The following is a 60,144-nucleotide window of genomic DNA, read 5'->3' as shown; positions in this document are numbered from 1 at the left end:
CTCCTAATTTGAGAATATGCGATTTGCTTCAAATGATGACAAATTTAAATTTTACAGATTAGATTAATAGAAATCGATGTATAAGTAGCTAAATGTTTATCGAATTTGATAGAAAAACACACAAATGACCATTTGAAACTCTGATTGCAAAGCTGGAGGCTGGAAACGTCAAAACAATTAGAATTTACAGTTACCAAAGTGTAATAATATAAATATTAAACTACAGGCTATCTATTTACTCATAAAACTAGTACTAATACTGCTAATTTCTTTGTTTGTTTTTTGAATTTCGCTCAAAGCTACACAAGGGTTATCAACGCTAGTTGTCCCTAATTTAGTAGTGTAAGACTAGAAGGAAGGCAGCTGATCATCACCACCGACCGCCAAGTCTTACGTTACTCTTTAACCAACGAATAATAGGATTTACTGTCACGTTATAATGCCCCACTGCTTAAAAGATGAGTATGTTTGGTGCGACGGGGATTCAAATCTGCGATCCTCAGATTACGAGTCTAGCGCCCTAAACACCTGGCCATGCAGAGCCAATACTAGTATAGATTGTTTAGTAGTGGTTGTCACAGACTAGTTTTGGTATATGTTAGGTTTCTATTACTCATTCTCAGTGTTTTGTTAATATAGCTTATTCAGAAGACCTTGTTAAGTTGCAAATATGCACAGTTTTAAGGGATCTTAAATGGAGATTCAGTGACAAACAGATTTTCTGTTTGTAAGCACGGATAATGTAAATCAAAACCTGTTTTTATTTCCTCTCTCTCCCTTTTTTTAAGTAGGTGTTGTTCGAAGGTTAATTTAATCTACTTCCATTATAACTATGTGTGAGTATACCCAGTACACTCAAGACCACACTTTCCACAGCATGTCTTTCGGTATTTAAAAACGCAAATAGATTTCGATCTGTTTTGAGTGAATATTCAATACGTTTGCTCTCTTTCTCTATTATTAATTTCATTTTACTTGAAGTTCATTCTATTACAATTTAGTTTCATAAAAATAGTGTGATCTTTTTGCAGGAAAATGTTCAGCATTTTTTTAAATTAAAATTCAAAATATTTAATTCTTATCTTTATTAGTTATTATAATTTGTTCGTTCCGAACTCAATAAAAAAAACTAGAAAAGATAGTAGTGGTATGAACTGAAATTAAAGTTTAATATCCTCTAGAAAACAAGTATATATCTTTTATTCTTCTGGTAACAGGTCGCCCTCCCAGCCGTGGGGGCGTTATAATGTGACGGTCAATCCCACTATTCGTTGGTAAAAGTATAGCCAAGAGTTGGCGGCGGGTGATGATAACTAGCTGCCTTCCCTCTAGTCTTACACTGCTTTTTGCGAAATTCAAACGAAGATAACAGAATAAAAATCATTTAATTCATAAAATATTTTGTTGTAGTGTATCCTATCTTTTGGATTATTTTATCAAACAACACAAAATTCAGTCCATCTAACTATTTTATTTCTCATATAACGTTTACTACCGGCTACGCATACTTTGACACAGGTTGTAGTTCTAAATTCAAATACGATATTTCAAAAGAAAATGTCTCACTAATAATATGCCTATTTCGTGTATAAACTTACATAATTCCACTGCTAATCGATCAAGTAATTTAATATGCCCGATTACTCTTACTACTAGCTATGGTGTACTCACTCATTGTTCTTGAAAGCTTCCCTAACTTACATATTTATGTCGTTTCTATATTTCACAAGTTTTTCTCCGTTATTAGTGTCGATCAACAAACTACAATGTTTTCTATGAATAAACCCCTGGACATTTAGACGGTTTTTGTAAAGAATTTTTTTTCATTTAGAGCAAGTAAAACATTCCCAGCTGAGCTTTGAACCATAAACCCAGCTAAGTTTTATTTATTTGATTTCTAATCAGCTCTTTGTTATTCCTTTAATCTGGTTGTGTTCTTATCTGTCAACTCCTTCTCAAAATTATTACAGCTCACTTTTATTGACCTTTTTTAAGGGAAAGTGTGTTATTCCCTAAAAGTTTCTGTCTACAATTCTAGGCTTGTTTTCCCCGCATTGTGTTCGTTTGTTTCTTTGTTTGAATTTCGCGCAAATCTACACGAGAGCTATCTGCGCTAACCGTCCCTAATTTAGCAGTGTAAGACTAAAAGGAAGACAGCTAGTCATCATCGCCCACCGTCAACTTTTGCGATACTCTTTTACCAACGAATAGTGGGATTGATCGTAACTTTATAACGCCCCCAGGGCTGAAAGGGCGATCATGTTTGGTGTGACAGGGATTCGAACCCGCGACCCTCAGATTACGAGTCGAACGCCTTAACCCACCTGGCCATGCCGGGCCTCCGCGTTGTTTAACTAGTTTTTTTTTTAATCATCCTTTAAATTCTTCCAGATTATTATCAAAGGAAGTTGTTATTTCAATTCCACTTAATGTGATGACTTTTTGACTTCTTGTTGGTGTTTTTAATTGTTTACGTGTAACATTATTAATGGATTCAAGTTCCATTCCCAATTGTACAGCTTCCCATAAAGATATTGACCTACTTTGCTTCAACCTCATTTCCATTTTCTCGTCCATTATGGCTCTTTAAATTGATCATGTGCGAAATAATCTACCATTTTACGTGAAATATTTGAGTAAAATAGTTGAGTAGACATCTCCAAACCATCTTCAAGTTTGATTAATAACTCTTGTTTCCTCTGAACCTTATTCTGAAACTTTGCTCAGAATACTTTCTCCTGATGTTGGATAAGGCAGTTAGCTACCAAAGACTGATATCTTTTACGACTCTCATCTAGAAGGTTACTTAATGTTACTAAAGCAAGTCCTTTTAAATAAGTGGCAAGATGAATAGCTTCTTGTTCCTTATCGTACTTTTACACTCTGGAAATTGTTTAAAACTAAGCCTTGATACTCTCCTATTATAGTATATTACTTTATCGAAAAGGAAACGCTGTTGAAATGGCCAATTAAATTGTGAAATGATTAGAGTAGCTTAGGAATTTCCTGCAGTCACAAGTGGCACGATATCAATTGTAATAGACGTAGAGCAAATACATGTTTCTATTCCATATTTTGTATTAAATGAGTTTTAGTTTGGAATTCTTGATCAGATTTAGAAAGGAGTATGGCTAATTTAATCTTTGCAAATGCTTTATTCTGCTACTGACGTCCTTTATTAACGTATTTCTATTCTTATTGATGTTCTTTGTATTTTGTTTTTAGCTTCGTGAATTTCCTTTCATACTTTTTCAAATATTGGTGTTGTAATTTAACTGCTCATTACCGATAGCCCTATCTATCTTGTTTTCAATCAATTTGGTTTGTTTTGAATTTTGCGCAAAGCTACACGAGGGCTATCTGCGCTAGCCGTCTCTAATTTAAAACTGTAAAACAAGAGGGAAGGCAGCTAGTCATCACTACCCACCGCCAATTCTTGGACTACTTTTTTACCAACGAATAGTGGGATTTACCGTCACATTATAACGCTCCCACGGCTGAAAGGGCAAACATGTTTGGTGCGACAGGAATTCGAACTCTCGACCCTCAGATGACAAGTCGAGTACCTTAACCACCTGGCCATGCCGGGCCTCAACAGTTCATAGATGAGGCAGTCGACTCGTAATCCAAAGGTCGGGAGCTCGAATCCCCGTCACACCAAACATGCTCGCCCTTTCAGCCGTGGAGGCGTTATAATGTGATGGTCAATCACAATATTCGTTAGTAAAAGAGTAGCCCAAGAGTTGGCGGTGGGTGATGAGTGATATTGGATTATCATGAAATTATCTGGCTACCTTTCACAGTTGCTTTGACTCAAATGAGTAAAATATTATATTAGATGCGTTTCAAGATAGAGATAGTAAACTAAACATTCATGATTTTAAGAATTTAAATCTCTTCGATTTTGTTGAAAATAGTGATTTACTTAAAACAATGGTAGTTTTAAACGACAGATATGCGAGTTATAGATAAAAACAGAAAGTAGTAATTTCATAATAGACCTTCAAATATTGAAAATTTCATGAATGTACATTGAGTTTTTTGTATTGTTATTATTTACAATATCCGAGAAAGCGTCTATTGTAATTAATTATAAAAACAAGGACAACACAATAAATGAAATAATATGAAAGAGATAAATATTAGTAATGCACCATCTGGTGTGATAACTTGTTCGTATGATGTCTCCTTGCAACGAATCCCTGTGGTGTTGCTAATGTAATTCTATTATATTATCTAGAAATATGCACTTAGCAACAAGCCATAATCCCAGTATTTTGCCTAACAACACGTCCTCTAGTGTTTTATTCTGTTTAATTATGAATAAATAAAGGTAAGTAATAATCAGTATGTGGGAATAAGAGAAATACCTGACAGATCTTGCTTGAAAATCTTATATGATTTTAGACATGAATGTTTAAATGACTTTTTTCCTTTTTTGTTTGTTCTGCTAAGACAATTGGCTCCAAAGTCCCCACAAGTGTATTTGTAGATGAAATATGAACATAGAGTAACAGAGAGAAGCTCTTTAGTTTTAAATAAAAAGTGTAGTTTTATTTCAGGGTAAAATCCTGTTATATAATTTTCTAAACAAATAACGCCAAGAAATAACTGAAATATTGAAGAGTTATGCGAGTTTTTCGGTTATGTTTCTTTATTTGTAAAAAAATCTGCTCTCTTTTAATGGCCCAGCGTTAAGTCCGAGAGCTTCTCATGCTAAAATTCTGATTTCAATACTCGCGATGAGCAAAACACGGATAACTCGTTATGTAGATTTGCGCTTAATAGCAAATTATGGGTTGTTCTTTTAACAATTGTAAGATAACCGCTATTTTCAAAAGGTGTTTCTTAACGTTTCAATTTCGTAGTGAATCAAGGTCTAGTTAAACAATTGTTGTAAGCTCTGTTAAAGAAATTAATTGCAAGAGTTCGTTTGAAAGAATCGGGCATAAAGCTGTTACAAACTGGTGCTTAGACCAGTTAATTTTTTCACCGAAGAAAATCGTTATAATTTGATTATTCATATTAATTCTTAGTATTTGAAAGAACTTGTATGCTAAATAGCTCTTACGATAAGAAGAAATCAGTTGCACTATTGCTGAATATTCTCCAAACCAAGTTTTACCTTTTGAATATATTATAATCCTTGAACGCCTCCTGGTAGATCAGTGGTAAATCTAAACGCTAATAATAGGGTTTTGATAGCTGCAGGGGGTAGAGCAAAAGTAAGACAATTGATCAACATGGTTGTGATTAGTACATGCCGAAAAATACTACGTGAATATATCTGAGTACAGCTATATTCCGTGTCAGTTATGGAAGTGTAAATTCATGATTATTTCGATCATTACATATGGTCCAAGGTTGACCAAATTCTCCTTTGGAGAAATTTGTTACAGAGGGATTTATGACATCTCGTAAGAATACGTAAATACAACCGTCAGGCTTAACAGGATCAATAATGGATAATGTAGTTCCATTGACAGAACGAAATTTAAAACATCTTTCAAAATAACAACTAAAGAAGCAACAAAAAACACATGAAAATTAACTAATGAGAGGATGAAATTATTTAAGATTCAGAAAAGAGAAAATAAAGATTTTTCTCTCTTTTTTTCTGAAAGCTTCTTAGCATTACATTCAAACTCTAATAATAGTCAGCACATATTTTTTATTGATGTTTACCTTCTTCCATTACACTTGGAAAAAAAAAAGGCCCTCTTTTCACAACGACCTCCAGAGCCTTAATATACAATAAGTATGTAGCTTCTCAGAAGTCCCGGCACGGCCAGAAGGTTAAGGCACTCGACTCGTAATCCTAGGGTCGAGGGTTCAAACCCCCGTTGTACCAAATATACTCGCTCTTTCAGCCGTGGGAACGTTATAATGTGACGGCAACTCCCACTATTCGTTGGTAAAAGAGTAGCCCAAGAGTTGGCGGTGGGTGGTGATGACTAGCTGCCTTCCTTCTAGTCTTACATTGCTAAATTAGGAACGGTTAGCGCAGATAGCCCTCGAGTAGCTTTGCGCGAAATTCAAAACAATTCGTCATCAAATTCGTCACAAAAATCACTAGAAGTTGTTTAAATCTAAATTTTGCCTTTTTTTTCTTAAAGTATATCTTGTCTAACATGTCTCATCACTAGTCCACCACCATATACTAGTCACACTATACAACTATCACTAAACTTCACAGCTTAAACCTTTAATCGTCAAAAATAAAAACGATATTCCATTCCCCAAACAGCGTCACTATGAACGGTTATTCCAAAACTTGCGTCAATAAAAGACCAAAAGGTCATCTGCGTGTGTAAATCCAATAATTCTCTAGCAAGGTCATTAGCCTAGTTATCCCAAGCCGATAGTTGAAAGAAAAAAAAACATCTTAAAGAAAGAGAACAAATGCTTCTATAACCTGAAGAATCTCACTGACATTAAAATTCTAGCAGATGATAAAGACAGTACAAATGTAATTCTAAAGGATATAGAATGCACTATAAAACTAAATGACATCCTCTCCAACAAAAAGAAACTTAAACCTGTCCCTAACAGCTGAACGAAGACACATGAATAACAACTTAAACATGACAAACCATTGTACATTCAAGCTGTGCCTAAACTAACAAGTATAGTCTACGTTTCAAATCAGTTTTATTGGAAATCCACAAAATAAAGTCAATTGTACAATGACTTCTGACAGATACAAGCAAATGGTTTTCCAAAAAACATGACTTATTCTAGAGGGACCCCTTTTCCTGCAAGAGAATGGCTCCAAACTCGCAGTGATGTGATAAAACTATATCTCTAAGGGGAGGGGGAGAGGCCAGTGGAACATTGGCAATCAGGCTTGGTTTGCAGAAAGTCTCGATATGAATATTACTAAAGTTATAGAGTCTCATACGGAAATAGAGAAAGTCAAACAATAACCACACAAGTTAGTTGACTTTTGTGAAGTAAAACAAGGCATTTTTAACAGTATTTGGCAATCATAGATTAATAAACATACGAGAACATGTTTAAAGAAAATTCAATACACCAGGACATTGTACAATATTTTATCTTTTCCTGTATGTTTTCTGCTATAACTTATTGCTTTCATGAAAGGTTGTCGATTGGTTACAATTACTCATTTTTAAAACTTCTGTTTGAACCACTTGTATGTTTTTCAGTAATTATATTGAGCATTGAATATGTAGGTAATATGGCACAAAAACCGGTTAATTTTGAGTGTGATCCAGCATGTGATTTTTATAAGATCTCAATATTACCGCTGAGCCACAGGGAGGGTGCTCTCTGTGCAGAATTGAACGTATTTAAATATTTAATTTGGTATGATATTCTAAGACTTTCATTTCATGGTTGCTATTATAAACTTGAAGATGTCACTCTTTATAGGATGTACAGAAGCGTCGGAGCCGGTGTTACTATAGCGCCCCCACGTTTACTTACTTAATTTGTGTAGGAACTTTAACTTATATTATTTTTGAAGCACGAGAATTTATCATTATAAATTTTGCATCTCCAGCCAATCACCCTTATTGACAACTCCTTCCTACACTACTGCTTCGTTGCATATTCATTTCGCTTTAAAATATCTTGAGTCGTGTATTTTGTTTTAATAGAAAAGTTTATATTATAATAGGTATCTCATATTGTTTGAAGGGTGAATCATCAAGGTTTTGCACAGCGTTCTTAATCTTTTAGGTTTATAAATATCGTTATATAAGGCCGATGTGCAGCTAGTCATCACCACCCAACCGCTAACTCTTGGGCTACTCTTTTACCAACGAATAATGGGATAACCGTCACGTTATAACGTCCCCACGGCTAAAAGAGGGAGCATATTTGGAGTAATAATGATTCGAAACCGCATTTCTAAGATTACTAGGCGAGCACCTTAACCACCTGGCCTACAAGCGAGTCTAGTCCGTAGAAGTTCTTAATCGTGTGTGTGTGTGTGTGTGTTTCGTATAGCAAAGCCACAAAGGGCTATCTGCTCAGCCCAACGAGGTGAATCGAACCCCTGATTTTAGCGTTGTAAATCCGGAGACATACCGCTGTACTAGCGGAGGGCAGTTCTTATTCAACAAATAAATCAGTTTTCTTAAGGTAAACTAGACTGGCTCGCCATGGCCAGGTGGGTGAAGGCGTGCGACTCTATCCAAGGGTCGCAGGTTTCGCATTCCCGTCGCGCCAAATATGCTCGCCCCTTTTAGCCGTGGGGGCGTTATAATGTTAAGATCAATCCCACTATTTGTTGATGAAAGAGTAGTCCAAAAGCTGGCGGTGGGTGGTGATGACGAACTTCCTTCACTCTAGTCTTACACTGCTAAATTTGGGACGGCTAGTGCAGATAGCCCTCGAGTAGCTTTGCGCGAAATTCAAAAACAACAATCAAGACAGGACTGGGCATAGCGTTTTACGAAATAATCGAAAATAATAAACAAATAATAGAATAAGTGGCAACAATATTGTCATATCTACGAAAACGAGAGATGTTTAAATATACATATTCTAATTGTCTTATGACTGTATTGTTATTATCATACGTATTACAGTGTTTGAGGCAACAATAACTTGATGACGTATTAGTTTTGCATATTTACGTCTTTATTAAGCTCGTATATGAAAGTATCGTACATTCGAAAGATAAAGCAGCGCCCGGTAAAGCAGCAATGAGTATAAATGCATTTTAAATTAATTTAATAATTTCAGAATATACTTGAGAAGACAAATTAATTTAATAATTTCAGAATATACTTGAGAAGACAATTTATTTTACAATAATAATATCAAACATACATGCAATATCCAAAGCATTTCAGAAATAACATCATCATGTTTTCGAAGAAGACAATCCTGAAAATAAAAACATATATAAATATATGCATACTCATATATTTTAGCATAATATAAATCGCGAATTATTTACAGTAAAATCGTTAAAGCTACACTGGATTTAAGAGGTAACATTTTATATTTACCGTATCAAACGGTTAAAGCTATTATTTCTCTTGTTATTTTACAAAATAATGACTAAAAAAATCATATTTCGAAGATGAAATTAACTTTTCTCTCCTACATTGAAACAAAATATTTTCAACCATCATAACCAGTCCTTTGATGTGTCAGTGGCATTGAAACAAAATATTTTAAACCATCATAACCAGTCCTCTGATGTGTCAGTGGTGAGTTTACTGATTTACAATTGCTGTGGACATAGCAGCCATACCAATAAGACTTTGCGCTTAAAAAACACATAAATAAACTAAACCATGAAGAATAAAATTTTGTGTGAGAACAAATTACAAATTAAATTAATTACAAATTGCAAATTAAAAACACACAAATGAACTTTAATTTAATGAGGCCTTTTCTTTCTTAGCAGGACCAAACGACGTACTATATTTTGCATAAAAAGGCTTATCTTTATTTATTATGAAAAAACAAGTAAATATTAAACGACTTACTTGATTCAAGGCAGGCATCCGTTGACAATTTCCTGTAGTAGATCTCCTTCCAGAATCTACAAAGAAAAAGTACTTTCATGAGAATAAAAGATTCACCACAACTTTTACAATAAGAAAGTACACTACCCGTAGTAATACATAGTGATATCAAAACACCATATATCCTTCTTGAAGGGTGAGTCACTTTAAGTAGTACAGAGGTCAAGCAGAAAACAGAATAACTTATTTATATTTATAGATATCCTCCTCCACTCAAGTCTAGGATCAACCTGAATAGTGTAGGGGTCACGTAGAAAGAGTGACTACAATATATCCCCTCCACTCGAAAAGGTGAACACGAATAATAAAGAGGTCAAACATGGGAAAGAAGGATTACAATAAATTCCATCTACTCGATTAAGTTGTCAAAGTGGCATTGAAATCAAGCACGATAAAGTAATACAGTAAAACCTGTACAAGCTGGAAATATAAAAATTTTGCAGTATTATCTTAAGATTTCTCTTATAAAAGGCCCTCTATATGGCGGAACCTGCGTAACGCGGACAGAAAGACTATCTTTCACCTACCTTAACTATTAACAAGTAAGGTTAGAACCTGAGTGAGGTGGAAAAATTGTTCTTAATTAAATATTAATTTCTTATTTAATTAATAATATGTTTAAATATTAATAAGTTCTTATTTAATTAATAATATGTTTAAATATTAATAAGTTCTTGTTTAATTTATAATTTGTTTAAATATTAATAAGTTCTTGTTTAATTAGTAATTTGTTTAAATATTAATAAGTTCTTGTTTAATTAATAATTTGTTTAAATATTAATATGTTCTAGAGCATTTTAGTTACAGTAAGTGTTGGTTAAATATATTATGTTCTTTTTTCTGCCGTCATTATTCCGGAAGTCACTATACGAAAGAACGATTGACTGTACTTTTGGTAACATTTGCTGATAGAAAACTTGAGAAACCATGAGTGATAGGTAAAAGTGAAAATCCGCGCTGTTTCAAAAACTTAGGGAAGAATCAACTTCCTGTGAAGTGGAAAGCGAATAATAAAGGGTGGATGACAAGTGCTATATTTGAGGAATTTTTGAACAAATTAAACAAAAGAATGGAACAATAAAATATGAATATTCTACTTTTACTAGATAATGCAACTTGTCACCCAAAAGTCAAACTTTCAAATGTTTGTTTAGCCTTTCTACCTCCATGTAGAACGTAAGTTCTACAGCCACTAGATAATGGAATTACACATTGTATAAAATTGAAATACAGAAAATTGATGCTTCAACATATTATTACAAACAACTTCTCCACAATCTCTGCCATCATGAAGAATAAATCCACAATTTCGAAAGCATTTAATACGCATTTGATTGAATGACTTAAAATGCAATTGCATCTAACACGTCAATTTTCATGGTAATTTCAGATGCTCTTTTACACTCGTCCATGTTTGTAATAATGTTTGTTCTGATTGAAAAGAATGATGCAGATGATTCTGTGAACGTTGACAAGAATGCTTTAACACAAACTGATGCCATTGATTTTGAAATCATGCAGGATAGAATGAGATACAAGATATATCTGTTACTCTTTAAAAAGAAACAGTAAAACGAAAAAGAAAGAAAAACGCTTACAGTTTATTAGCAGAATTTGCCAACAATGCTACAACTGAACCGATATATATTAGATGTTTGTACGAACAGATGATTTATATATTAGATGTTTGTACGAACAGATGATTTAACCAATCTTTTCTTCATGCTAATGGATTCGTGTACTTTCCCCAATAATTTCGACTTGAAATTAATAACTTCAATCATGATGAAACTATAAGTTATACATGTATTCATAGCGTGTAAAGTGATGAGAAAGGATGGGGCCGACTATATGTAAACGTAGAGCTTGTTGAAATGTGTAATTTTAATAGTTGGACGAGCAGCTTGATGAAAGCCAGCATTATGTATATGTGGGATCTAAAAAAAAAATTCTCCCTCTGGGACAGCGGTAAGTCTACAGATTTACAACTCTAAAATTAAGAGTTCGATTTCCTTCGGTGGACACAGCAGATAGCCTGATATGTCTTTGCTATAAGAAAAACACACACACGGATCTGAAAAGTGTGAAGGATATGTGGACCTGTAAATATAATGTATCATTATGTGTACGAAGACTTGACAAATGCGTCATCAATTATATATAGACCTTTCGTCGTGTGTAAAAATCATTACATATACATATATGTGTGTGTGAGTGAGTGTGTGTTGATCTGCAGCCAAATGTAAAGTAAAAATATTGATGTAGCACTTGTCTTCACAACCAGGCGGAAACGCAATAATTTCCATACGACTACTATGTTGAAGCATGTTCTACTGAGGTAGCATTTCCATTACATTCTGATTAAAACAACAGGAAACGACGTTGTTAATAACATTAAATGGACGATAGCTATTGACTAACTAGTTGAAGATGTTTGTGCAGTTTCATACATATATACACTTGTTCAGGGGTGTGGATCCTGGGGGGATGGGTGGGATACATTCCCCTTCATTTTAGGTGAGGGGTATGGTGCATACAATCATCCCCCTTAGAGTTTGGTCTGTTGAATTGTTTTATTGCATCACAGGCCTACAAATTTTTCTTGTGATTCTCGTGTTCTTACCAATCGAATTACATAATTAGGCCTGGATGTAGGCTTTTTCAGTAGCCGAAATGTACATCTTTAATATAGGCGTGCTTCTAAGCTTTTCGATCTAAGCGATAGTTCGTAAGTATCAGTCAGTAGGCCTAAGTATACATGCAAGGCTTGCAAGCACTATCACAGAATCTACCTACATCTTGTACGTAGTGTAAGATTAAGTAAAATTTTCATCACAACAGATTGAACAGAGCATAAAATTTGAAAATATTATTCCCAAGCGTAAACTCCTGTGATCTAGATCTGGCAGGCCATTTGTAGCTTGTAGCTGCATCAATCTTATGTGTATATTGTGCGGTTTTCCTATGTCATTTGTTCTTATGCATGCCGAATTCGCTGACCATAGTGTACGTTTAGTGTACAGTTAACGACAGGTTAACTACATCACCCCCCTCCGTTCCCTTTAGTCTGAGCCTCGATTTTACAACAGGGGTCATTATATCTGTGTTTGTGTCCCTCATTAATCCATGAAATTTCAGATTATAACCGCCCTCTAATAAAGTGCTGGTTCTTTATGGTAAAAGAACAATATATTCTCAAATTATAGATAGTAAAAATATTGTATTTTCTTGTATAATTAGAACACAAAAGGAGCGATTTCAACAGCCTGAAGCCTCTACTCGAATTGTATTGCTAGTTTTTGTTTAGGTGTTTTTATTTAATAGACGTGCTTATAGACATTATATCACAACGTGTTTGCCTTTTGATGAGCTTTAACAGGAATATAATATATTTGTGATTCTTTAAGTATTTTTCGAGAAACTTGCAATTACTTGTGTTGTAACTAGCACACATTATTGTCCCAGCGATGCCCAGGCGGTCAGTTGGCTCGGTAGTCACTGTGAGGTTCGCGCGTTCGACTTAAATACATTGTACAGTTTAGTCCTACTTGCATTGTGTTCTATCCTCGTTCGATGTGCGTTAGAGTTTTTCAATAGAGACTGCATTTTAGCCTGTTGAGTCATCTGGGAAACAGATTCTAATTATGACAAGCAAGCGTCTGAAACTTTTCGATATTAAACAGTTCTGCAAGTCAGTTACTAGTACTACAAGTAACAATGCAGATGCAGATAATCCAACAACCTCAAGCAAAGGAATAAAAACTTACCATGCAGAGGAAATACCATGTTCATCAGAGGACAAGTCTGAAAATGTTTGTACAACTATTCCACATCATGAACCACCAGATAGTGTGAAACAAGTTTGTGCAGTAATGAAAAATCTGACACTCCACAGATACAGTGTGGAAAGTCGTATCATCCAGACGCACAACTAATACCACGACAGAAAGCAAAATCTCAAAATATCAACTTCCAGGTCAAATGGTTTGCTGAGTTCCCATGGCTGCACTTCGACAATCAGATTCAAAAAGTCATATGCTTTTACTGTGCCAAGGCGGAAAATAGAGGCCTTTTTACAGGGAAATTGGAGAGGCCAGTGGAGTATACCTTCATATCCACCGGTTTTTGCAACTGGAAAAAGGCGAAACAGAAATTCAACGAACACCAATTTTCGTCTCAGCACAGATTCTCTATATCTCCAGAAGGTTCACTTGATGTAACTCCAGTGACTGTCCAGGTACATGATGGAAAAAAGAACCAGCAGGAAGAATGCAAAAGAAGTCTGGCCAAAATATTCAGAAGTTTACGTTTCTTACTGCGTCAAGGTTTAGCATTACGTGGACATACTGATACGGAGGGGAACTTCCTGCAGTTAATGAAGCTCCTGGAAGAGGAAGATCCTGAGTTGACGGCCTACTTGTCAAAAAAAAAAACCACATTCACATCAGCCCAGGCTCAGAATGAAATAATGGAGATGTTCAGCCATTAAAATACTGATGAACATAGCACACAAAGTGCAGCAAAGTAATTTTTTTTTTCACTGCGGAGCACACAAAGCTAGTTTAATAATGCAACATTCAGTTGCAGCTTGTGAATGTGTTCGAGACTCTATCCAGTGGGTACATGAACTTGGTGTCTTGCTTCAGAGGTCAGGCAAATACAAGACACTCTCTGAAAATATTGTATCATCAGACAGCCACAATAGTCCAGTTAAATACATCCGTCCACTGAGTCCAACACGCTGGTTGTGCCGCCTATCTGCAATTACATGTGCCAATGATCACTACAGTGACATTGTTGATTCTTTGTCTGAATTAGCAAATGGAAAATCAGATGTAGCAGTGAAAGCATGAGGTCTACTGGACAGATTTGACAAAGGAAAGACAGTTTTAGGATTGTTGATGACTCAGCATCCATTAGCTGCATAAGAGGAACTAAACCGTGCATTCCAAGCAAAATCAGCGACAGTATCTGGCATGATTGAAGCATCTGCAATGACAGTTGAGCAATTGCGGGTATTGCGAACAGAGAAAAATTACAAGATATTTGATGAAGCTGAGAAAAAGGTAACTTCCCTAGATCTAGTGCCTATTGAACTACCACGCATTCGCAGACCCCCCAGAAGGATCACAGGTGATGGTTTAGCACACAATTCTGCAACAGTTAGAGATTACTACAGAAGCCAATATTTTGAATTTGTGGACACAGTCATAAAACATTTGACCTCTAGATTCAATGCAGACAACAATGATTGAGGCAATATATCGCACTTGAGAACATGATCACATCTGACAAGATTGACAACTCGGTTATAAACTTCTATCCAGAAATCTCTGCACAACGTCTCGAGTTTCAGTTGCCCATGTTCAAAATAACAACAAAAGCAGTGTCTCTGAAAGGTGCGAAGGATGCTTACTGTAAAATGCATCAAACAAGCCAGCAGATGTTTAGTGAAGTGTTTCTTCTCATGAAAATTTTGCTTGTATATCCAGTATCCAGCTGTGAATGTGAACACAGCTTTTCTGCATTAAGACGATTGAATACGTGGTTAAGGTCGACTATGTCTCAGTGCCGCCTTAATAATGTGGCAGTTTGTCACACTCACAAAGATGAGGTCGACAAGATAAATATAGAAGAGCTTGTGAAAGAATTCATAAACAGATCATCACAAAGGAGGTCTACGTTTGGGAACATGTAGACTAGAGGACTAAATGAATCTTACTTCAATGAAAAGTATGGATAATTATGTGCTACATTGTATTGGTGTGTAATTTTCAAGAGTTCTCAAAGACATTTTAATTATTTTTATCAAACAACATGAACAGTTTTTCAGTAGATATAAACTTATCAAGGGTAATTACTAATTTTATTAATATTTGAAAACGTAATTCATGCAATGAAAGTTATTAGTAACCTTGTCAAGTATAATGGCCATCTTTTATACTGTGCAGTGTGCAGGAATAAGTTCATGTGGCAGTTAATTTGTGACACATTTGTCTTTATTCTATTAACATTTTGAAAACTGTTCACAAAACCTCACTTGTTCAAACTTACATGGTAACCTTGAAGTATCGTGGCAACAAGAGTACTCTGTGACTGCATGTTTACAGCTTTCAGGTTCACGTAATCAGAGATTACCAATTTGCAAAATGAACAGTCCACATAAGTGGTTGTAAAAATCATCTCCCCCCATCGGGTGTAAAAAATCTACGCCCCTGCACTTTTTGCTTAATGAAATAACTTATTACATCAACGACATCCTGTATATAAGTGTAATAGTGAAAATGGATATGAGAAGTGTTGCCTAATGGAATAAATTATTACACCTACTAAGACCTGTAGTTGGGTGTAATGGTGAAAATGGACATGAGAAGTTTTGGGTAACATTATTAACTATGCGTGGACTTGAAATCACATATAATGTGTTACTTTTTCTTTTAAGTACCAGTTGTAGTAACAATATCTGAAAAAAGAACATGTAACTATGACCCTGTTCATTAGACACGGTATATTTTTAAAATCATTCCTACATTACACTAACTGCTAAATTAGAAATGCCTTGGGTCATCCAGATCATATTTTAGCATGCTATTGGAAGAGGTAATATCAAACTAGTTTTAAAAAAATAATTTTTTAATTAGGACTTCCTAATTTATAACGACAAAAACCAAAAACATTAAATTGAGTTCCTGTAAGTTCACGTGTTTTGTAAAGCTACTTATGAAAAAAATACTTAAAACTATGTTTAATGACTGATCTGCTCGGGCCTGGCATGGCCAAGTGTGTTAAGGCGTTCGACTCATAATTCGAGGGTCGCAGGTTCGAATTCCGGTCGCACTAAACATGTTCGTCTTTTCAGCCGTGGGGGTGTTATAATGTGACGGTCAATCCCACCATTCGTTGGTAAAAGAGTAGCCCAAGAGTTGGCGGTGGGTGGTGATGACTAGCTGCCTTCCCTCTAGTCTTACACTGCTAAATTAGGGACGGCTAGTAGCCCTCCAGTAGCTTTGCGCGAAATTCAAAAACAAAACAAAAACTGATTTACTTGAATTCTATTATATCTCAATTTACTCGTTAAAATAGTTGAAAACATTGCTACTTACCAGTAGTGGTCTCAAACAACTGGACAGCTAAAAGAAGAAACGAATAAATAAATAATTCGAATGAAGCATCAATAAAGTTCATACTCTTCGAAAATATTCATCACGAATACAACGGTTATCATACACTACACTCAGATGATAGAGTAATCTGTAATCATGCGAAACAGATATTGCGTGTATGGGTTTCACTCTAGGAGATTCCAGTCTCTATAACTGAAAAATAAATGTTTCTCAAGTACTTCGTACCTATACCAGCGTATTTCAGTAGCTGACATATTAATGTGCATTGAGGATACCTTAACTTTAAACACCAGTATCAGTAGTTAACAAATGGCTGTGTGGCAGAGTCACTTTATTTCTAAACCATAGTCTCGGTAGAGGACAAATTGTTGTGTATTAAAGACATATTAAGTCTAAACATCAATCCCAGTAGTTGCCAAAGTATTGTGTATGGAGATCATTAGTTCTAAATATAAATCTGAATAGATGACCAATTATTTTGTTTGGAGACTATTAGATCTAAATATCAATCTGAGTAGAAGACCGATATTGTATATGGTGACTATTAGTTTCAGATATCAATCTGAGTAGAAGACCAGTTATTGTATATGGAGAATATTAGTTTCAGATATCAATCTGATTAGATGACTAGTTATTGTATATGGAGACTATTAGTTTCAAATATCAATCTGAGTAGAAAACCAGTTATTGTATATGGAGACTATTAGTTTCAAATATCAATCTGAGTAGAAGACCAGTTATTGTATATGGAGACTATTAGTTTCAGATATCAATCTGAGTAGAAGACCAATTATTTTCATCGCTATATTTTTCTGTGTTTACTAAATTAAGGTGCTCTAATGTTGTCCTACCTTTCGTCCAGTTTCGTTCATTTTGCACAAAGCTCTCACAGTTGTGAGCTCATCCTCTTCTGGTAATATGTGACCTCGACAAGAGTCCCAGATCTCTAGGGCCTGAAATAAGCCCAAGGCATTGAGTTACACCTAAAACAAGCTAATTCTTTGTGTAAAAAGGCCATTATCCATTGTGTAAACGCTGTAATTGATAACCATAACATAATTATGAATTGATTATAATTCTATAATGAAATTTGAAATAAGTTTTAACTTCTGAAAGTAGTTTCAATGATAATAATAAAAGCAATGCGTATAGTAAAGTATAAGTGAGTCTCACACGTCAGTAAAACTAGACATACATTATATTTATTTTATTTGTTTATGACCTTTTCAACTAATAATGTGGATAAAGGTCTCTTCATGAAACAAAGATTTTTGTATTTATTAAAAATAAATAAACGCGTCTAATCTTCAGGATAAATACTGTTTTACGCTCATTTTAAGTCAAGTTAATCTGAACTTATTTCCCTTGTGTTTCTCCTGTATATTATATTTTGACTCATTATGTTACTGTTTACAATCCATATGCTATGGTATTTTGTTTTATAGTAATTAGATGTTTATTAACTTTCATCGAAAAAAATATATATTTCGAAACTTTTAACGAGCTTAGGAATTACCGCCCCCGCCCCCCTAGTGGTAAAGCGTTATATCCGCGGATTTACAACGCTAGAATCTGGGTTTCGATAATCGTGGTGGGCATAGCACAGATAGCCCATTGTGTTGCTTTGTGCTTAACTTCAATCAACAACAAAAAGGCTTTAGGAATTTAAGACATTTAGATACATTTCTTTCAATGCTAGCCTAACACTGCCAGATGGTTACGATGCTTGATTCGTAATTTGCAGGTCTCAGGTTCGAATTCTTCTCCCACCAAACATGCTGGCTCTTGCAGCCGTGGAGGAGTTATAATGTCTCAGTCTATCCCACTAGTCGTTCCTAGAAGGATAGAACAATAGTGGTGATGACTAGCTGCTTTCCTTCTTGTCTTTTACTGTTAAATTAAAGAGGGCTAGCACAGGGAGCTTTCTTGTAGCTTTGTTTGCTCAAATTCAAATCAAACTTTCATTTCACTGGGTACAGTTTATTCAAAGTTAATCACCAGTAATTAAGGTTATAGATTATAATATTAAACATTATTTTCACATTAGAAACGTGACCAACCTCAATTGAAAACTCTCTTCTTACACATTTGGCAAATTCTTTCAAATTGTTTTTGTCAAGATCTGTCAAAAAACAAAAAAAGAGAGATTTATATTGGTCTTTCATTACGAGCACGTGTGCGTTTAAAAAGCGTATTTGGTTTATGAAATTTTTACACTCACAGAATGAAACGATTTGTAAACGAATGGTTTCTTGGTCGTTTTTACCAGCTAATTATCAATTACCAAAGATCAGTTTATCAGCAAGTTATCACGCAATTTTATAAGTCCAAGTGGAGCTCTCGACAGGGAGAGATACAGCAAATATCAACGGCCCGAAGGAAGTTTTTTCACCGTTACGAAATGATAATAACATCTGACTAATATACACTTGAAATTCACAACAGTTATAAATATTTCCATTTTATTAAAAACTTTAGTAGAATAAATAACTAACTGTGACTAAAACAAAAAGATTATACAAAGAATAACGAAACATGTTCTAGAAAGTAAGCTATGATAACATGACATTACAGCATGAATACTGTACTTTCATGTCTGGAGCTGTTAAAAGGAGAAAGTTAGTTATGATATGATATTAACTAGCTTAAGTTACCGCTGCTGTTTAAAAGAAAGAGAGATACGGACAGCTATGTGAAAATATTGTTGCAATTGCATCTGTTGTTGTACAGGTTCTTTTGATTTATTTGTTAAACAAAATTAAAATATTATCTACTTTACAATACTTAAGGAGATAAAATGTAACATAAATATATATATGTATTATTTTTACAGTTCCTCTTTTTGACGCAGTAAGGTGCACAAGTGACCTACTAATCGAGTTGAGAGTAATGTTAATTTATTTGGCTTACTTAGAGGAAGGCCCGGCATGGGCAGGTGGTCAAAACGCTTTGCTCCTAATCTGAGGGTCGCGGGTTCGAATCCCCGTTACACCAAATATGCTCTTCCTTTCAAGCGCGGGGACGTTATAAATGACGGTCAATCCACAATTCGTTGACAAAAGAGTAGCCCAAGAGTTGGCAGTAGGTAGAGATGACTAGCTGTCTTAAACCCTAAATTAGGGACGGCTAGCGGAGATAACCCTCGTGTATCTTTGCGCGAAATGTAAAAACAAGCACTTAGAGGAATGGTATCCGTTAATTAACAACTTAAGCCATTCTGATCTGTAAATCAGACAATATTTCTGTGTAGTTACGCCCCTCAATATGTACTGATCTATTTTATTTCACCTAAAATGTATGAAGCATTATTAGTAAAACGTTGATTTCACGTTAAGAGCCAGATAGAAGAACAGATACATAATAAAACTCTCAAAGTCTCATAAAAATTGAAATAACAAAATAATAAGTAAAGAGAAAAACTGCACTAATTCTGTTTAGGACATGATAACTCATAATTTCGATGAATTTGCTGGAGCTATGTAGTCATTATATGAAATGTCTTTTTAGCTACAGAAATTTTCATCTAACATGTCATAATAACAATTCTGAAAATCTATTTATAAGACAGCGATAAAATATTGTTTATCAGAGAAACAAAATACTACTAAGAATATAATTAATGGCATTCCCATCAACATAAATAAACTAAAAATAACGTATTTCTGACTTACCACAATATGGCATCTGGTTCTCTACAAAAACCAGAGTAATACAGAAAACAGCAATGATCAGAAAGCCCTTCATCTTGAAATTACTGGTATTTTTACTACAGTTGTAGAGTTCTCTCTTCCAGTCCTGTTTTTAAAAGCTAAACAAGTATGACTTGTGGGAAGGTTACAACCTGGTTACCGTTGATATTACACTGCTTGTTTCACTTTCTGTAGTTTTATTTGATAAGATTGTGTCGCAGATTCTGATGTCAAGTCAGTATTGTTTTTACGCAGATCAAGTAAGCTTCTACTTATCAAACATTATATGAACTTATTTACCACACTTTATATTTATTATTTAAAATAAATACGATCACTCACTGACGCTAATAATATCTACAACCTGTTGGTTATGGTATCGAAGATTGCGAGCTATTACAAACATATAATTTGTGCCCCTCAGTGGCACAGCGGCATGTCTGTGGACTCACACCGCTAGAAACCAGGTTTCGATACCCTTGGTGTTCATATCACAGATAGCTTATTGTGTAGCTTTGTGCTCAATTCTAAACAAACAAATAAATGAAATAAAGGGTTTGTATGATCCTGAGCGCTCAAAAGAAACAAATAAAGATATCAAAAATAACATCCCAACCACATATTATGTATTGTGTTAACTAACTAGCTTAACATATTTGAACCTGGCATGGCCAGGTGGTTAGAGTGCTCAATTCGCAATCTGAGGGTTGCGGGTTCGAATCCCCTTCGCATTAAACGTGCTCGCACTTTCAGCAGTGGGGGCGTTATAAAGTTACAGTCAATCCCACTATTCGTTGGTAAAAGAGTAGCCCATCTGTTGGCGGTGGGTGGTGATGATGAGCTGCCTTCCCTCAAGTCTTACACTGCTAAATTAGGGACGGCTAGCGTATATAGCCCTCGTGTAGCTATGCGCGAAAGTAAAAACAAAACAAAACTTAACATATTTGTTGCTCTGTCTGTGTGTGTGTTCGTATTAAACACGTTTGATATACATTTTCTGTTAATGTCGTTTTCAAGTAGAAAATGTTTTTTCGTTAACTATTCAGTATTGAATTTACTGAATACTAGCATTCTGCTTTTTCTAAAGAACACCGTACATCACCTGATTTTACATAAATCGCCTGATGCACTTGCATACCAAATTAAAGTTTGTTTGATTGTTTTTTTAATTTAGCACAAAGCTACTCGAGGGCTATCTGTGTTAGCCGTCCCTAATTTAGCAGTATAAGACTAGAGGGAAGGCAGCTAGTCATCACCACCCACCGCCAACAGATGGGCTACTCTTTTACCAACGAATACTGGGATTCACCGTCACATTATAACGCCCCCACGGCTGAAAGGGCGAGCATGTTTGGCGCAACGGGGATGCGAACCCGCGACCCTCAGATTACGAGTCGCACGCATTAACACGCTTGGCCATGCCAGGTCCCAAATTAAAGTAAGTAAACAAAAGAGGACCTGTAAAATCAGTGGCAAAAAGTCAGTACCGGTGTTAAAATTCAGTAATACCTTATTGAAATACACAGAAAATGTGGTTTTTGGATACCAAATTCCGGTCAGTGGAATTAACGAAAACGAAATAGCGGGCGTTTACATTTTGTGGAAAAAAGTTAAAAACCAAAGACTACTGCATTAGACAATATTAACATATTTAACTACTGTAACTAAACGATAAGTTTATGTTTGTTTGTTTACAGCACAAAGTAACACAATAAGCTGTCTGTGCTCTGACCAACACGAGTATCGAAACCAGATTTTTAGCTTTATAAGCTGTCTGTGTTCTGTCCAACACGAGTGTCGAAACCAGATTTTTATCTTTATAAGCTGTCTGTGCTCTGTCCAACACGAGTGTCGAAACCAGATTTTTATCTTTATAAGCTTTCTGTGTTCTGTCCAACACGAGTATCGAAACCAGATTTTTATTTTTATAAGCTGTCTGTGCTCTGTCGAACACGAGTTTTGAAACCAGATTTTTAGCTTTATAAGCTGTCTGTGTTCTGTCCAACACGAGTATCGAAACCAGAATTTTAGCTTTATAAGCTGTCTGTGTTCTGTCCAACACGAGTATCGGAACCAGATTTTTATCTTTATAAGCTGTCTGTGCTCTGTCCAACACGAGTATCGAAACCAGATTTTTAGCTTTATGAGCTGTCTGTGCTCTGTCCAACACGAGTATCGAAACCAGATTTTTAGCTTTATAAGCTGTCTGTGCTCTGTCCAACACGAGTGTCGAAACCAGATTTTTAGCTTTATAAGCTGTCTGTGTTCTGTCCATCACGAGTGTCGAAACCAGATGTTTAGCTTTATAAGCTGTCTGTGTTCTGTCCAACACAAGTTTCGAAACCAGATTTTTAGCTTTATAAGCTGTCTGTGTTCTGTCCAACACGAGTGTCGAAACCAGATTTTTTATCTTTATAAGCTGTCTGTGCTCTGTCCAACACGAGTGTCGAAACCAGATTTTTATCTTTATAAGCTTTCTGTGTTCTGTCCAACACGAGTATCGAAACCAGATTTTTATTTTTATAAGCTGTCTGTGCTCTGTCGAACACGAGTTTTGAAACCAGATTTTTAGCTTTATAAGCTGTCTGTGTTCTGTCCAACACAAGTTTCGAAACCAGATTTTTAGCTTTATAAGCTGTCTGTGTTCTGTCCAACACGAGTGTCGAAACCAGATTTTTATCTTTATAAGCTGTCTGTGCTCTGTCCAACACGAGTGTCGAAACCAGATTTTTATCTTTATAAGCTTTCTGTGTTCTGTCCAACACGAGTATCGAAACCAGATTTTTATTTTTATAAGCTGTCTGTGCTCTGTCGAACACGAGTTTTGAAACCAGATTTTTAGCTTTATAAGCTGTCTGTGTTCTGTCCAACACGAGTATCGAAACCAGAATTTTAGCTTTATAAGCTGTCTGTGTTCTGTCCAACACGAGTATCGGAACCAGATTTTTATCTTTATAAGCTGTCTGTGCTCTGTCCAACACGAGTATCGAAACCAGATTTTTAGCTTTATGAGTTGTCTGTGCTCTGTCCAACACGAGTATCGAAACCAGATTTTTAGCTTTATAAGCTGTCTGTGCTCTGTCCAACACGAGTGTCGAAACCAGATTTTTAGCTTTATAAGCTGTCTGTGTTCTGTCCATCACGAGTGTCGAAACCAGATGTTTAGCTTTATAAGCTGTCTGTGTTCTGTCCAACACAAGTTTCGAAACCAGATTTTTAGCTTTATAAGCTGTCTGTGCTCTGTCCAACACGAGTGTCGAAACCAGATTTTTAGCTTTATGAGCTGTCTGTGCTCTGTCGAACACGAGTATCGAAACCAGATTTTTTAGCTTTATAAGCTGTCTGTGCTCTGTCCAACACGAGTGTCGAAACCAGATTTTTAGCTTTATAAGCTGTCTGTGCTCTGTCCAACACGAGTGTCGAAACCAGATTTTTAGCTTTATAAGCTGTCTGTGCTCTGTCCAACACGAGTGTCGAAACCAGATTTTTAGCTTTATAAGCTGTCTGTGCTCTGTCCAACACGAGTGTCGAAACCAGATTTTTAGCTTTATGAGCTGTCTGTGCTCTGTCGAACACGAGTATCGAAACCAGATTTTTAGCTTTATAAGCTGTCTGTGCTCTGTCCAACACGAGTGTCGAAACCAGATTTTAGCTTTATAAGCTGTCTGTGTTCTGTCCATCACGAGTGTCGAAACCAGATTTTTAGCTTTATACGCTGTCTGTGCTCTGTCCAACACGAGTGCCGAAACCAGATGTTTAGCTTTATAAGCTGTCTGTGTTCTGTCCAACACAAGTTTCGAAACCAGATTTTTAGCTTTATAAGCTGTCTGTGCTCTGTCCAACACGAGTGTCGAAACCAGATTTTTAGCTTTATAAGCTGTCTGTGCTCTGTCCAACACGAGTGTCGAAACCAGATTTTTAGCTTTATAAGCTGTCTGTGCTCTGTCCAACACGAGTGTCGAAACCAGATTTTAGCTTTATAAGCTGTCTGTGCTCTGTCCAACACGAGTGTCGAAACCAGATTTTTTAGCTTTATAAGCTGTCTGTGCTCTGTCCAACACGAGTATCGAAACCAGATTTTTAGCTTTATAAGCTGTCTGTGTTCTGTCCAACACAAGTTTCGAAACCAGATTTTTAGCTTTATAAGCTGTCTGTGTTCTGTCCAACACGAGTGTCGAAACCAGATTTTTATCTTTATAAGCTGTCTGTGCTCTGTCCAACACGAGTGTCGAAACCAGATTTTTATCTTTATAAGCTTTCTGTGTTCTGTCCAACACGAGTATCGAAACCAGATTTTTATTTTTATAAGCTGTCTGTGTTCTGTCCAACACGAGTATCGGAACCAGATTTTTATCTTTATAAGCTGTCTGTGCTCTGTCCAACACGAGTATCGAAACCAGATTTTTAGCTTTATGAGCTGTCTGTGCTCTGTCCAACACGAGTATCGAAACCAGATTTTTAGCTTTATAAGCTGTCTGTGCTCTGTCCAACACGAGTGTCGAAACCAGATTTTTAGCTTTATAAGCTGTCTGTGTTCTGTCCATCACGAGTGTCGAAACCAGATGTTTAGCTTTATAAGCTGTCTGTGTTCTGTCCAACACAAGTTTCGAAACCAGATTTTTAGCTTTATAAGCTGTCTGTGCTCTGTCCAACACGAGTGTCGAAACCAGATTTTTTAGCTTTATGAGCTGTCTGTGCTCTGTCGAACACGAGTATCGAAACCAGATTTTTAGCTTTATAAGCTGTCTGTGCTCTGTCCAACACGAGTGTCGAAACCAGATTTTTAGCTTTATAAGCTGTCTGTGCTCTGTCCAACACGAGTGTCGAAACCAGATTTTTAGCTTTATAAGCTGTCTGTGTCCTGTCCAACACGAGTATCGAAACCAGATTTTTAGCTTTATAAGCTGTCTGTGCTCTGTCCAACACGAGTATCGAAACCAGAATTTTAGCTTTATAAGCTGTCTGTGTTCTATCCAACACGAGTATCGGAACCAGATTTTTTATCTTTATAAGCTGTCTGTGCTCTGTCCAACACGAGTATCGAAACCAGATTTTTAGCTTTATAAGCTGTCTGTGCTCTGTCCAACACGAGTGTCGAAACCAGATTTTTAGCTTTATAAGCTGTCTGTGCTCTGTCCAACACGAGTATCGAAACCAGATTTTTAGCTTTATGAGCTGTCTGTGCTCTGTCGAACACGAGTATCGAAACCAGATTTTTAGCTTTATAAGCTGTCTGTGCTCTGTCCAACACGAGTGTCGAAACCAGATTTTTTAGCTTTATAAGCTGTCTGTGTTCTGTCCATCACGAGTGTCGAAACCAGATTTTTAGCTTTATACGCTGTCTGTGCTCTGTCCAACACGAGTGCCGAAACCAGATGTTTAGCTTTATAAGCTGTCTGTGTTCTGTCCAACACAAGTTTCGAAACCAGATTTTTAGCTTTATAAGCTGTCTGTGCTCTGTCCAACACGAGTGTCGAAACCAGATTTTTTAGCTTTATAAGCTGTCTGTGCTCTGTCCAACACGAGTGTCGAAACCAGATTTCTAGCTTTATAAGCTGTCTGTGCTCTGTCCAACACGAGTGTCGAAACCAGATTTTTTAGCTTTATAAGCTGTCTGTGCTCTGTCCAACACGAGTGTCGAAACCAGATTTTTAGCTTTATAAGCTGTCTGTGCTCTGTCCAACACGAGTATCGAAACCAGATTTTTAGCTTTATAAGCTGTCTGTGCTCTGTCCAACACGAGTATCGAAACCAGATTTTTAGCCTTATAAGCTGTCTGTGCTCTGTCCAACACGAGTATCGAAACCAGATTTTTAGCTTTATAAGCTGTCTGTGTTCTGTCCAACACGAGTATCGAAACCAGATTTTTTAGCTTTATAAGCTGTCTGTGTTCTGTCTAACACGAGTATCGAAACCAGATTTTTAGCTTTATAAGCTGTCTGTGTTCTGTCCAACACGAGTATCGAAACCAGATTTGTAGCTTTATAAGCTGTCTGTGCTCTGTCCAACACGAGTATCGAAACCAGATTTTTAGCTTTATAAGCTGTGTGTGCTCTGTCCAAGACGAGTGTCGAAACCAGATTTTTAGCTTTATAAGCTGCTGTGCTCTGTCCAACACGAGTATCGAAACCAGATTTTTAGCTTTATAAGCTGTCTGTGTCCTGTCCAACACGAGTATCGAAACCAGATTTTTAGCTTTATGAGCTGTCTGTGCTCTGTCCAACACGAGTATCGAAACCAGATTTTTAGCTTTATAAGCTGTCTGTGCTCTGTCCAACACGAGTGTCGAAACCAGATTTTTAGCTTTATAAGCTGTCTGTGCTCTGTCCAACACGAGTGTCGAAACCAGATTTTTTAGCTTTATGAGCTGTCTGTGCTCTGTCGAACACGAGTATCGAAACCAGATTTTTAGCTTTATAAGCTGTCTGTGCTCTGTCCAACACGAGTGTCGAAACCAGATTTTTAGCTTTATAAGCTGTCTGTGTTCTGTCCATCACGAGTGTCGAAACCAGATTTTTAGCTTTATACGCTGTCTGTGCTCTGTCCAACACGAGTGCCGAAACCAGATGTTTAGCTTTATAAGCTGTCTGTGTTCTGTCCAACACAAGTTTCGAAACCAGATTTTTTAGCTTTATAAGCTGTCTGTGCTCTGTCCAACACGAGTGTCGAAACCAGATTTTAGCTTTATAAGCTGTCTGTGCTCTGTCCAACACGAGTGTCGAAACCAGATTTTTAGCTTTATAAGCTGTCTGTGCTCTGTCCAACACGAGTGTCGAAACCAGATTTTTAGCTTTATAAGCTGTCTGTGCTCTGTCCAACACGAGTGTCGAAACCAGATTTTTAGCTTTATAAGCTGTCTGTGCTCTGTCCAACACGAGTATCGAAACCAGATTTTTAGCTTTATAAGCTGTCTGTGTTCTGTCCAACACAAGTTTCGAAACCAGATTTTTAGCTTTATAAGCTGTCTGTGTTCTGTCCAACATGAGTGTCGAAACCAGATTTTTATCTTTATAAGCTGTCTGTGCTCTGTCCAACACGAGTGTCGAAACCAGATTTTTATCTTTATAAGCTTTCTGTGTTCTGTCCAACACGAGTATCGAAACCAGATTTTTATTTTTATAAGCTGTCTGTGTTCTGTCCAACACGAGTATCGGAACCAGATTTTTTATCTTTATAAGCTGTCTGTGCTCTGTCCAACACGAGTATCGAAACCAGATTTTTAGCTTTATGAGCTGTCTGTGCTCTGTCCAACACGAGTATCGAAACCAGATTTTTAGCTTTATAAGCTGTCTGTGCTCTGTCCAACACGAGTGTCGAAACCAGATTTTTAGCTTTATAAGCTGTCTGTGTTCTGTCCATCACGAGTGTCGAAACCAGATGTTTAGCTTTATAAGCTGTCTGTGTTCTGTCCAACACAAGTTTCGAAACCAGATTTTTAGCTTTATAAGCTGTCTGTGCTCTGTCCAACACGAGTGTCGAAACCAGATTTTTAGCTTTATGAGCTGTCTGTGTTCTGTCCATCACGAGTGTCGAAACCAGATGTTTAGCTTTATAAGCTGTCTGTGTTCTGTCCAACACAAGTTTCGAAACCAGATTTTTAGCTTTATAAGCTGTCTGTGCTCTGTCCAACACGAGTGTCGAAACCAGATTTTTAGCTTTATGAGCTGTCTGTGCTCTGTCGAACACGAGTATCGAAACCAGATTTTTAGCTTTATAAGCTGTCTGTGCTCTGTCCAACACGAGTGTCGAAACCAGATTTTTAGCTTTATAAGCTGTCTGTGCTCTGTCCAACACGAGTGTCGAAACCAGATTTTTAGCTTTATAAGCTGTCTGTGTCCTGTCCAACACGAGTATCGAAACCAGATTTTTAGCTTTATAAGCTGTCTGTGCTCTGTCCAACACGAGTATCGAAACCAGAATTTTAGCTTTATAAGCTGTCTGTGTTCTATCCAACACGAGTATCGGAACCAGATTTTTATCTTTATAAGCTGTCTGTGCTCTGTCCAACACGAGTATCGAAACCAGATTTTTAGCTTTATAAGCTGTCTGTGCTCTGTCCAACACGAGTGTCGAAACCAGATTTTTAGCTTTATAAGCTGTCTGTGCTCTGTCCAACACGAGTATCGAAACCAGATTTTTAGCTTTATGAGCTGTCTGTGCTCTGTCGAACACGAGTATCGAAACCAGATTTTTAGCTTTATAAGCTGTCTGTGCTCTGTCCAACACGAGTGTCGAAACCAGATTTTTAGCTTTATAAGCTGTCTGTGTTCTGTCCATCACGAGTGTCGAAACCAGATTTTTAGCTTTATACGCTGTCTGTGCTCTGTCCAACACGAGTGCCGAAACCAGATGTTTAGCTTTATAAGCTGTCTGTGTTCTGTCCAACACAAGTTTCGAAACCAGATTTTTAGCTTTATAAGCTGTCTGTGCTCTGTCCAACACGAGTGTCGAAACCAGATTTTTAGCTTTATAAGCTGTCTGTGCTCTGTCCAACACGAGTGTCGAAACCAGATTTTTTAGCTTTATAAGCTGTCTGTGCTCTGTCCAACACGAGTGTCGAAACCAGATTTTTAGCTTTATAAGCTGTCTGTGCTCTGTCCAACACGAGTGTCGAAACCAGATTTTTAGCTTTATAAGCTGTCTGTGCTCTGTCCAACACGAGTATCGAAACCAGATTTTTAGCTTTATAAGCTGTCTGTGCTCTGTCCAACACGAGTATCGAAACCAGATTTTTAGCCTTATAAGCTGTCTGTGCTCTGTCCAACACGAGTATCGAAACCAGATTTTTAGCTTTATAAGCTGTCTGTGTTCTGTCCAACACGAGTATCGAAACCAGATTTTTAGCTTTATAAGCTGTCTGTGTTCTGTCTAACACGAGTATCGAAACCAGATTTTTAGCTTTATAAGCTGTCTGTGTTCTGTCCAACACGAGTATCGAAACCAGATTTGTAGCTTTATAAGCTGTCTGTGCTCTGTCCAACACGAGTATCGAAACCAGATTTTTAGCTTTATAAGCTGTGTGTGCTCTGTCCAAGACGAGTGTCGAAACCAGATTTTTAGCTTTATAAGCTGCTGTGCTCTGTCCAACACGAGTATCGAAACCAGATTTTTAGCTTTATAAGCTGTCTGTGCTCTGTCCAACACGAGTATCGAAACCAGATTTTTAGCTTTATAAGTTATCTGTGCTCTGTCCAACACGAGTATCGAAACCAGATTTTTAGCTTTATAAGCTGTCTGTGCTCTGTCCAACACGAGTATCGAAACCAGATTTTTAGCTTTATAAGCTGTCAGAGTATTGCTGAGCCACTTGGATAGATAATTTGATGTAGATTATTTTTCTATTTCGATATTTCGACTTGTTTCTGTATTACTTCCGAAAAAGGGAATATAATACTAGAAAAGGTCCTCATTATTTACCATAATACATCTTCTACAGCATTGTGTGTTCAAACTAGTTTTTAAAAAGAATATTTTCGTATCGTACTTGAAGACACATCAAAATATCCAGACATACAGATGGAGAAGACATAAATATATCATCCGTTGTATCGTTTTTTTAGGTTTGGTATGTTTGAACCTGGAAAGGTTTAGTACACCTTTGATCTTTGACCTCCATTAGTAGAATTCTCTTCTGTTAATTTTGCCATTTAATTGTTGTAGCAGCTGTTACAGGTTTTAAAGTTTAATTTATTTTCCCTCTGAGATAATTTTTGTCATACTTACTATTCGACATTGTAATTTAGTGGACTTTGCCTTGGAAGGTGTTTCCATGACCTTCACGCTAGTGATGTGTCCAGGTAGCTGAGGTTATATTTAGTCCACGTGGAATATTTCCAGTGGTACTTTCCACACTCACATAGTAGTAGGTTTATTTACTTAATGCCCGTAATTAAAATTTAAAATTGTCCTTCTTAGGCCTTGTACATATATTTTGGTTGATGTCATCAATTTTACATAACTACGCACAAATATCTGATGAAGGTTTACACAGTGGATTACGTTCACACTACAGTTCATTGTAATAACAATGTCATATGCACAAATAAATGTATTTCAGCATAAATGAATTACTCTTTTTAAAATTAAATTATAATAGTATCGGGAAAATTTTGTAATGCCTAGCACTAAGCGTCCGTTTTAATAATTTTGTTTTTTAATAGCGAGAGGCATTTATAATTTTATCCATTATATATGATATCTATATGTTACTTATCAGGCCGTTTTCGTCAGAAAACTGAGTGACATTTTAGTATGAGTGTAAAAAACTTGAATTTGTCGTATAAACTTTTGTTAGTAAAAAGTTTTGTGTTTTCTGTAAATCACCTATCTGTATGTCAGAAACATTTAACATATGACTGGCCTAACGCATGTTTTTTAGATTATCAGTGAATCCACTGCTGTGTCAGCGGTAAATCTACAGACGTACAACGTTAAAATCAGAGGTTCGATTCTTCTCAATTGGACACAGCAGATAGCCCGATGTAGCTTTACTATAAGAAAAACAAATATTCTTAGTGTAGTGTCTGGTGAAATTCCTTGATTATTACCTGTCAGACTAAAAAAATACCTCGCTCTAAGACAACTTATATCTGAGGCTTTTGTGCCAAATTTTGTCCACTACTTTATCTAAGACGAGGAAACATCCGACCGTGCAGTAGCTTTTATTACTGATATTTATCATTTCCTTGCTAATCTATTTATATGATCAGTTGTTTGTCGGTATTTTCTAAAGGCCTTTTGAACTTAGCCTCATTCTAGATACGTAAGTAATATATTGTTTAGTATTTCCTCAGCAATTTTCCTGGTTACACTGGCAGTTCGTTCGTTTGTTTGCAATTAAGCAAAAAGCTACATAGAGGGCTATCTGTGCTCTACCCACCACGGGTATTTAAACACGGTTTCCAGCGTTGTAAGTCCGCAGACGTATTCCTGTGCCACTAGTGGGCCAGTCTGACAGTCTGTAGTTTGCAGTGTTATTTGTTGGTTGATCCTTCTTCGGGTACGTAATAGCATCAGCTTGTTTCCAAGCGATTGATATATAGCCTGTCATGATAAATAGATTAAATAGTTCTCAGACCGGCGCCAGAAGGAAAATATTTCCAAATATGTCATAGGCATGATGTGATTATCTATACTGATCGTCCAATCGCGTTAACATATATTCTGTTAAGTATTATTTTCTGCGAATCACCAGAGAACGTTGCTGAGTTCGACAAAACATGAATGCCAAGTGGGGACACAAGAGGGCGCCCCAATAGTCAAGTGTGAACACGTCTCATTTTGAAATTCCAATATTATTGCACTTTGTTCCTTACGCGCCAAAGGGGCATATAACGTTTACTAAAATTACAAATATGTGCCACGTGACACTAATTTTCAAACATGAATATATGGTTACATTTCACACTACTCAGCGCAATTATCAGTACCACGCTGTCCCATCTCATGAAAGAAAGAATGATGAATCACTCTGAAACACAAAGCATATCATAGTATTGTTCACTTGTAAATTCATGAATTTTTGTCTTTTTTACATTGTTTTCGTTAAGTCTTTGTTATTATTTTTTTATTTATTTTTGCTGGAAAGACGTGTTACTGAAATGTTAATACACGAGTAATAAGGGCCCGGCATGGCCAAGAGTGTTTAGGCGTGCGACTCGTAATCTGAGGGTCGCGGGTTCGCATCCCCTTCGCGCCAAAATATTCTCGCCCTTTCAGCCGTGGGGGCGTATAATGTGACAGCCAATCCCACTATTCGTTAGTAAAAGCGTAGCCCAAAAGTTGGCGGTAGGTGGTGATGACTAGCTACCTTCCCTCTAGTCTTTTTGGTCAGCTGGTTTGTGTACTGATTCATTAGATAACGAAATAGAAGTAAAATAATAGAAATTCGCGAGTATGAAAAAAAAAAAAAAACAGTTGAAGCTTAGAGGATTGAACAGAAAACATTTGACGCTGAGTGACGTAACGAAATAATATTTGATTTTTATTTTCTTCTGAACCGCGTCTTCTAAGTCACCAAGGATTGAACATTTTTAGTTATAACATGTTCAGGTTAAAACATTAATTTTATCACCTGGCAAGGCCCAGCATGACCAGGTGGTTAAGGCACTCGACTCGTAATCCGAGGGTCGCGGGTTAGAATCCCTGTCACACCAAACATGCTCTCCCATTCAGCGGTGGGGGCGTTATAATGTGATGGTCAATCCCACTATTCGTTGGTAAAAGAGTAACCCAAGAGTTGGCGGTTGGTGGTGATGAGTAGCTGCCTTCCCTCTAGTCTTACACTACTAAATTAGGGACGGCTAGCGCAGATAGCCCTCGTGTAGCTTTGTGCAAAATTGATAAACAAAACAAGTCGTTTGACAAAATAGGTCCATATATTTTATTAAAGTTTAATATCAGATGAAGAACGAAATACCGCGAAGTGAAATAAAAATTTTTGCTTTTTAATTAATTTGTAAAGGACAATTATGGAATGAGTTACAAGTTATTTAGTTTTAAGAACATTAATTTGGAGAATAATTGCGAAAGAAATTATAAAACTCGCTGACTGTAATAAAACGTATAACTGGAAGTTGTTGAAAAATATACAAAAAGTTAAACTTAATCATAAAATCAGGCAGAGCCTGGCTAATGTACTGATAGCCATGATCCTCATAAACCTATTTATATTCTTTTTAGTCTATTTAGTTGTCAGCTTATGGTCCTATCCACTTAGTTATCATTCTGTATACAAATACAGGACTTACCGAGTCAATTTTCAGTTTAGCTTCTTGTATAGGTCGTGTCTGTCTGTTCGTAAAATCTCTCTACTGTATATCATTTCATCCACCTGGCTTTCTGTGTTATTTACTCATATATCTATTGTAGCCACGAATCTAGTTTTCCCACTACACTATCCAATAAACTAAATAATTATGCAAGCAGTGCAATATTATAGGTAATAACGATAAATGTTGTAACACAACGACGCTATAAATATATATCAAATTTCTTTTTATCTGAAAAACAGACAACAACGAAAATCCCTTCAACTTCTTCGTTCAGTGATAACTCTCAAGACTAACAAGGCTAAGTAAGAATTAGGTTTCGATACCCGTGGTAGACACTGCACAGATACCTAATTATGTTACCTTCTGCTGAAGAACATAAAAGTACTATGAAAGTACAAACTATTTGCTCAGTTTTTGGTCAACAAAACACTATTTAGTAATATATTCCATAAATAATATTCAAAATATACAATGTCGTTACTGAATGGATTTAGATAGATCTAAATAGTCTGAAGAGCTTTTTATTGTTGTTATTGATCTGTTTTTAGTTTTTCTTATCGTTGTTGTTTGTAGTTAAGAACACAATTACACAACGAACTACTCTGTACTCCACGGGTACTGAAACTTAGTTTTTAGTTTTATTAACCGTCGGACTTACCACTACGCCACTGAGAAGCCTTTAAAATAGAAACAACAAACAAATTATTGAATTAATACTTTTTAAATAACATTTATAATATTATTATTTTTTAATTTTCTTAACTATTAGTTTCACTGTTTCAGCATTTAGGTGATCAATTTATTATCCAAATAAGTCGTCTAAATGGAATTATCGGTGCGTTGAAATCAAAAATGGACGTCAAATTTTTCAGAGTTGTCCCAGAGAAAGTATAATTCCACGAGATACCACCAGATAAGGATAGTTTCAAAGTATGCTACTAAAGACCGAATAGTTTCATGAAGTACCACCAGGATGAAGATAGTTCCATGAAATGTTCATTGTGTGTGTGTTGGAGGGGTGCCACAAAAATGTATTATTGAAGACAGATGGTCCTAAGGTGTGTTACTAGAAGAGAGTAATTCCAAAATATGCCACTAGGGGAGACAAAGTTTTTATGTTGAGATGTCAATTGTTTTGTTGAGTGGTTCGTTTCCATACCACCAAATGGTGTTGCTGTGCCTATCTGCATATCAATGTCAAGTTGTGCCATGTAGAATGCCATTAGACGGTGCCACAGTAATTAAATTACAGCGTGCCCCAGACTGTAATTACGTCATAATAAAATTTCTTTGGTCTTGACAGTTTCAACACAAAGATAACATGACTTTTCTTTTATCTTGCAACATAACGTTTACTGAGGTCCCAGATATGTTGGCTCGGCATGACCAGGTGGGTTAAGGCGTTCGACTCGTAATTTGAGGGTCGCGGGTCCGAATCCCCATCGCACCAAACATGCTCGTCCTTTCAGCCGTGGGGTCGTTATAAGTGAGGATCAATCCCACTATTCATTGGTAAAATAGTAGCCCAAGAGTTGGCGGTGGGTGGTGATAACTAGCTGCCTTCCCTCTAGTCTTACACTGCTAAATTAGGGACGGCTAACGCAGATACTCTTGAATAGCTTTGCGTGAAATTCAAAACAAACTTATAGGTACTAAATATAACATGCAACAGTTCATCAAACCTTTCATTCACCACTGAAATCTTTAAAATTAAAATTAAAATATTAACTTGGGAAAATTTAGGTATCGTGGACATTAGCGTTTCTCAGAAATATAAAAAGGAAAGCTTAATACCTATTAAACAAAATCAGCTACAGTGGTGATCTATCATGGAATGATCGGATATAATTAATGATTAATGTAAGCCCCGCCCCTGACAATGTAGGCAGTACATTGACCTGGCAAGCGATAGTATTTCAACCTCACAAAATGAAAGTAATTTGCTTGTTGGTCATCAGATACCAATATTCCTCAAGAGCTTTTGGGAAACAAGACAGATGGCAGTACATGAAACAGTGAGATCAAGGAATAAATAGAAAAAAATGATCAGGGCCTAAATGTATTATATCTAACTGAGCTCATTTTAAATAATGTATCGCTGTGTTACTCACTCATTTGTTTATTGAATGTCTTAATAAATTGTTGTTCACTAATTAAACTTAGTGATACTTTAAGATGACCAAAAATTAACCTTATTGTTAAAGACAATATTGATGATAAATGAACAATAAAAGTAGGATAATGTCTACTCAGACGTATTATATTGTGGATTAATCGCTACACTTTAATGATTATAATCTACTACACAAATTTTCAAGAGCCAATGTGATCGTTTCAGAGATTGGTGAATAATGGTAGGCTGATTTGGTCGAACTCTCCAGTCTTAACCGTTGTAACAAACAGTTTAAGTATTTATCCTCGTACATTAACGTGTAGGCTGATTTGGTCGAACTCTCCAGTCTTAACCGTTGTAACAAACAGTTTAAGTATTTATCCTCGTACATTAACGTGTTTCTATATATGCCTAGGTTGTTCCACTCAAGAATAAGAAAGGTGCGGCACTCGTTTGTCTATGTGTAAACTGTATCAGAGTTTAGGTCTTGAATATCTGGAAGGGTCAAGTCCATTTGACCTCTTCCCTCATACAACACACGTCAAAATTTCAAAACTAGATCGACAACCCTGTAAACTTCTGACGGTTGTTAAAAGAAAATTTAATGGTCGTGTGTTTCATTCCTTTCTCGAAGAACAAAAAAATTGCTTCTTCACTACACATAACGAAGTCACAGCATCTATGGTAGAACAAGTTAATCTACGCTTAAGACTAAAATGTTGCGCTATTTTACGTATTGTGGAATCTAAAAGTATGTCCGTCTCCTAGCGGATCGGCAGTATGTTTGCAGACACGCAGTGCTAAGATCCATGGTTTGACTCCCAGTGGTGGACAGACTTCAAATAATCGATTATGTAGCTTTGCGATAAAACAAATAAACTCAAATTTAGAAGTATCTCTTTGCATTGAGAAATTTGGTCAAGTCCTATAGTCAATTGAATCATCTCTGTATCAAAACAAGATCAATGGACGACAGTTACTCACATTGTTCTTTGCTGTGGAAGATTCTTTACAAATCACTTAGTAAAGTAAACTTACAGTTGAAAGTAAACAATCAAGCAAATATTACTAAAGCGAAGTGTCTGTTTCAGAAAAGCTATATGCTTGGATGAAATACTTACGATTCAGAAAATAATGGAGAAAACTTTCCCGTATATAAGCAGCAAGACCATCTTATAGAAAGTTTAAGAGGGATATTTTATGAATCTGGATTATAGCGAGTAATTAAGTCTCCCAACTACATTTATGCTGTTGGAGGAATACCACGAGAACGCAGAAGGAATAAAAAACAATATTTCGTAAAACAGAAATAATATTCTGACAGGTTTTACAGTTAGATCTCTGAAACAAATCTGCGTCACCTACTATCATTAAATTTAAAGTATAACTCGAGAACTAGTAGGTTTGAGAACTTTACTGGACTGCAACTGCCTGCAGAATGAAAATGGAATGACGTTTCGGTTTCTATACCAAGGCCTTCTTCGAACAGTTGGAATCCATTAAATTTCTCAAACCTACTATGTTTATCTAAAGTTTCAATGAAACATCTCTATAACTCATTATTCGTCATGTATCAATTTTACGTTGAGTTACTTAGTAATAGTTCTATGAACTATTTTATCATCAATATTTTGACAAAGTATGTTACTCACAGCCCCAGACCTATATATCTTGAAGGTTCATTGGAAGTAACCTTGACAATTACAGTATCCTAATAGCTAGCATAATGTACCTCATGGAACGGGATGGATTTTATACTTTATAAGCTGATGTAATCAGTTACATCACACCAGGTTACTACAATGAACTTGCACTCTACAAGAAATACAGATATGGAACCTAGTATTTTGGTAATTCGAATGTATTGCTGAAACAAATCATCCAAGTTAATAGTTGTCAGTTTTATATGTGTCTAACTCTTTAAAGTAGGTGCCTGTGACTTGTTGGCGATAAACAATAAGCGAACAGCACACAATCCACTTGTTTTCAAATAATATATTCAAAACAAGTAAACGTTATGTTCAAAATTTTTTACACGACAGGGTATCATCATTTGATCCCAAACACTAAATAATTATCTTTTCTTGTCAACAGTTCACACAGGCTTATTTCATTACTTTAAAATCTAATAAATACACAGGTTTATTTACTTTAGAATCAAACTTACATGACGAATTATTTTTCTATACTCTGTTTTTTTAATATACGGTCTGTGATAAGTTCACTTACGTTACCCCGTTGGTTGTCATTGTTGTACCCACAACTTCAAATAATTGTTTGTTTTTCATCAAACTTCACATAGACGGGCTCAGTTACTTTAGAAAACCCTTTCACAAGATAAATTATTCTTTTAATATCTGTTAAACTGTGAAACTAACCATAAAATGTCATGCGTTACGCCTAAACTAACAATCACGCAGTCTAGCATCTCTTTCACCAACTTAACGTTTTCTGACTTACTTCACTTATGTTCATTTGGTCGCTTAGATGTGTACATTGACATTGTGCAATTGCAGCCTAGAAATTTCTACAAACCCTGAGATGCTATGATGAAACAATACTCTCTTAAGACAACGAGAAAAATGCAGAAGGTTCGAGTAATGTGACGCTGTGACGTATTTACGTGCTAGAGGAGGAGGCTCAGTTTGTTTGTTTTTGAATTTCGCACAAAGCTACTCGAGGGTTATCTGCGCTAGCCGTCCCTAATCTAGCAGTGTAAGACTAGAGGGAAGGCACCTAGTCATCGCCACTCACCACCAACTCTGGGGCTACCCTTTTACCAACGAATAGTGGGGTTGACCGCCACATTATAACGCCCTCACGGCTGAAAGGGCGAGCATGTTTTTGGTGCGACCGGGATTCGAACCCGCGACTCTCGGATTACGAGTCGAACGCCTTAATACGCTTGGCCATGCTGGGTCTAGGAGGCTCAGTTCTCGAGCCCATGGTCTTATTTGAGGCCCATTGCTAATTTTATTATATGTAAAATTACATAAAATGTAGGGTCTACAAAAATTATTAGCCCCTGGGCCCACACATTCTTAAATCCGCCAGTTATGTGACGTCAAATTACAACAATGTATGGTTCTCATGGAGTTATGTAACAAAATTATTCATAACTATCATCTTTATGATAATTATTTTTAACACTCTTGTTACAAAAACTAAATATTCATTAAATATTAAATAACTAAATAAATTAGGTAATAACTCTTACACTAAACAGTTTTCTGTATCCAACAGTAAGCCTCTTTTCAAGAAAAGTATTTACAATATTTTTACACTATAAACATGGAATATTCTCAGTTCATACACGATGTCTACTCAAAACTGAAGATATCGTACTGAAATCATCAAGGGAACTGCAAATGCTTTATGATTCTCTCACTGTCAGTATTTCACTTCTGGGTGTATGCAAGTGGTTGATGGTCCATCTGGATGATAAACTTCTGCTCATAAAGGTAGTTGTGAAACTTCTGGATGGCAAATATGATGGTCAGACATTCTTTTCCGATCACAGAATAGTTATTCTCGCTACTCAGTAGGTTTTTACTTATATAAATTACTGGCAAAATCCCATCTTGTAGGAGTACTGCTCCATTTACATTGCCCGAAGCATCAGTCTAAAGTGTGACCACCTTGTTGAAGTCTGATATTCCAAGTATTGGTGAACTTCTTAATATTTATTTAATTTCTATAGTGTATTATACTGTAATTATTCCCACTTCACTTTGTTGGGTAGAACTTTTGTATTCAAGTTAGCCAGTGGTGAAACAACTTCACCATAATTTGGAATAAGCTTCCTGTAGTATAGTACTAACTTCAGAAAGGATCTAATTTGTTGCTTGGAGCCGGGGCATCTTCTATGTGGGTCACCTTCTACTTTTCCATGGCTATCCGATGGTTGGACACAAGGAGGTCTGCTCCAACCCATTCCAAAAACTAAATTTCTTCAGGCGATCTTCTCATCTGGCTGTGTGTGTTAGAATGTCGTTCACAAAATGCTCGATGTTGATGATTTTGTAAAACACCCTCCTTATCATTCGATTAAATGTTGCTGCTGAGTTGACTAACCCAAATACATTCCCTTAAATTGGTAATATCCATATCGGGGTAAGAAGGATGTCTTATATCTAAATCCTGTCTCCATCATGATATACCAATAATCTTTAGTGAGGTCAATCTCTGAAAAGAAACTGGCTCCATCTTTTTGTGCCATGATAGCTTTTGGGTTACCAATATGTTCGGAATGGAACTGAGTCATAATGTTCATATTCTGGAAATTTACGCAAAAACGGTTTGAGCCATCTTTCTTTTTCATGATTACCACTGTTAAGGGGCGTAGATCCTGGGGGGATGGGTGGAATATATTCCCCCTTCAATTTTGGTGGGAGGTATGGTGCATACAATCACCCCCCCTAGAGTTTGGTCTATTGAATTGTTTTATTGCATCACAGGATTACAAATTGTGTGTTTGTTCTTGTGATTCTCGTGTTCTTAACAATCGAATTACATAATTAGGCCTGGATGTAGGCTTTTTCTGTAGCCGAAATGTACATCTTTAATATAGGCGTGCTTCTAAGCTTTTCGATCTAAGCGATAGTTCGTAAGTATCAGTCAATAGGCCTAAGTATACATGCAAGGCTTGCAAGCACTATCACAGAATCTACCTACGTCTTGTACGTAGTGTAAGATTAAGTAAAATTTTCATCACAACAGATTGAACAGAGCATGAAATTCGAAAATATTACTCCCAAGCGTAAACACCTGTGATCTAGATCTGGCAGGCCATTTGTAGCTTGTAGCTGCATCAATCTTATGTGTATATTGTGCGGTTTTCCTACGCCATTTGTTTTTATGCATGTTTACCCGGTTTTATTGTCAAACGCCTTACTCTCCTTAGCTGCAGAAGTCGCTGACCATAGTGTACAGTTAACGACAGGTTCGGGTCGCTCGGATCCAGACGCGCTCTACATCACCCCTATCTGCTCCCTTCAGTCTGAGCCTCGATTTTACAACAGGGCTCATTGGACCTGTGTTTGTGGTCCTCATTAATCCATGAAATTTCATATTATTATCACCCTCTAATAAAGTGCTGGTACTTTATGGTAAAAGAACAATATATTCTCTTATCATAGATAGTAAAAAATATTGTTTTTTCTTGTATAATTAGAACACAAAAGGAGCAATTTTAATGGCCTGAAGCCTCTACTCGAATTGTATTGCTAGTTTTTGTTTAGGTGTTTTTATTTAATAGACGTGCTTATAGACATTATATCACAACGTGTTTGTCTTTTGATGAGCTTTAACGGGAATATAATATATTTGTGATTCTTTAAGTATTCTTCGAGAAACTTGCAATTACTTGTGTTGTAACTAGCACACATTATTGTCCCAGCGATGTCCAGGCTATCAGTCGGCTCGGTAGTCACTGTGAAGTTCGCGCGTTCGACTTAAATACATTGTACAGTTCAGTCCTACTTCCATTGTGTTCTATCTTCGTTCGTTGTGCGTTAGAGTTTTTCAATAAAGACTGTATTTTAGCCTTTGAGACATCTGGGAAACAGATTCCAATTATGACAAGCAAGCGTCTGAAACTTTCCGATATTAGACAGTTCTGCAAGCCAGTTACTAGTACTACAAGTGACAATGCGGATGCAGATAATCCAACAACCTCAAGTAAAGGAATAGAAACTTGCCATACAGAGGAAATACCATGTTCATCAGAGAACGAATCTGAAAATGCTTGTGCAACTATTGCACATCATGAACCACCAGACAGTTGTCAAACAAGTTTGTGCAGTAATGAAAAATCTGACACTCCACAGATACAGTGTGGAAAGTCATATCATCCAGGTGCACAATTAATACCACGACAGAAAGCAAAATCTCAAAATATCAACTTCCAGGTCAAATGGTTTGATGAGTTCCTATGGCTGCACTTCAACAATCAGACTCAAAAAGTCATATGCTTTCATTGTGCCAAGGCGGAAAATAGAGGCCTTTTTACAGGGAAACCCCAGGCTCAGAATGAAATAATGGAGATGTTCAGCCATTAAAATACTGATGAACATAGCACACAAAGTGCAGCAAAGTAATTTTTTTTTTCACTGCGGAGCACACAAAGCTAGTTTAATAATGCAACATTCAGTTACAGCTTGTGAATGTGTTCGAGACTCTATCCAGTGGGTACATGAACTTTGTGTCTTACTTCAGAGGTCAGGCAAATACAAGACACTCTCTGAAAATATTGTATCATCAGACATCCACAATAGTCCAGTTAAATACATCCGTCCACTGTGTCCAACACGCTGATTGTGCCGCCTATCTGCAATTACATGTGCCAATGATCACTACAGTGACATTGTTGATTCTTTGTCTGAATTAGCAAATGGAAAATCAAATGTAGCAGTGAAAGCATGAGGTCTGCTGGACAGATTTGACAAAGGAAATACAGTTTTAGGATTGTTGATGGCTCAGCATCCATTAGTTGCATTAGAGGAACTAAACCGTGCATTCCAAGCAAAATCAGCGACAGTATCTGGCATGATTGAAGCATCTGCAATGACAGTTGAGCAATTGCGGGTATTGCGAACAGAGAAAAATTACAAGATATTTGATGAAACTGAGAAAAAGGTAACTTCCCTAGATCTAGTGCCTATTGAACTACCACGCATTCGCAGACCCCCCAGAAAGATCACAAGTGATGGCTCAGCACACAATTCTGCAACAGTTAGAGATTACTACAGAAGCCAATATTTTGAATTTGTGGACACAGTCATAAAACATCTGACCTCTAGATTCAATGCAGACAACAATGATTGAGGCAATATATTGCACTTGAGAACATGATCACATCGAGCAAGATTGACATTTCGGTTATAAACTTCTATCCATAAATCTCTGCACAACGTCTCGAGTTTCAGTTGCCTATGTTCAAAAGAACAACAAAAGCAATATCTCTGAAAGATGCGAAGGATGCTTACTGTAAAATGCATGAAACAAGTCAGCAGATGTTTAGTGAAGTGTTTCTTCTCATGAAAATTTTGCTTGTGTGTTCAGTATCCATCTGCAAATGTGAACGCAGCTTTTCTGCATTAAGACGATTGAATACGTGGTTAAGGTCGACTATGTCTCAGTGCCGCCTTAACAATGTGGCAGTTTGTCACACTCACAAAGATGAGGTCGACAAGATAAATATAGAAGAGCTTGTGAAAGAATTCATAAATAGATCATCACAAAGGAGGTCTAAGTTTGGGAACATGTAGACTAGAGGACTAAATGAATCTTACTTCAATGAAAAGTATGGATAATTATGTGCTACATTGTATTGGTGTGTAATTTTCAAGAGTTCTCAAAGACATTTTAATTATTTTTATCAAACAACATGAACAGTTTTTCAGTAGATATAAACTTATCAAGGGTAATTACTAATTTTATTAATATTTGAAAACGTAATTCATGCAATGAAAGTTATTAGTAACCTTGTCAAGTATAATGGCCATCTTTTATACTGTGCAGTGTGCAGGAATAAATTCATGTGGCAGTTAATTTGTGACACATTTGTCTTTATTCTATTAACATTTTGAAAACTGTTCACAAAACCTGACTTATACAAACCTACATGGTAACCTTGAAGTATCGTGGCAACAAGAGTACTCTGTGACTGCATGTTTTCAGCTTTCAGGTTCACGTAATCAGAGATTACCAATTTGCAAATTAAACAGTCCACATGAGTGGTTGTAAATAATCTACGCCCGTGCCACTGGTGAATATACTAATTAAGATAGAAAAAGAAAATAATATGAATAAAGATTATAAAATTTCACAATAGATGTTAATTGCCTTGACAGTATTTATTATGTATATCATTTTTAAAATGTTAATATCCCATCGTGTGGCTTGGCTTTAGGTTCATTTTGTATAAGAAGTAGTAGTCCTACCAAAAGTTTTATACTACACACATATTTGGTAAGTCTTGAATAGGTACCCATGCTACTGAAAATTTCATGTTTTAAAAATAACTAAATAACTCTGGGGAGTGGTGGGATTCAAAAATTTTAAGAAGGGGTTCGCGCGAACCCCTGCGAACCCCCTGAATCCCACCACTGACTCTGGGGAATAATGTCTCGAATGGGTAATTATTGCGTTGATTTTTGCAAATTTCAGGAATGCAAACAAAACTTTTCAGTTTTTGAAAACAATTGTTTAACAAGGATTCTTTATCACTAAATCATTGATATACACTTATATGTCAGAAATTATAAAGGAAAATACCATGAAAATTCTAAAAGAATTAGATAATTAACCCTTGCTAACGATGAATACCTTATTTTCATATTTTGTAGTAGGGTAAAACCATATTATTAAAAAACACACTTGCAACTTTCATTCCTCAACTTGATTTATCAGTAAGATTGAATTCTAAGGTACTTTAATACAGTACCATGTAGTTTAATTTAAAAAGCTCAATAACTGTAACTTCTAGTATGTCCTAACCATGCGGTCCGGCATGGCCAGGTGAGTTAAGGCGTTCGAATCGTAATCTGAGGGTTCGAATCCCCGTCGCACCAAACATGCTCGCCCTTTCAGGCGTGGGGGCATTATAATGCGACAGTTAATCCTACTATTCATTGGTAAAAGAGTAGCCCAAGAGTTGGCGGTGGATGGTAATGACTATCTGCCTTCCCTCTAGCCTTACACTGCTAAATTAGGGACGGCTAGCGCAACTAGCTCTCGTGTAGCTTTGCGCGAAATTCCAAAACAAACAAACATAACCGTGCGGCTAATGCGGAAATCTTTGATGCATTAAAAATGTGTCTCAGAACGGCTGGAACATTTTTATTTCAAAAGGGTTTCTCGTCATCAAGAATTACTTTGATACATTAATGCGGAAATCGATTTCTATATAACTTTTGTCTATTCCCTACAGGTGGTTCCTCTTCATAATAATAAGAGTTATATATATTTTTCAAACAAAATTGTTTAATTCTTCGTGATTTTGAGAAAGTGTTAAAGAGTGAAGACGGTTTGAATATTTAAAATATCGTTCCTGACATTTAGTCTCAAATTGAATGAGTGCGTTATAGATGGCGTTATCATTATCTTCCCCCCGCCTAATTTGACAAACTGCTAGTGTACTAATTTGAATTGTATTTGTTACAGTGTTGTATTGGTACGGTAATTGACGATACTATTAGCAACAAGAGCACTAACTGTTATTTTGTTGTTGTTGTTCTAGTTGAAATGTTGTTCAACTTGTAATTCATTTTTAATAATAAGCTTCATCGTGCTACTTTCAAGTCAATTTCGTATTTTTTGTTTAAATTAAAATTATTCTCAACTTCGCCAAGTTCAAGTTGTAAACTGGTTTTACTGATTTTTTTACTTTCATCACAAATTGTATTTTCCTGTTAACATCTAACATGTAAATAACTTGTATCGTAAAAATAAAACTAATTTTAAAAGCCATGTCAAGACGTTGTGAAACAACATACAATCCCAATGTAAATTATGACTTGTAAGTTAGTAATTCAAGGTAAATTTACGTCTGTTAATGTTATTTGACCTGGCGCCAGTGGTTAAATTAGTCTAGAAGTGATTAAAGCAAGAAAGTTAAAAATAATTTTCGTAGGTTAAGATTTGGTTTTTTTCGTTTTAAGTTTGCTTAAACAGGATAAGGAATATCCTAATCCTGTTAAGTCTTATTATTGTTTTAACATATTTTAAAAAATAAAATAATAACCCAACATAAGTTTCTTTTAGTTTTGTAAGTTTCTCCCAAGTGTCCAATGTTTTGATGATGTTTAAATGTAAACCATCTTAATTAAATACCTTGTTAAGAAAATTTTCTTTAATTAGAATTGAGTATTTCATATATGAAATGGAGCTTAAAATGCTAAGGCACCACAGAAAATTTTGTTTCTCTTCTAAATTTTTGAAAATGTTGATGACATGATGGTTTTATTTCTCTTTCAACTATTGTTTGTTATTTATTTTAGATAAGGCTTCAGAAGGTGGCTGCTTAGCCATTTTAATCTCAGTAAACAAACGTTAAAATTTCAAGAATAAAAGCATACAGTTATCTTCAACCTGTAACAACTTTAAAAACTCATCATAATATAAGGTTTGACAGCAAACTGCCATTCACAACTTGTCATCAACAAATATAACAAGAATACTCTAAAGGAATGTTATTTCATTGTTATGGCATTATTTTAAAATTGCAATTTTTATGTACTAGAAAATAGATAAGTGTGAAGTAAAACAGTTACTTTTTAAGATAATTATTACTCAAGACTAAAGCTGTTCTTCATTAAAAGAAACTTGAGCAATTGTATGTTTACCACTAAATTAACGTATTAGCTCAAATTCAGTCCCTCAGATGAATAAGATATTTTAACTATAACTAAGAGTGCTTGATATTACAAATCAAAGTATAGATAGACAAAACATGATTATTAAAATTATTGAATCTATAGTGTAATATCCTTGCTGCTGACCATTAATATTTGCTGTTATTATGTAATTTTATTTGTGTAGAATGATGTTTGTTTGAAGTTTGTGTAACGTTTTAGAGCTTTGGTCAAGGTTATGTGCTCATTAATAATGCAAGTTTCTGATGTGATGTTTATGCTAATATTATTCATTGTAGTATACAACTGAGCCTGGATCTGCATTAATTACAACTTGAACAATCTGTCAGATTTGCTAGTCAGGCTATAAATCAGATAATATAGAAACAAATACTGAGATTAAATTTGGTGGTGAAAATGTAATCCCACACACTTCTGTTTTCATATGTTAACATTTTTGTCACTTATTGTTTGTAGAGTACTGAGATAACATCTTATAAACTGTTTCTTTTGGTGGTACACAGAAAAATTTATAAAAAAAAACATTGTTTATTGCCCTTGTGGCCTCCTTGTGGGTGTTAAGGAAAGTATGTATTATGATATTTTTTTTGTTTAGAAACAGTCCGAAAACTATTGGCATTTATGTGAAATTCAAGATTGTCACAAAAAGAAACGAACTGGTAATAAATATATCTTTCTGATGGAAATATTTTTCTAAACATATTGATAAGTTAGTAGAAGAAACAAATGTGTAACTTATGAAATGGTGAATTATACTTTAAAATGGAGAACACCGTAACTTGTAAAGTTGAAGAACTTGTTATTGAGAATGATGTTGAAAAGTGGTTGTGCCATTTTTTTTACTAACTTCAATTTTGAATTAAAAGTTGTTGTTTTTTTACTTACATTACCTGCAAAAATATAATAATTTATTATTCTTTGAGTGCTCTAAGTGATTTTGAAGGAACCTAAGTAATATTTTTTGCATGTTTTACTGATTAAGGCAATGAAGAAATTTTTAAGCTGACCTCTTAACTTAGGGGAAAGAATGATTTCTCATTTAGATTCTGTGTGTGTTGAAAAACTGGTAGTTAAAAATAGCTTGGAAGTAAAGTTCCTCACCTTGACATTGATAACATCTTGGGAATAGCAAGGGCCTCTTGGTCCATTACAGTTATCAAACACCCATCTGCCCGACTTTTCAAATACTTGTCAAGACCCTAAACCTTTAAACATGCTTAACAAAGAGTTGGTGAGATTTTAACTGTTATTTTTTTGAAACTCATTTAATGTGATTACAACAATAACAAACAGAAAGTCCTGGAAACTGTTGGCAGAATCTTTCACTGGATTTCAAAAAAGTAATTGAAAAGTTGGTAATTAATTAATGATTTTGAATATTTAAAAAAAATTAATGTGTAACCTAAAACCAATTTCACTATCCTGTTATTTAAGACACTTGTTTCTAATGTTTTTAGTTTTGTTAAAATCAAAGTAAAATATGATGTTATATATATTTTTATCACATAATACTTTGTACTATTTTATGACCTATATCATATATTATACTCGTAGTTAAAACTAAAGAAGTCACTAAAAAACTTGTTGGTTAATACATTAGCTGAGATTACATTTGTTGACTTTCAAAAGTTAGCACTATGTTGATTTTAACATTGTTCTTTTTATATAAGTCAAAATTAAACTTGCATGTACAATATAAGTAATGCAGGCTTATAAATTCTAATTGCATTACCTTTGATTAAATATTCAGTATTCCCCATTTTCAAATATTAATTGTGCTTGATTTTGGTGTAGGACAACTGCCAATCACATCTAAATATTCCTAAGTCCCAAAAGAAAACTCAATACATGTACTTCAGAGGAGGATAGACTAGACTTTAAACCAAGATGCCACCTACTGTTAGCATTTTCATATAGTAACTGTTTAGTAATTAAATTCCAAATAACACTAATTGCATATAATCTGTAAAAATACAATTGAAAAGTCAATACCTTTGTGAATTAAAATGCTAACAGCTTATGATATCAGTGTAATAACACCATATATTATGTTATAGATTGTAACTGAAAGGTCATGAAAGATAAAAATAACCTTGTTTTTACTAGTTAAAGGTTAACTATGAAACTGCAGCAAATGTTCTGCTTAATATTAAGTAATTTATAAAATAAACTCAAAGCAACAAAAATAATCTACAATATAGTAAGATATACAAAACAAAATGTTACGTTTTTTTATATCTATTAAAATCTAACCATATGTATAACACATATCTTGTATAATAATTGTGGTGTGTTACTTTGTATCAAACAGTATATTCAAATACAAGAAAACAACTGTAGTAAAATAAATAATTACTAACTTGTTTATATGTCCATAGATGGCAGCAGTATTGATAAGTATTAGCAAAATGTAAATTTGGTCAGATGTCAAATATATCTTCACTTCTTTGAAGTCAATTGTTTTCTATAAACGTACTATTATTTCTTAAGATATACCACCAGAAGCATATTTCTACCCTTATTTAGTATTTGGAGTGAGCGTTTTTAAGATTGTGAATTAAATTATTTTTCTCTATATCAATTAATAGAACAAACCTCTTAATATCATTTTAAGGTGTTTACTTTTATAATAAGTAGATATTTTGTGCGAATATGTTTTGATACTGGTTTTACCTACAAATTAATTTGTCATAAATTACCTGTTCGAATTATGGTGTATTGAGATTATCCAGTATTTTGTGGTAACATATTTCCTGTGTGACTAGTGATGTTCTAAGTACTTAATGTAATTTTAATTAAGTATTACAAAGATATGCCTGGCATGGGCAAGCACGTAAGGCGTGCAACTCGTAATCCGAGGGTCGCGGATTCGCGCCCGCGTCACGCCAAACATGCTCGCCCTCCCAGCCGTGGGGGCGTTATAATGTGACGGTCAATCCCACTATTCGTTGGTAAAAGAGTAGCCCAGGAGTTGGCGGTGGGTGGTGATGACTAGCTGCCTTCCCTCTGGTCTTACACTGCTAAACTAGGGACGACTCGGTGCAGTGGGCTAACAACCTACTCACTTAAATACTTGTTGAAGAATCCGCAAGCGAGTGCAGCCCTATGTTCCTTGATGGAATCTAATGGTGATAACTAACTAACTAACTATTACAAAGACATGTCCTGCTTTATTTGTATTTGAAAAAGAATGAAAAAATTAAGCAGTTTTAATTTGTAGACCATTAAAATTATATGCTTTAAGTTTTACTTTCTATTAACTAAATACATTATCGATATAAAGCCTTTCTGCATTGTTGTAATTGTAAAGCAAAAGCTAAGGTGTCCTTATAACTTCAAGCAAATTTGAGTGATACCATTATGGAAAAATCATTATTATTTTTCTCTCCCTAGTCATCTGGTATCATGGGAGGAAGCAGAAATGGCCATATTATTGCTGGCACACCTATTGCAGTGGATTTTTGGATAATTTCAGAATGTTCATTTGTCAAGTTGTTTTTCCTAACCCATCTTCATGCTGATCATATAATGGGGCTGAGCAGGAACTGGTGCTTTCCCATCTACACATCTCCTGTCAATGCCAACCTGCTCCCGTTGAAAGTTCCAGGTGTATGTACATATATGGTGTCATTGTTATGTTTAAGTACATGAGTTGTTGTTATTTAAGTTTAGTTAAGAGACATAAGTGGGCCTGGTTGTTAGGACATTCAGTTTGCAACATGAGGGTCACAACTTTGAATTCCTGTCTCTGGACATGCCCATTCTATATGGTTGCTGACTGGGCCAGCCACTTGTGTTTAAAAATTCTTGACTTGCATAATATTGGCCAACCCCAAACTACTTAGGATTAAGGAGGTCTCAAAGGCAAAAAAAACTTGTATCCAGGAGCATAACAAAGTAAACAAAAAAAAAAAGTAGTGGACAATGCCTATTTAAAGAATTTCTAAAATTGTAAATATTTCCACACAGTTTTAAACCTTTAAGTTTTATGAGGTTGTCCAGAAATAAATGTTGTTTTTGAACTGTGAAGTTTGGAAGAGTATAAACCAGTGTTGTAAAACATGCTTTAACCAAAGTAAGCACCATTTGCTTCAACACACTTCTGCCAATGTGTAAAGATGTTGTTTATGCCCTTGCTTTAGAAATCAGAGTTTTTATGGTCAGTGAACTTTCTGAAAGCTTCTTCAGCATCTGCCTGGTTTTGAAAGCGTTTATTGTCCAAAGCGTTGTCTAAATGCTTGAAAAAATTAAAATCTGTTGGTGAAAAGTCTGGGGAATAATGTGGATGAGGCTGAACCTCAATTCCAAATTCATTCAGTGTTTGGAGCATCATCCTTGACAGGTCTCATAATGCTGATTTTGTTGATCTTCAGTCAGCTCATGTGGAACCCACTTATCCAACTGTTTTGTCTTTCCAGTCGCACTCAAGTGGTTGGCATTGCATGATTTGCTTGTGCCTAGCTTTTCTGCAAGCTCATGTAATGTTGTGCAAGGGTCTGTCTCAGCTGTTTCTTTTAATATGTTTTCATCTAAGGATGGCTTCCTTCAACAACTTTCGTGGTCTTTAAGACTTTTATCTCCATGTCAAAACCTGTACATTCAGTAACAGATTCATGGCTGAATGCTTTGTTGATGTTCCGTATAGTTGCGGTAGCTTTTTGTCTAAGTTTGAAGTCATTGAAGAAAACCAGATGAAAGTCCTTCTTGTCCATGCTGCCTTAGGAGTTGCAAAATTACTCTGAGTAGAGTTGAAACAGCAGACAATTAAGACACGTTGTAAGCAACAAATGTTGGATTAAACCAATCAACCAACAATAAGTTACTCAATATTCAGCTTCTAAATGTCATCATTGAGAATTCCAAAATTTATTTCTGGACAACCTAATAAAATTTAATAATTTATAAAGTGCATGTGTATTAGGGCTAAGCAAACTTTTTAAACTGATGAAGCTATTTCATGATAATTTTGAAATAGATTGTGACGTCAATTGGTACATACTTGGTGATTTTGAAAGACTATAAAAATTATCTATATGTACAAATGTATCAGACTAATGTCTGTCTCCCTGCAAAACTCCTCACCCAGCCTAATTCCAATTTGTTTGAAACTTCCTACAATTTTTTTCAACATAAGGGAAAGTTCCTAACAAAGTTTCATTTCAGTTGGGTCTCTCATTAAATCAGAATGAGACTTCACAAATGGTATATGTGGCAACTGGATTGCCTGACATGTTCATACTCACAATGTTGTGCATCAATAAGTTGGACAAAAGACATTATAAAAATTAAAATGCATTATTTTGTAAGTTGGACACCCTTGCAATTATCAATACTTTTGGCCATACTCTCATTGATGTCTCCCAAGGTTTGGCCAGTTTACAAGATTTAGGTTAGTCCTAAATGCATATATTAAGTTAACAATGCAAAACAATCTTTGTGATGAAAGCATAATAACAAAAACTAAAATTAAATTTATTAAACATACCATCTAAAAGCAGCAAGGAGCCTATTGGTCCATCTGGACTCAGTTTTGTTTTTTTTTTTGTTAAGGCTAATTTGGAATGTGATTGAGACCTAGTGAGCCGTATTTTTTACTCCAAAATATTTTTACATGTTCTTCTAATAGTAAAGACCATATGACAAAAATATTTCCATCAAATTAAAGAAAGAAAATTTTCAATTTTTCACACGATAATTTCATGTCACAGGATGTAAAGAATGAGCTGCCAGACCAAATTTGATCTGTGGGCCTTAAGTTGTGCACCTCTGACCCACCAAATTTGATCTGTGGGCCTTAAGTTGTGCACCTCTGACCTAGGCTGTTCAGCTAGTTGTCATTCAGATATTCAGCCAGGTTTCCTTTGCACATCTGAAACTTTTTTCAAGAAACAATTTTGAGGTACCTTAACCTTCCTTCCTTTTAGGTCTTTAATCCTTTCTTTAGGTAAGGAGCTCAAAATTGTAAATAGTATTCTAAATGTTGCTTTGTATCTCAAGACAGCAGATGTGTATGTTGAAACTTTTATTAAAATAAAATGGAGAACAACGTTTTGACTTTCTAGGTCATCTTCAGATTAACAAAGAGTTTGCATCTAGAAGGTCGAAACATTGTTCTCTACTTTATTTTTATAAAAGTTTTAATACCCACACTAGCCATCTTGAGATACATTTTTACTTCAAGTGGGTTTCTTGTTATCATAAATATTGCTTTATCAATGACCTACGCAGTGAAATTACAAACCTTTTAAGACTTGTATGAATTACTTCTATATATACAACCTCAAATACTTTTTGGCTTAGTAATAGCAACAGCACACAGCTTGGATGACTTTAAAAAAACTGATGAACCAGAACATAAAGATCCTTTTCTTTCATAATGTTGTTAAGGTTATTCCCCTCAAAACTATACTTAAAATTCAAATTGTTGTAACCTACATGTATTATCTTGCATTTATCATAATTACAAGCCATCTGCAATTTGTTCAAAACACCAAGTAATCTGAATCATTTTATGAAACAACAGCATCCTTCTTGCACTTAGCAACACCCAAAATTTCATAATCGTCAACAAGTTTAAGTAATTTATTGGCTATTCCTTCATCTGTGTGACTAATTTTAATAAAAAAAGAACAAAGATCCTAACATTGAGCCCAGGGGTACCACTATTTTGGTATTAATCCAGTTTGACTTAAGTGCATTTATTACAACCCTCTGTTTTCTTTGTGGCCACCTTTTTATCCAACAAGCCAATTTATCCCCCTACACCTATGGTTATTGTTTATTTAAAAAGTTTTTTACATGGCATCTTGTCAAATGCTTTAGAAAATCCAGAAACACCAAATCCACATGCTTACCCTCATCCACATAAGCACTAACCTCTTCAGAGAATGTCAAATGCTTTGCAAGATTTTAGCCTAGTGGAACAATGTTTACTGTTCACCAAAATTTTAAACTTTGATAAATGGCTGCAAAGCATCTTTCATCAGAAGTTCAAAATCTTTTATCGCCTCCCTTTGAAAGGAGAACAATATTAGCCAACTTTAATTTTATTGAAAACTGCCCATTATTCAAGTAGAAAGTGGCTTACATATTCAATCCTTCAAAACGCATTTGAAAATTATATCCGACTCAGAAACCCTTATTCTATATACTTCCTAATTGGATAACCCAGCCATTTCTTAATCCTCACACAAGTCTTTTTTTATTGTCTCTTTTAAAGGCTCTACCTCATCCTAACATTTTTCTTACCTTTAATGTATTTAAAGAAATTCTTATTGTTACTTTTTTGAATTTTTAGCCAACCTTTCTTCATATATCTTTTTCAATTTTGTTTAATTCTTTATTATCTGTAATCCTCTTCTCATAAGCCAATTTAAACTTCAAATTTGTATTATATTTCTTTAATGTTACACCTTACATACTTTGTTAGCCAAGCTTAATGTATTCTTATTGTTCCTAAAGTGACTTCAATGTGAAGACAGGATGGTAGAGCTCATGATGAGTAACAAACTCAGATTGGGTATATGTGCACTCCACAGTTGGTGTTACTATTACATAAAATATAGCTAATAAAAAGGAGAAAAATGTCTTGTAGATTACTCTAATATTGCCTAAAATAATTTTAGGTGCTGTGACTATTGAAGATTCCCTCTTGTTTTAGTAAATGTTCAAGTTTCAAGTTAAAACCCTCTTGGGTTACCCATTTTTTACATCATAATAATCAAACCTGCAATATGTTCCTTTTCCCATATCCAAAGTCGTCTCTAAAATAGAATTTCAGCTATCAAGAACTTGACCTTCTTGCTGTTTTTCTATTCCAGTATTACTAGTACACCAAGTAAAATAACTTCAGACTACCTATTTTAGATTTTAAACTAGAAGAAAAGCTATTACTTTAACCTGTTAAAGTGTAAAAAAATCCATGTTAAAACAATTTTACTCCTTACTAAAGTGAATAAACTTGTGACCTATCTCCTAGTGTCACTAATTACACTTGCTTATGAAATCATTTAAACTTTTTAAGTTATATTAAAATTTCTATTTGTATTCAAGACATTTTTAAAACTAATTGTTCATCATATGTATAAGGCTTTTTGTAAATATACACTAGTTACACATATCTCCAAATATATCTTATGGTTATTACTACCTTTTGCTTTTTCATGCATCTGATACTTAAATGTATTAAATGAACATGTTTTTTGCATTTCTGTTAAATACTTGTTTATTTCATAATAATGTAAGTATTCCTTTTATAAATTGATGTTAACTGGTATGTTTTGGAATAACTAATTATCATAAGACAGAACATACTAATATTTTGCTATTCAGTTATGAATATTACACATATCTTGACTGTATTGTCACTTTACCATTTTTAATTGTTACTGAAATATGTGTTTAATATTAAACTACATTATTACAGTTGGACCCTGCTCTTGTGAAACCTCTGCAGTTGTATGAAGAACATCTTATCCCAGTTTGTAAAAGTCAAACCTCGTCCACTACTGTTACTGTGACTCTTTTTGAAGCTAACCATTGTCCTGGTGCAGTAATGTTCTTGTTTCAAGGAGAGTTTGGAAACGTGCTGTATACAGGTGACTTTCGTTACAAGCCAGACATCTTGAATGAAAAACTGCTACCAATTATTGATGTATTATATTTAGACAACACCTACTGTTCTCCAGCCTGTACATTTGAAACTCAGGACGAGGCGACACGAATAGTGATAGAAAAAGTTAAGGAGTTACTAGAAGAGAAGAGAAAAATTTTAATTGGTGTAGATAGTCTTGGAAAAGAGAATCTTCTTTTAAGCGTTTTTGAGGAAACAGGTTGTGAAATAAGTGTCACTGAAGAAAAGATGAAACTACTGAAAGCTTTAGGTATTAGTTATATTGCAACACGTTTAGATTCCAAAATTATGGCAGTTCCAACACAAATAATCAATGCCAAAACCATGATGCACTGGAATAAAGTATGTCCTACTTCTGCCATTTTACCAACAGCTAGATTTGTTGGCTGTGGATCAGATCCTTATGTCAGTTATAGAGATATTTACATTGTTCCGTATTCAAATCATTCTTCTTTTTCAGAGCTTAGATTGTTTGTTGAACTTGTTCACCCACAGTCAGTTGTGCCTATTGTCCCTAAAGATGCTAAAGGCATGTTTGGTAGAGACATATCTGATAGAGCAGATATGAGTGTATTTTGTGCATTACTGAGAAAAGAAAAAACTGATGCAGAACTGGAAATGAATTCTGAAGAGTATTGGAAAGATTCTGAAGATAACTTCAGTATTGATGGTTCAGGAGACTGCATAGGCCCTGATTTTAGATTAAAGGTTCAGCAAAGAACTGCAACAAATGCTAGTATTATAACAACCAATGAAATTGAGACTAAAAATGACTGTGATAGAACATCTGAATGTATACATTCATGCAGTAGTGATGAAGAAAACACTGTGTGGGAAGTACTTCGTTTAAATGGGGCCAGCCCTATCCCAGAAGTAAGGTATTTTACTCGAAACCCTTTTGGGATTTACTTTAAAAAAAATCTTAAGCCTTGAAAGTTTACTTTATCCCTTCAAGTAAAATAACATTTTTATTCTTTGTTGCTGTTGTTATAGAAAAAATTACAGTTTTTAAATCTCTACTTTGTAAAAATCTGTAATTCTACTCTTCAGGACATGTATACATCAATAGCAGGTTTACATAAAGATAGCTTGGAAACAGTTTTACTCTAAAACCTTCACATCATTTCTGAATGACTTTCGTGTATTGATGTCAGATTGAGTGTCTGAAAAAGAACAAAATTATGGTTCATGGCACTGAGAACTGGTTTTATCCAACTTCAACTGGTCCAGATACTAAGGATTGGTTTGTTGAATTCCTACAACAAATTCTTCAGGGCTATCTTCACTAGTCATCCATAATTTTCAATGACAGGCTTGAGGGAAAGCAATCACTCAACACCACCCTCCCATAACTCTTTAATTAATAAACAGTGAGATTGGTAATCACATTATAATGCCTCCACAGTTGAAATTAGAGGGGCATGTGCTGTAATGGCATATCTAGATAGAGAACTTTTACTAACTCTTTGTTACAAGGTTCGACAGTCTCATCTGTAATTTATCATCTACATTACTAATATTGTCTTATGTAATTACTTCACACTTTACATGTTTTTTTTTCCAAATTCTCAGGTTTGATTAATTAAACAGCAGTCAAAAGGGAAGTAAACTAAAAAGTTAATATCTGACCATCTATTTTGTTATTGTTAATCTGTTATGTTACTTTGTATTTAATGTTTCTGATGAACAAAATGAAGATGACATGTAATACTCAATGCTCATTTTTCTTTATTAAATCATTAATTTTTAACCAAAATACTTTATTAGAAAGACTTGTATTTACTAAAAGCATGCCAAGTTTCACAGACACAGAAATCGTACCATATGGGCGATGTATCAATACGGTTGTGTCACAGCATTGAAACCTTTTTAGTTGAAATGGTGGCAAGTTTCCATACTATGGCCCAAATATTGCAAGATAAATACCCTAACTATCCGGCCCCTTCTGAATCACACGATTATAGTTTCCAACATTCTTATTAAAGTTCATTAATAAGTTTAGAATAACAAAATAAATAGTTATTTCATTATAATATTATTTAAATCAAAATTAGTATTGTCTTATCAAGCTCATGTGGTAGTGAGGAAAATTTTCACAATAGATAAAGAGCAGTCTTATCTTTATTTTAATATTAATGTTATTCATGTTACTTTGTTTTTATTTTTTCTTAATTTTTGCTCTTACTGTTTTGTTTTTCTGTAACTTTGATAAAGTTTAGATATTGCTTATTAAAAAAATCCAGAGCTTTAAGTTACTCAAAAATAATTGTATAAAAGTAATTCTTTATGTACCACAAGAAGAAAGATTCATAATTTCAATGTTACCTACTACTTAAAAGTTCAACAAATTTTGTGTTTTGGTTTATTTTCTGGATAAAGTGTTTGAAAAAATTGTTGCATTAAATTCTATAAAAGTAGTCTTGTACAGTATGTTGAAAAATGAAAGTTGAAACATACCTTGGAATAAATCTCTTGATTAGATATTTTCTTTCGACAAACGTTGGCCTTCATACACAAGTCTTGACCCTTTCTCAAGATAGATATGAGTAACAAGTCTGGTGATAGACAAGTTTACAGGGTTTTAAAGAGAAATTGGTAGTTAGTTTCAGGAAGTTAGGAAAGACTTATTTTATGAACATTTTGTCATTTCTGTGTCGCTTGTTTTCATTGGCCAGTTTCTTAATTATTAAGTTCTATGTTTTACTGTCCAGGATGAGGTTGCAGGGTACTTCTGTAGGCACAATGATTATTTTTAGTATCCTTAATAACTCGAAGACTGTGTGGAAAACTGTTTTACAAAGTATCTGTAGATTGTAAAGAAAAGCAGCAAATCAAAACTGGACTTCCATATACCGTAGTGTTTCATAGACTGTAAACAGAACGTTGAATAGCTCTAAATTTTATGAGAACCAGGTTATTCTCCCCAACCCATACCACTTAATTTGTCTAATTCAAAAGCATTTCAGATCTGTAATCATCTATAAGTTGCCTATAGTCCAGACATAGATTTCATATTATAAGATTAAATTATTGACATAAAAATTATGAGGAAAGTGTTACTGTCTATCTTGAAGAACACAACAGAGTTGAAAGCTGGTAGGCAGTATATAAATATATCATCTGGGAAACCCATAGTAACAAGGTGAATTAAAGTAATGAGAGGGGGTGAAAATTGGTTAATTCAAACATAATATCATGCAAGTAGCAATAGTGCATTTTCTTATTTAACCAAGAAAATAAGTCCTTGTTTGTTTTTTTATAATAATTTCAGTTATTCAGAGAACATGATTGGTAGTTTTTGATATTTTTCTAAAATCTGTATTAATTAAAAGGTGAAATTCTCAATATAAACATGGAGGTAAATATTTTTTCTAAACAAGTGTCCAAAACACATGAGAATAATTTGAAGATTTTGGAAGAACTACGGGTCATGGAAATAGAAACTTTGGGGAAAAAAGAAGCTGTACATTGACTATTTGTAACTAAAACCTTGTCAGCTGGTCTTATATGATGAGAAAAATAGGGAATTGTTGGTATTTTGATTGAAGATGCAGGAAAAAACATTGATTTATTAGAGAAATATTGCCTTTGTATAAGAGATACTTTTTGTACATTTTTTTTCCTTAGGAACTTGTACAAGAGAAAAGGCTATCCAGTGGTTTAGAAATTTGTAGATTGCACATATATATATATATACATACAACTGATAAAACTGTTCCACAAGTTGACTGAAGATAATCTAACCACTTTGTTTATATGTAGAGATAATAGTGCTTTAACCAAGAATTGTTAACTTATAGTTGCCTATTAGAGTACTAAAGAACTGATAAAAATCAAGTAATTAGTTTATACTCAAAGTACATGAGCAACTAGCAATAAGTGGTGGAATGTAACTGCAAAACAATATTTTTTTACAATTTTTATGTAACTCATGTTATTAGAAACCCTGTAATCAACAAAGTCATTGATGTAACTCATGTTATTAGAAACCCTGTAATCAACAAAGTCATTGATGAAACTCATGTTATTAGAAACCCTGTAATCAACAGTCATTGATGTAACTCATGTTATTAGAAACCCTGTAATCAACAAAGTCATTGATGTAACTCATGTTATTAGAAACCCTGTAATCAACAAAGTCATTGATGTAACTCATGTTATTAGAAACCCTGTAATCAACAAAGTCATTGACTTAAGTAAATTAGATAACTGGATAATTTTGAAAATAAGTTTCAAAAAACCAATTCGGTGTGTATTCTGTTTGTAATTCCAGAATTCAAAACAGACATTTTGTACAAACATAAGGTACAGAATGTCTACAGGGCATTTTAAGGATGGGGTCTCACTCATTTGTAAGTATCCTTGATGGTTACATACATTATATATCTTGCATAAAATCTGCAACTAAAGCAGTGTGACTAATTTCTTGTAGTTCAAAAGCTAGTTAGTAATTAGTGCACTTTCTTCTGTTTAATTTGTATATTATTTATAACATGGAATGATACCATGAACAATGAGATGATGCTTCAGATTTCTATCAGCAAAGTAGATTTAAAGTGAATATGTGAATGGCTTGTTTTTTTTTTTTCTGTTATGGTCAAGGCTTTTGGGGAGAGTTTGCAGTTTTATAGCCATTAGTGACTGATCCTTTCTGTAAACTTTAGGCACTGAAGAAATTCCATAGTTATTACTACAGAAAAAGTCTTTGAGGGGGTCACACACATTTTTTTATTCTATCTGAACCTTAAATTGCTTCATAAACGTTAGTAGTGATAGGAATTTCAACCTTTATCTATGTTCCCATCATATTTGTTTCTAAACTGGAACAAACTACCAAAAAGTATTCATCACTAGTGATTACTGAAATGTTCACCACTTTATAAAAACAGTTTAATTAATTGCCATCAGTTCCAATCTACATCTGAAACTGATATTAAACTCTAACAAAGGTAGCCAGGCTAAAAATGTCATGCTACAAATGGGGAATTGGCTGCCCCATTTCACAATCTAGCATGGGTACACCTTCACATCAGATATACACACACATAGTATTAAATGTCACACAAGTATTTTGCTACTGACCTTCTGTCTCATTGCTTATCCATTCAAACTCAATCTTTGGATTTCAGCCAGCTAATCCTTGTGACAGCACTGGTTTGTCTATCTACTTGTACACAAATTTCAATCAGTCTTAATCTAAAAGTTACAAGATAAAATATCGTTACCAAGTCCTTTTCCACATTTTTCTTTTTTGTATGTATATAATGCCAGAACTTTTCTCTATGTTTCTTCAGCTTGTACTGAAGCACAAACTATGTTTTACATAAGGCCAAACAAAAAGCATCACCATGTGCAAACTTTTTTTGCTTAAATAGACACCATAAACTGACTGGCCAATAACAATCATTCTGCAACCTGTAATGCTAGAAGTTTAGGTAAAATTTATTAAATATAGTCAATATGTCTAGAGATCAAGAAACCTAAATTATTGGAATGATCTAAAACGTTTGTGTCACATACAAAATAATTCCAAAACAAATTTTGTTATAAGTTTACTTTCCATGTCATTCATACATCCTTGTTTATGACTAAAGCTGTCACAGTTGTTAAGCCTAAGATCTGAGAATGGCACAAACACTTCAATAAGTAAAGAAATCAGTATTGCACCAGTGCTGTCATGAGAAGATTTTTATCTTGCATTTTAACTGACTGAAAAATACAAAGCTTGGCAAATCAAATTACATATTTAATTTCAGTTTACTTTTTATGTGATCCACCCTGTACAATAGTTAAAAATACCATAATAATGAATGTTTATTGGCACTAAACAAGCTCATTAGTTACTTGATATGCTGCATTCTATTTGTCGCTTGATGGTATGATGCACATGTGCTAATGTGGTAACTAGGTTTGCATTCTTAAAACAGC

At 35.1% G+C, this 60,144-nt stretch overlaps 2 protein-coding genes across 7 annotated transcripts; one reads left to right on the top strand and one right to left on the bottom strand.

Annotated features, from left to right (window-relative positions):
* Window positions 1-8,588: 8,588 nt before the first annotated feature.
* On the bottom strand, window positions 8,589-47,404 carry LOC143250718 (uncharacterized). Of its 2 annotated transcripts, none has more exons than XM_076501650.1 (6): window positions 47,317-47,404; window positions 18,694-18,755; window positions 17,485-17,586; window positions 16,613-16,639; window positions 9,471-9,526; window positions 8,589-8,859 (listed from the first exon to the last, which is right to left on the bottom strand). In XM_076501650.1, the coding sequence occupies exons 1-5, from the start codon at window positions 47,342-47,344 to the stop codon at window positions 9,476-9,478; spliced, it is 270 nt and encodes an 89-aa protein (XP_076357765.1). In that variant the 5' UTR covers window positions 47,345-47,404; the 3' UTR covers window positions 8,589-8,859; window positions 9,471-9,475. The 2 variants fall into 2 exon arrangements, with proteins under 2 accessions (XP_076357765.1, XP_076357764.1); XM_076501649.1 differs by lacking the exon at window positions 47,317-47,404 and adding an exon at window positions 20,305-20,494.
* Window positions 44,249-55,972, top strand: LOC143250715 (5' exonuclease Apollo-like). 5 transcript variants are annotated; one of them, XM_076501645.1, is made up of 5 exons: window positions 44,249-44,383; window positions 46,180-46,243; window positions 46,628-46,924; window positions 48,978-49,193; window positions 54,010-55,972. In XM_076501645.1, exons 4-5 carry the CDS (start codon window positions 48,990-48,992, stop codon window positions 55,147-55,149), a joined length of 1,344 nt encoding a protein of 447 aa, XP_076357760.1. In that variant the 5' UTR covers window positions 44,249-44,383; window positions 46,180-46,243; window positions 46,628-46,924; window positions 48,978-48,989; the 3' UTR covers window positions 55,150-55,972. The 5 variants fall into 5 exon arrangements, with proteins under 5 accessions (XP_076357760.1, XP_076357759.1, XP_076357761.1 ...); XM_076501644.1 differs by lacking the exon at window positions 46,628-46,924; XM_076501643.1 differs by lacking the exons at window positions 44,249-44,383; window positions 46,628-46,924 and adding an exon at window positions 44,395-44,728.
* Window positions 55,973-60,144: the final 4,172 nt, after the last annotated feature.

Source organism: Tachypleus tridentatus, chromosome 5, assembly GCF_004210375.1.
Source record: "Tachypleus tridentatus isolate NWPU-2018 chromosome 5, ASM421037v1, whole genome shotgun sequence".
Taxonomy (NCBI): Eukaryota; Metazoa; Arthropoda; class Merostomata; order Xiphosura; family Limulidae; genus Tachypleus; species Tachypleus tridentatus.
The sequence above is the reverse complement of the archived record's forward strand: the minus strand, read 5'-3'. Positions and strand labels throughout refer to the sequence as shown.

Coding starts and splice junctions, on each gene's coding strand:
- LOC143250715 (XM_076501643.1), top strand. CDS start 44,679: ATGTCAAGACGTTGTGAAACAACATACAATCCCAATGTAAATTATGAC. Junction 44,729..46,179: donor CCCAATGTAAATTATGACTT/GTAAGTTAGTAA, acceptor TTTTTTGTTTAG/AAACAGTCCGAAAACTATTG. Junction 46,244..48,977: donor TCACAAAAAGAAACGAACTG/GTAATAAATATA, acceptor TTCTCTCCCTAG/TCATCTGGTATCATGGGAGG.
- LOC143250718 (XM_076501649.1), bottom strand. CDS start 20,377: ATGAAGGGCTTTCTGATCATTGCTGTTTTCTGTATTACTCTGGTTTTT. Junction 18,756..20,304: donor GAACCAGATGCCATATTGTG/GTAAGTCAGAAA, acceptor GTTTTTTGACAG/ATCTTGACAAAAACAATTTG. Junction 16,640..17,484: donor TGAACGAAACTGGACGAAAG/GTAGGACAACAT, acceptor TTCTTCTTTTAG/CTGTCCAGTTGTTTGAGACC.